The sequence below is a fragment of the Sinohyriopsis cumingii genome, unplaced genomic scaffold, assembly GCF_028554795.1.
Source record: "Sinohyriopsis cumingii isolate HCF-2022 unplaced genomic scaffold, ASM2855479v2 utg002447l, whole genome shotgun sequence".
In the NCBI taxonomy this organism is placed as follows: Eukaryota; Metazoa; Mollusca; class Bivalvia; order Unionida; family Unionidae; genus Sinohyriopsis; species Sinohyriopsis cumingii.
In genome coordinates this window covers 89,570-161,658 of record NW_028316215.1, presented here as the reverse complement: position 1 = coordinate 161,658, position 72,089 = coordinate 89,570, and the positions used below count along the sequence as shown (strand labels likewise).

General features: G+C 35.6%; 1 protein-coding gene across 1 annotated transcript; it reads left to right on the top strand.

Moving 5' to 3' along the window:
- Nucleotides 1-30,294: 30,294 nt before the first annotated feature.
- LOC149770722 (uncharacterized) lies at nt 30,295-43,605 on the top strand. The gene is made up of 8 exons (XM_089949196.1): nt 30,295-30,399; nt 31,906-31,978; nt 33,687-33,944; nt 35,699-35,894; nt 38,148-38,220; nt 39,899-40,123; nt 41,457-41,543; nt 42,181-43,605. The coding sequence occupies exons 1-8, from the start codon at nt 30,295-30,297 to the stop codon at nt 43,603-43,605; spliced, it is 2,442 nt and encodes an 813-aa protein (XP_089805322.1).
- The last annotated feature ends 28,484 nt before the right edge of the window (nt 43,606-72,089 follow it).

The following is a 72,089-nucleotide window of genomic DNA, read 5'->3' as shown; positions in this document are numbered from 1 at the left end:
GAACAAGAGTAAAGCTCAGAATGGAAAATAATTTGAAAGTAATGCTCCATACGCCTGATCAGGTGGTGTTGTAGGAGAAAATGTAAAATCCTGACAACTTATGTTCAATTAGAAACAAATGGCCAGCTGATTATATATAAATCCTAGAACACAATCTGAAGATGTGTTTGGGAATGATTTCAAATAAATAAATAATAGAGTATTATTGGACTGGATAGAAAATAATTGATGTTAAATTAGTTAGAACACGAAACATAAAGTCAGAGAAAATAAATGTTACTGATCAAAGATGGAGACCGAAGTGTCATTCGTCAGTGAACAGCTTATATGAATCCTAAATAGGCCGTTCTATACATCAATATGAATATTGGATTTATCAGAATTATTGATGTATGATTTATATGAAGCTACTGGCAAGCTTTCTCACATACCCACATTGGCCGAATCCGAGACACGAACTCACGCAGACAGATGAGACGGCAGTGAGCCGTAACAGAGATCGCTTTAGACCACTCGGCCACTTAGTGCATCTCCAGTCACATAACCAATTTACACAACTAGATCTTAATAGTGACCACTGAACTCCAGAAGCACTTATGCGGCTCTGACACGAATTCATAAACAGTAACTATGACATCATGGAAACTCGATAACCGTGAAGTTTGCTTATTGTAATTGGCAAATTATTGCGGTCTTAGAAATATTTACCCATGGCCGTCTTGTCATAATAAACGGGTTATCATTGCTCTTAGAAATCCTCAGAACGGAACGATATAAACATATTCGCAAACTCCGAATGTATTACTTTACTCCCGCCATCAAATGACCACTCGTCCTCGAGTGACATAAACGTCACACTTATGTGGTCATGAATCAAAATAGATTACTCCCCTGAAATCGAACACCAACCACATTAATGATTCCCAACATAATTAAGAGGAAAAACGGAATAAATGGGCTTGTTTCTTACGACCCGTCGCTCATCATCTTAAATTAATCCTTTTCGTGGAATCACTGATTGCTTAGAACACTAAATGTGAACAATGAAAGCAAAGTTACAAAGTTGAATTCATCCGACATAAAACTGTTCCGACTAGATATCAGGTGTCATGTTCTCTTATCATAACATTCGGAATACGCCGAGGGAAACACTTCTCAACAAATAGGCCTCAAACAATACAACAAATATAACATGGGACCATTCCTGTTTATCCGAAAAAGTCAGGTCTGGACATTGCGTTTCCACCAGGATGACACGACTCCCAAAAGAACTTATCGCACCTGCGCGAAATAAAAGTTTTTATTTAGTCTTTGTCAGTCAATCCCATCTTACAACTAACTCGATAGTAATTGACCAATGCTACAGCGACCGAACATGGTTCTAAGAGAACCTAATCCCGAGAGCCGAGTCCGAACGTTATCACATAATTGATTAAATTACTCAATGGTATGCAATATCACTAACCTATGCTGCTAATTAATTGTCATGTGCAATGAACTGTCCTTCAGAACTTCACACATGGACACTAATCTTTCCAAGCAGACGATTCAAACTATGCATGATGGAAACCATATTAGACCATTACAAATGTCACGATGGTAGCGAACAGTTTTCAAGAGCCACTGTAGGAAACACTTTCCAACTGAATGGTAGCTGGCAGGTCCAACATATTTAACACAGGAAGATTAGTTTACCACGAGGTTAGAGAAAGCGTTCTTGAGAGAATAGCACGTCTCTTATGAACCCCCAAATGTCAACTATGACTTCAGATCCTTAACCAGCGCAACACACATCGTTGTCAGCACAGCCATGCTTGACTCAAACGCTACCTCACTAATAGTACTTACTGTACAAGGGGAGTAAACATGTCCTCAAAGAAATTCGCATAATAAATTTACAAATCCAATCACTAGATATGTTTTGATGCCATTAATGACATCCTACCCGTCCATTATAATAAAGTATTTCTATAGGAATTTCTCAATCAAAATTATGCACATTTTGCGGCGATATAAAAACTGTGGACCATCTATATTCGAATGTAAACTTGTCTATCCCCTACAAGAGTCAGCTGTAAAATGGTTGAAGAAACTAACTGGAAACTTTGTCAATACATTCTATACTTTCCTTGACTTCGGCCTTTTTTCCAATCAAGGCCTCGTTCTCGAAATCTGAATTGGAGAACCCGTGCATCCTATTATGCGTTATAAACAAGTATGGTTCAAACGTACACGTGCATACTATCATGAAGAAGTGGTAACTACTTATCCTTCTTCTATATATAATCAAATATGGCATCAGGACTGATTTGTAAAGATTAAATCTTGTTCATTGCCCTGATACATAGTGTTTGGCAGAATTATTTTATTCCTAATAGAACTTTGACATGGTTATTGGTATTAGTCAATAGCAAAAATCATACCTTACCATTCATATTTCAATCGACGATTCTCAGAAATTTAGTAACATCTCATCATTTCTTCCATGTCCTATCCTTCGAATATCACCACTTCATTGTATATTTCCAAATGGTGAATAATACCCTTAAATTTAATTGCCTGCAAACGTCATACGAACTATCCTAGGTTGTACGTGACAACATTATTTTTTCCTCAAGTCCAAATTCACATTTTTCGGCAAAACAGGTTAATTCAGCTAAATGTAATGTTACTTTCCGCTATTTTCGGTCATTTAAACCTTGTTGTTTGCTTATAAGTAACATTCTCAAGTCATTTTACACATCTTCGTATTGCCATCACACCTATGTGTCTACACGTCGATCGCATGATTATTCTTGGGCTGCACGTGCAGTAAGTGATATCGTCCCTAGCATTAACGCTAGATTTACTTCTTATTTCCCGTATACATGTTTTGCAGTGTATTTTATACTTTACTAGATTGTTTAAGTCCTGCTGTTTGTCGTTCAAACTTACAAAGTTCTGCAATTGTCACCATTTTTTTTAAGGTAAAAAAGGCAAATTGCATCGAATGAAAATCTCATCTAAGGCAGATAAAGAACGAAAAAAGCAAAGTCTCAGTGATAGGAAACAGACAATAATAATACTAATACTAATAAAGCTACTACTGTTACTACTAATACTGCTACTACTACTAATACTAATAATGAAAGACTATATATATATAATGAGGGTAACTAAATTAGTTATAAAATAGATTGTATCTACCTTGAGGCAATCAAGGATATTACAGGTATATAGAGTGCAATCAATTAAAATTCATCTCACACATATATGTTCACTTACATTATCATTTCAGATCGACATTACAGATCCATACTAATTAATTCTACACACACATAAACACATACATACTATATATATATAGTTTCTGTGAACACATTTGATGACTATGTTGAATGATCAGTGGTCAAAGTTAAATATTTGCGAAATACATATGGACGATTGCAACATATAAACAAAACAAAAACAAAAAAGAACAACAAATTAAAAACAAGGTGCACGAATCCGAGTGAATTGATTCTGAATCTTATTGACGCCAACTCGGGTGTAGATAACGACTTTGTTTAGATGTCAGACTAATATGCGGCTTGGGATTGACAATGGGTGTACCCGCCGGACGTAAGCCTCAAGGCATGTTATGGTAAAGGTGATGAATAGAGGTAATACTGCTGAATAGGTATGCAATACTATAATCCCCAGCCAATGGTAACTGTTTTAGGGCTGTAGTGGACAGATTTAAAAGTCCTAGCGCTAATCTAATGAGCATTCGACCTCTTACTTCTGTGCGTTAGACTTTGAAGTCTCATTCGAATTTGTCAGATATACACATTTATCGCATCTTGGAGAGAAATCAGATATGGCACAGTCACCGTCCAATCACCAATATTTGGAGGATTATGAGGAGAACTGGGAAACCAAGAAACCCTGTATTCAAAGCTATTACGTAAGTGAATTTACTATTTCAAACGTGCTCTTTAACTGACATTTTCTCATTCCCCAGATATGTCAGGTATGTGGAATTAGTATGCATGTATTTCTCGTTCTCTCGGTCTTCTTGCATAGCTTCATCTTGCTTTTTTTTCTTCCAAATCTTAACGGCACGTTGCATTCCCCATGTAAAAGAGCTACTTCCAAAAAACGTAAAGACAGAAAATGTTTCCTAAATTTCTCTTACGTTTATTGATTTTGATATAAAACCAATCTAATTCAAATCATCGTTGTTGATAGTATATCACGAAAACCAACGTTGGCAACTGTCACTGTCTCATTTATCGTCATCTTCAGCACTGCTTTTTAATAATAATAATAACAATAATGCATCATGGTAGGAAGAATTTAAGGATTCAAGCGAGCTCAAAATTAATTGGTTTTTAACATAATACAATTTCTAAATTTTCCTAGCGAAATGTCGGTTACACTTTTTTTGTTTATTGTAATATGACAATAATAGCCATCATATGATTAAAACTAAACGTTTGTTGTAAGAACACACCATCGCAAAAAAGTTTCTTTTGAACACGTCACATATTTCTAAAGGGACATTCCATGAATCGTTCAGATTTCGCTTGATAATGTCAGCTAGTTGAAAGTGCAATGAATGAGAACATACAAGTAAAACAGAATGACAGTTACCGTACATTTCACTGGCCGATGATACAAGCCATATCAAATTGACAGCTTGAGCCTTTTTTAATTTAAAACCAGCAAGCAACGTGCAGCTGTAGGGCTAAATTTGATAAAACTTGTGTTCAGTTCTTTTCAAATACTAATTATATTAACAATATTGAACATAATTACAGTAGTAATGATAAAAATAACAGTACCAACACGAATTATTATTATTATTATTATTATTATTATTATTATTATTATTATTATTATTATTATTATTATTATTATTATTATTATTATTTTTATTATTATTATTATTATAATGCAGACAGATTAGCAGTGATTTTAAATATCACTAGGCATTTATAAATTTAAAAATTTCATTTATAAAAGCCGTATAAAATCGAGACGATGTGCATTATTTAACTTAAACCCATAACTAGGCAACGTCCACCTGCAAGGTTAAATTGAATTATCTTTATTTAATTTAGTCCCATTAGTAAGCAACATCGACCTGCAGGGTTACAGTTGATTATAATTGTACTCTGTTCTGTGCAATTATTAAATAATTATGATAATAAGAATAATATTAATAAAAATAATAAAAAATAATTCTCATTATTAATATTGTTCTTATTCTTCTTCTTATTTTTAGGAACCAATACACCATAAAAAGTGCTCGGCTGCAGATGGAAAAGTCTATGCTGTCAATGCATTTACGGACACGCCCCGAGCAACTGAATCCAAAGATGGACAGCAGAACAATTCGCCCATCGCAGCATTGGTTGATCGCCTATTAAAGTAAGTGGATTTTCTTTGCTTGTTTTCTACTGTAAAACGTCTCTTTTTTCTTCTTCCGATAACTTCAAACAGCAGGGAAGTTCTACAGACCAGATCTCCAGACCAAAATAAAACCTCCTGCGCAAACTTTCTCCGTAGAAGCCTCAGATTTCACTTTTGAGGCCTCCTACGAAAATTAATTTGCGTAAATTCCGCACCGAGTGCAATTTTTGTGTGCAAAATCAATGATTCTGGACAAGGAAAAAATAAAGTTTTTTTGGGGGGGGATATTTTTTTTGTGTTAATTTGATTTTGCATCATAGGGCTGCAATTCTCATGAATAAATTTGATCAAGACCAATTCGATACCTACTACGCGGATCATGAAGATTGATCGTGATAAAACCATGCGGTGTTGCCTGAGCGCGATTGAAGAAATTTTTAAATTTGTTTATGTCCATGTCGCCGTTACACCAGGTCTGGTGAATATTTCTCAGCGTGTGCGTGTCTACGCCGTTGAACACCGACAAGATATTACAATTATCTCTAATCACCTTGGGAATCTGCGTGTATCGCTGCGTCACGTAAATCACATCGGTGTTCTTGTGTCTGCCACGCGAAAATATCCTAGCCGGGTTAGTCTGCTTGTCTAGCATAACATCATCGAAAACAACAAGATTATTAACATCGCCGTCTAAATTTTCCACGGTTGGAGCTTCATTAATGTCTGTGATAAATTCGATTGTGCCCTCGTCGGTATTGTCGCTAAATTCCTTTAGCACTTGATAACATCGCTGATCGTCAACGGACGGTGCAACCAAATACAACTTATCCCATTTTAGCCATCGCATGATCAAATTTAGCAACAACTGCATCTTTTTTTTCCAGAACCAGACGGGCCAATAATTATCATCCTAATCGAATTTGGTAATACTGCGTGATGTTTTATTTGCTCGCGTCGCTTCGTGGCGGAAAAATCAATTACATCCATGTTAATAAAATATATGGATCTATATTGTGTTAAGTGTCGCACTCACACAGCTACGCTAAATCCAATCGAAATCGTCACACGCAACAACAGAAACGCAATCAAGGGCGAATGCGAAGTTTGCAAGACACGCAAGTTCAGATTTGTAAAAAAAAAACTAGAACCGGAGGTGACATTGCCGCCTCCTTGTCAAATCTACCCGGAACTCCCTGGGCAAAATATCCCGGAGAGAAGCATCTGCCAGGGTACAATTACTGTGGACCCGGAACAAGACTCGATATAAGACTCGATGATAATAACCAACCAAATCAAGGGGAAGATCCAGTAAACGCCATCGATAACGCGTGTTACTACCACGATCTCGCGTATCGCAGCGGGGATTTACAACAAAGGCATCTCGCTGATATCAAGCTAATTCACGCACTAAACGCGATTCCTGACAAAAGTTTCAAAGAAAAATTGGCAACTTGGTTGATAAAAGGCGCAATGAAAGGTAAATTAGTACTCGGCGCTGGTAAATAATAATGAAGCAGATATATTATTCTCCGCGAGGATTCTGGCGAGGAAAATCAGCAATAGCCAAACTCGCTAAAGCCGCTAAAGTAAAACAATCCACCGCTGAATCGTGGTTATCGAAACAGGCAATTTGGCAAATATATCTTCCTCCGCCTAAGAAAATACTATATGCAAGTTTCACTGTCAGTGTCCCTAATGAGGTCCATCAGGCTGATCTTATGTTTCTTCCTTACGATACCGTTGACGGCGTCACATACAAATATGTCCTGACAGTCGTTGATATCGCTAGCAGGTATAAAGAAGCCGAGCCGTTATCGAATAAAACAGCAACGGAGATCGCTAAGGCGTTTAGCGAAATTTATTCACGATCCCCGTTGACATGGCCAAATCTTCTTCAGGTTGATCCAGGTCGAGAATTCCTCGGCGCGGTTACTTCATTGATGAAAAAGAATAATGTTAAAATCCGTCGCGGTATTGTAGGTGTTCATCACAATCAAGCTATCGTCGAAAGATTCAACAAAACACTCGCGGAAAGATTATTCGGATACCAGTACGCGCGTGAATTCATTCAAGATAATCGATCTCACGATTGGGTATCAAGATTGCCTAAGGTAATTAACGCGCTAAATAACGAAGTAACTCGAACAATAGCAATGAAACCCGCAATTGCAATTACAAAATCGAATATACACCTAAAGCGAGATTCCACGATTCAGCCTGTGCTAGGTAGTGTCACGGTCAGGTATTTATATAAAGAAGGCGAGGCCGAAGGAGGCAGAAAAAGAGCAACCGACCCAACCTGGAGCGTTACAACACATAAAATATCCGCCGTAACAAGATCGTCAGGAAGACCAGCAATTTATATCCTAGATTCGTTAGCGCCACAACGAGGATTTACCAAAGAAGAATTACAAATAATACCCGAAGATACTCAACTACCGCCAGCGTCACTAATGTGATTTACTCGAATTCGTCCTAGCTGGGATAATTTTCTTACTCTCGACACGGCCAAATATACTAAATTTGACCAGGAAATTCTATCATCGACGATCCAAACCTGGCCATGCACGGTCAATCCCTGCGATGAGTGTATCGTTGTTGCGTATCCTAATTTCCACGGTGATTTTTCTGCATTTATCGCGTCATTGACAAGATTAATAACAACAAAGATAATATCATTCAAGACCAAAATCTTTTCCTCTCCGCATGGCAGAGCAACACTGATATTTTGTTTCCTGGTATTGGCGGGCCTATAGCATAACGGTACCTGCAGCGTTGGAAATTTCTCGCAATGCAGCTTGAATAACATTTCCTGAATAATATCACGAATAATTTTCCTACTAGCAACGATTAGATGATCGGGACGCCATAAATTTAGAAAATCGCTCATCGGAGTCTCGTCGATTATTCTTCTCATCACATCACATTGAATTTTATTCGGTTGTAATCGAATTAATTTTTTGAATTCGGTCAGTAAAATATCATCGGATCTGTAATCGGCGTCGATTTCCTCATAATAATCAACGAAGTTTTTTAGCCATTCATGAGGAGATTCGCCATCAATCGGATCAGGCTGACCATGATCTCCGCACATTACCACGGCGGTATTTTTCCCCTCCAGCCAGGTCAGGATTGATTTTAGCGTGACTAAATTTACTGTGCAAATTTCATCAAATATAATGATCTTGTTGATATATTTGTTTCCCATGCGAGCCGAATCCCATAATCCACCGCTGTACTTGAAATAACTATGATACGTGCAAGAACCAACCCCGCGTTGCTTTATTTCTCGCGCTAATCTGTGAGTCGGAGTCAGCACGATCATATCGGAATTTGCAAATAAATTTATCGCTCGCGTTGTTTTACCGCTATCACCAGGACCATTCATGTAGACGAATTTGCTGCGTGAAATTGGGTCAAATGCAGATGCAGCCGTCGATATTTCCTCAAATTTATCTCGATGAAATTTATCGCAATCTTCGACATCGGCGTCTTCACAATAATCTAGGATATCCTCGTTTTTTATTCTCCAAGTTCCCCAAGAGCTACCATCGGTGATTAAATTTTCTAGCCTGTATTGGTATTTCTTATCGATATAGAACGAATCCGTCGCGACCCTTACCGCAATATCAGAAAATTTATTTATCATCGACAGTAAATTTATACTCACATAAGCGAGCATCGACGACCTCAAATGCGTATACTGCGCTGATTCTCCATCGAGGTAACTAATCACGGTACCTAACTTCGCTCCATCAATGATAATATTCTCTCTGTTGCAGAATATTCCTCGCGATACCGTATCGGCGATTATAAAATCCATCTCGGCATCGTTGATAAACAACCTAGCGTGTCGGTGTTTATGATCAACGGATCCGCCTTGAGTAAATTTGCCAATTATTTTTCTTCCTATATCTTTCGCGTTTTCACAATCCGTCGGTAGCCACACATTAGTTTGTTTTCTGTAGGATATAATCGCCTCGCTCACTGTCAACGACACTAACATTGACGAATCCAGCATATATCTCAACAACACCGTAGGGACCCATTTGCGCTGAGATAAATGCCTACCAAACCAAATATAACAGATTTTATGTAAATTTTCAGCAAACTCGAATGAAGTGACACAAGCGAATCCGGTCATGACAAAATCAGGCAACGGCCCGTTAATTGCTACCCTTGTCATCTCGCTGGTAGGATGGCCAAATTTAGCAAAATAATCTGCACAATCGCTATATCCGAGGAAACTTCCAGGATAACACGCGCTCATGTCAACGGAGATCATATCTTCGAAATTGTATTTGGTATTCCACAATCCGCCATGGCCGTACTCGATACAGCTAAGTTGAATATCAGCGAGATATTCATTCCTCGTAGGTTTCCATGAATTTCTCTCTCTGGCAGCGTGAGCAGCAACAGACGGAACCGTAAAGCAATTCGTTAATAACTGATCGGGATTCGACGAATATTTAACCGCGAGATTTATCATCGATTCGTGTAATATTTCATCACGGTAAATATCACCGCATGGTAGAATAAACTGATCGTATTTTTCTTCGCTCGAGAATAACCAAATTGATATTGGATCAGACGCGGCTAATTTTTTGATAAATCTGAACATGGAATCGGAATTGTCCTTTGCGGAATTTCCCACAGGATAAAATTTAACAGCACGATCCCGCGGAAATATCATTACCGACTGCGACCACGCATGTGAATTATGATCAACAATCCTCGAGATTTATACGGCGACGAATATAATATTTCTCCCGATAGCGTTTTCACCGTGATAGGAAATTTAAGTTTTTTACTCAACACAGCCACATCATCCACTGATGCACCATCAGCAACAGTCTTCGCCCACGCGTTAATTTTATTCAACCTCAACTGGGTCAGACCAGATCCACGTCGTGCGTTTTTCATGTGTTCGATAACACGCTCAGCCACGCAGTTTATCTTCGGCGATTCTTTCATCGCAGGTAGATTTTTCGCGTCAGGATTATTATTCAGCCGATAAATTCCATAAACAACAGCGCTGGATGGATACGCCCTGGCGTAATAGGGACCGTCGATTCCCAATAATAATCCATGCTTAGAGTTTTTATCGAGAATGACGTTTTTCTTACCGCCACGCACGGGATCTCGTTTATCGCGAATAATCCAAGTGTCGTCCGGCATTTGTGCGATAAATTTTATTCCGAAGATAAATCGCTCTTCTTTATGTTCGTTTTTTATGTGCTCGATTATTTTCTTGGCTCGCTCCAGATTCATCGTAGCATCAACAGAGTTAGTTTTCCAAGTCGACCAAGTGTGAACCGCTCCATCATCGAAAAATTCTTTTTTGGCCCGATCAACCTCAGGAATGATATATTCTGCCTCATCAAGATCAAATGCATCCATGATTATATTTTAGACAAATGTTTAAATTATAATATGCATTGCAAATGGATAACAATCGGATCAACAAAATCATGCGACAAATCCTGCAGAGGCGATTATTGCGGCGCTCACATATATGCAATTCGACGTGGCAGTAAAGGACCACAAAGTTACTTAGTTTGCCAAGTTGGCACTCGAGGAAAGACCCGGTTGTGTTTGTCCTGCGGAGGAAAAAATTATCGAGAATTACGAAGATATTACGAAAAGAGATCCTCGTCGGTTATAACATGTGAAGAAGATTATATTAATCGATTCAAAGCAAATTATGATTTAGACATATAATTATTATATAATAAACTTGAAATCAACGATTCCTCCAACAACAATGACATGCGAGTTTAAATCTCATCCTACGATCATGGGATACGAGTCATCATCGGATGGTATTGTCAGAAATATCAAAACGAAGAATCGTGTTGGTAATGTTGATATCAATGGATATCTCAGATTTACCGTCAACAAAAATGATAAAAGAAGAGGCGCAAGGTACTTCAATCACAGATTCGTATACGAGTGCTATCACGGACCAATAAAAATTGGACTTGTCATCGATCACATTGACGGAAATAAACTCAACAACAAGCTATCTAACATTCGAGCAGTAACTCAGAGTGAAAATTGTAGATCCGGCAATACCGGTGGTGCGCGATCGGCTAAGTCGGTCAAATCAGTAAATCGAGAAACAGGCAATGAGCTTGTATCTGAGTCGATGAGGGCCGCTGCAAGATACTTCGGTATTAATACCGTCTCGGTACGATATGCAGCAGAAAAAATACACAGGGCGACGTTTTCATATGACCTCGGTGCGTGGATCGAGTTTTCCTATATTCCGATAATATTCGATCCGGAAAGTGAGGATAAAAATTAATTAAATATTACAAAAATTATATAATGGACGAACAGAATATAAATAACATCATCGAAGCTATCGATGACCTGAGAAAAAAAAATATAAATCTTCCCTCGGAGTTGGACGCGAATAAAATCCGATCCGAATTCGAGACGATTGTTCAGGGAAAACTCGAATATAAATACACGCTGCCGTCAGAGTACAAATTAATAAAAAAGATCCAAATTGCCATGTATCAATCACTTGCGACTGTCAGCGATGATCAAATCGAGGATTTTGTTAAATTATCGAAGCTGGTAGAAAAAGCTAGGTTGATTTTATCAGACGCATACGAATCGAGAAAAATTACAAGCTCGCGTGTCAGGCAGCTGAAAAAGCTGTTCGATGAAAAAGTCAAGGAATCTTGAAGATTTCTGCAACAAAAAAAAACAAAAATTAAAAAAATATATTAATTTTGAAAATTTCCTTGGTTTTTATTTATTTTTTTGGCCTGTTTTTTTCCGGTGGAGAGATTTAAGAATCTTTGATTCTATGATCTTACCAACAAATTGATACTCAGTGTTTCTCCGCGTATATCAAGCAAATGTCCATTTTGATCTGTTAGTTTGAAATTTATCCTCGACAATATTCGATTGTGACATCGCAGATAAAACGGATTTACTGGCTCTTTTATTACCAAAAAACCCGGAGAGGCGCTAGGTGAAAACGAATATAAGATAAATCCCTGCTGTGCCTGCTCTGACACAGACGAATCAACGTTGTAGCTGTTTTCAACGACATCCGCGTGAAGATAAATCGCGATAACCTCCGTTATGTTAACGATACCCGGCGAGATATGCCGCCCTTGCCCGGCAGGATCATTATTATGTTTGAGAATCGATTCTGATTGTATTTTTTTAGTTCACGCGGCATGTAATTTCGGAAATAAATCATCGATGGTATCAGTGACGGATTTTCTCATTTCATCAACATCATAATCGGGAAATTTGAAATTTGGTAGCGTTTCCTCGGTTAATCCAAATACTCTCATGAATTTTTGTTTTTCTCCTGAATTTCTGATCAACTCGAATTTGCTAATAGGAAAAACATAATCGGCAATTGATATATCGTCGATTATCGCCCGAATGAACATACCGTGATAATATTCAATATCATTCGCGAGTTGATTTAAAATCTTCACGCGTTCGATAATTTCGCTACATGAACCTGATTTATTTAAGATGCATTCATGAAAGGATTCCCGCAATAAATTTAATTGTAATTTATGTTCTTGAATAAATTCGTCGAGGGTTCTTCTTACCAAGATACCGTCTATGGGGGCTATTATCCTGTTAATGTTGGTAGCGTCGAAGATTTTCACACCGGGGGGAATTTTAGGAAGAGGCAACCACGAGAGAATTCTTTCGTTAATAAAAGTAAAAGCGAACATTACCAGGTTAAATTTGTGGTTATTCATGAGGTTGATGGCGCTGTGGATCAGAGGCTTGTGTTTGTTATCTCCGTACCATCCTTCGTCGGTGGTAAAATCTGATTTTTTTGGTTCCGGTAGTTCTGGAGGAGCTTCCTCGTGCCAACCTGGAATAATAAAATCAGATTTTTCTGGTTTTGCCAGAGGTGCGATTTCGGGCCAACCTAGAACTGTCCTAATCGATGACTGGTAAATATCAACGATATATGGCGATTTTACTTCGATTATCGACGACAACGTTGGATCGTGCGAGGATATTTTTATTCCTGAAGTAGCATCGCCGGTTATATTTGATATTCTACTGGTAAAATCCTTACCTAGTTGCTCAATTTCGTAACTGCCTGTTGGTATGCCAACGACGATCCAATCGGGAGTTCCATCGGGGCGGTTTTTATTGGCAAAAACAAGCGAATTATTCGATGATAATCTACCAAATGATTTCGACCTAACATTGGGCCAGCTGTTATAGACGCGTAACTGTGACAGCGCAATTTCCTTGACGCTAATTGGTATTGGAAAATCGATACTAAATTCTGGCCTGGTTGAGCTTGCCGATATCAGCGTTGTTATCGGCGGTGTCGTGTTTGTCACGATTTGAGTTAGTTCCGACATTATTGATATTCATTTGTTCAATCTCGGAGTAAATGCTTATCATCGAAGAAAATTCTAGGTCGGATATAACGCCATCGTTGAGACTCTCAGAAAGCAGCGATGATAATTTCGAATACGCATTGTTGACCTGGGATAATTTACTCGTGTATAGAGACAATTTCTCATTCGTGCATGATGATATTTTTTTCGCGATGATATTGAGAACACCGGCAATTGTCGTTGTCGACGAGATTATTATCGTTGCAACGATTGGCGCGATTGTTGTTACCGCGGATAAGATTATTCCCGCACCGGCGACTATTGCACTTACCGCGTACACAGCAACATCGATGGCAATTAATCTGCGTTGATATTTCTTTATTTTTACCTGATACTCGTCGAGGAGCTTTTTTAGCGAATCCTGCCATAAACGCGCCTGATTGTAACGGTAATCCGATGCGGTCATTTATTAGTTATTTATCTAACCAATTGTGTGGTATGTTCCGGATAAATATTCGATAATTACAACATAATTGGTTGGTTCTGTCGTGGTTCTATCTGGTGGTTCTAGCGTAAATGTTTCCGGGTAATCTGTAAGTATCAAAATATTTAAAAATTCGTCGTAGATATTATAAACTCCAGTTATTATCTTGAATTTTATCACGGAGAGAAAAAATATTCGATATACTCCATTAATTGGCGCGGTAAAGCTAAATGTGTTATTCTCGGGTGTCCATGTACCCTTATGTACCTTTACCACAAATGGTACATGGCAGGGGATATTTTTTGTTTCTATCTCCGCTGGTATCGAAATACACGCTAATCTTCCAAGATTCATTGACGATATTTTTGTGTTAATATCGTTAATTTTTGTAGTCACATCGAGAAGATCCGAGCTCAATTTTGGTATATCAGTGGCGTAAACGAATCTATCGATCTTTTGGTTAATAGCTCTGTCGTACACTGATGTATCGACCTTTTGACGCGCTAATTCACGTACCACGTTAATTTCATCGTTGATTTTTTTTATTTTCTCATCTATCGATTCACGTATCGCGTTAACCCCCTTGGCAAATTCGGGAGCAACAACATCGCTGAGTTTATTAATTTCCTCGCTGATTTTTTTGTTGAGATCGTCGATTGATGTTTTCTGACCCATCGAGATATTTACTTCGTTAATTTCGGCAAGAATATTAGTAATTTCCTCGTTGATTTTTTTTATTTTCTCTCTGAGATCGTCGATTGATGTTTTATCGATTTTCTGACCCATCGCGGTATTTATTTTGGTAATTTCCTCGTTGATTTTTCTTATTTTCTCGATGAGATCGCTGTGTGTAGTTGAGGAGGTATCGATGAATTTTTTTATATCATCGTCGATTTTTTTTGTTGAGTTTATTTGATACCTCCTCGAGTTTTTTAAGATCGCGATTTAAATTGTTAAATCTTTTCGATATTCTGTCTTGAATATCGTCATGTGATGTCTTATCGGACTTTAGGAGCAGCGCCGCTGATAGCTCGCTATTTTTTGTTTCATATCCACGATATCGGCCTTTGGGGGAAACTCCGCGATAATATCGGTAATATCAGCGATAGATTTTAATACCATCTCCGATTGGCGAGTAAATTGACTAATGTGATCATTATATTCGTCTCGCTTGATTATATCAGCTATTTTGACGTTGCTGGTGTGTAATCTCCCCTCGGTATTTTGAAAAACAGCAACTTCGCCAGGATCCACTTCTGACAGCTATAGAAGATTATTAATATCACTCTTGGTTGCAAATTTTGATGTATCGATGTCGCTTATTTCTGTTTTTTCCTTCCTAAATAGAGATCTACCGTAAATATCAACCATGATATTTATCTACGGCGTATTCAAATACAATTTTATGATACGGACCGGATGATTTTGAAATTGCGTCAAGAACATTAATTGACTCTGGGCCGCATATCGGTGGATCCGCTAATGTCTGTGTTGGAAGCGTCGAATACCAAATCGGAATATTCAACGAAGACACGTAGTTGATAAATTCTTTCGGTGGTGCTAATCCATACGAGTCAAAATAAACAACTTCGCGAGGATTAATCGCGTAGGCAACCCAGTGTGTGCCAGGGCCGGTATTTGCATCAAGATTTATTATTCCTGTCTCGGTGGAGTTCGGTTTTTCTGGTAGTTGATCCCGCATAAATACGCCTCTGAAAAATTTTATTTTTTTTTTTTTTACTTCGCTAAGTAGATCTAAATTTGAGGATGGTAGACTCGACTTAGGCCGGATCCGTACGGGGGTCGTCTTAGGTAAAGGCCGGATCCCTTTTTTTTACCGTATCTTCCTCCCATCACTTTTTGTGCTAATTTGGAACCTACACCTCCGAGCGCACCTAACCCTACTGCTTTTGCAATTGCCGGAATAGCCCCAGCTAGTAGCCCTGGAAGAGCGGCAAATAGGGGGAAAATGCCGCCTGTTTTGACCATGTCTCTGATGGCGCCTATGGAAAGGCTCACATGAACGCCGGAATTTGCTGATTTGGCCTTGGAGAAACGTTCACGTTGATTCTTGGTTAGCGATAGTTTGTTAGGCCCGCCCTGAATTTGATCGTTTTTCAAGGTTAATTTCATACCGCATCGCTTTGATATCGCTGATTGGAGCTTTTTCATCTGACCCGGGGTCAGAGTTACACTGACGTGTTCGTATGGCATATTAATAATCGCTTAATCTAAATTTAGAAATATTCGATTTTGTCACATTTTCTCGACAGGAGCGTCGATGATTCTCATTCTGCCGCTGATTCCCTCCAAGATCATTGTTCTATCGCTGAGAATTACCGCGATCGCTTTGTGATTAAGTCCACCTGTGTTAATTCTGGCTTTGAAATGGATATCAACAACAGATTGCTTTACCAGATCAAGATGCTCCAGGGAAAAGTAATAGATAGGATAAAAATTATTAAAATCTAGCTGCGATATTTGCAATCCCGTATCGATATTTTGATCGCGACCCATGAAACTTAACAAGCGATGATACGCACGAGCCGTCGAATGATTTTCAAAATCAATTGATATTTCCTCGGATGGTTCTTGTTGGCCATTTACTCTCAACGACACATTTGTCGCTCCAATGTGATCAAATATCATATGACTGTATAATTGATGATACCTATTGGCACGCAAAAACGCGATAAAGATATGCCTAGGTGCAGAGGTACCTTGCTGCGATGCAATACGCCAGGTAAAATCACCATTAATATTGGTAGTTGTGGAATCTGTTGTTGTTGTCAGCCATGACATGACAGATTTACCGCCTTGGTTCATGAATGATAATAATTTTTCTTCCTCGATTATTGATGGAGTTATCGCTGGCATCCACAAGGTAAATTTTAGTAATCTTACTATGCCGTTATTATTCGCGGCATCATTGGGACCTATCACGCCGGTAGCGTAATCGACAGCACCTTCTCGCCAGATAGCATCGTTGCTATTTTCCTTTCTAACAAACGTAACGGTGTGTTTTGCTCCGTAGATAATTTTCCTGAAATGCCTGCAAAATCCGAATATATGAGATAACGGGATAGCACAAGCGAATCTTCTGTTACCTGGTGATAGCATGGACTTTCGCGTGGTAAATCCGAGATTATAGTCAGGATAAGGTTTAATGATCATATCTTCGACATCATTATTGGGAACAGCAGGATTGGCGCGATTGTTGGGTTGTCTGATAAGGAACGGCCTACTTTCGGGACGATCAGTATTATCCTTGGCAAACATCATACTAGGGCCAGCTGATCTAGTAAAATCATCCGAGTATCTAGCTAGGCCTATTATCGTTGTTGCTAAGTCAATATCGTTGGTAATTGACTCAATCTCTCTTCCGTCGATCATGTAAGTGGCGCTCTTGAATAATGCCATAATACCGTTATTGACGAATCCGACTCTAAAATCTGCCCCATAATTGGTACCATCCGTTTTAACAACTTCCCCAATAACTTCGATATACGCCTCAGATGGAAGAAAATATCTTGTTGTATCGTGAACTTGAATTTCCAAGCGATTAGGTGTATTTGGTTCAACTGCAATATACGAAAAATACTGGAAATCTCGTACGGATATATCTCTACCTACAGGCTCGTCCATGTCGAACACTTCGTTTGACACTTGTGCGAACATTTATTATTAAGAATATCATCTAAAACGAAGACCACTGCCTGAAATGAAGCTTGTATTTGCAACTTCATTTGCTAGATTTGCGTTAGCAACTTCCTTTGCGAGATCATTTATTTTTTTATTTGCTGCGTCGTTTATGGCTTTGCTGATCTCGGGTGGCATTTCATTGGTGCTAGGTAATTTGACGGGTTGTTTTTTACGCGTTAAATTTAATATTTTACTTTTGACAGCATTGAAGCCTTTGCTGGCCAAATTACCGATACCAGAAATGACAGTCTCGCCGATCTTTCCTATTGCTTTTGACGCGAATTGCTTGACCGTGGGTCCGATTTTAGGTATTACTCGCGTAACAAGACTTCCAATGATATCGCCGAGTCCATTGCCGTGAATATATTTGTACACGGGCAATCGAGAGTTTACTATGCGGACCTGTTTAGATCTGCGCTGATGCTTGTGAACAATCATGTTATTTCAATTATGTTGTTTTAATCGATGAGTTCGTCAACGAACTCCTTATAAATGTGAGAATTGATGATGCCACCGCGGAATAATCGCTGACAAATATCTGAGGCCTCGTTGATTATTTCACGAGAGTTATTTCCGGCTCGTTTTCCCCCGATTAATACCTCAAGGCGAGACACGTCATTGACAACACTGTCAGGGCAAATGGTATATCCGCTTCCTGTCTTTGATTCTGGTTCTGATGATGGCCCTGGCGAATCCGACGTCGGTGGTGAATATGTTTCTGGTGAAGTTTGGGGGGTAGCCCTAAGAGCCTTACCCTCTTGATGGATACCCCATCTTAATTTAGGTGAAGTGGGGCCCTTCCAGTTTGTCGGTGGATATGGTTCTGAAAAGGGGCGGTGGGGGGGCGGGGACGAGTAGGGGAACATAGATTCGTATGTAGGAATCTCCACCTCAGGTGATGGGCTTTTTGCCGCTGCCGCTTTTGTTAATTTATATTGATTAACCTTCAATAAAAAATTTGCAAAATTTTCATCACTGTAAGATATCGGTTTTCCTAAACTACCAAAATAAATTATCGCCTGCCAATCTATATTTCCGACTTTATCAACAATATCTTTTTTCAAAAATAAATTTTTAGTTTCCGGAGAATCATCCGCAGCGACTACCATTTTTTTAATATCGTCATCGATTAAATCCATATATTCTTTGTTCAAATATTTATCAGCGGGTATACTAGGATCAATTATTAATGAACCATTGTACACAGATGGTTTATATTCGCTTGGTTGAATTATCGGTTCCTGGTCACTCTGATCTTGTTTCTTTTTTGATTTTCTCTCTTTTTTCTGGGGTGGAATTTTTTCTTTTGGTCTAGCTCCTAATACCTGTGGTTGAATATCTTCTTCCTGTGGTATTACTTTTCTCTTCCGTGTTTTAGCTTTTTCTTCCTTCTCCTGTTGTCTTCTTTCTTTCGCTAGCTTCTTTTCTTCCTTTTCTCGCTGCTTTTCTTCTTCCGCTTGTTGCTTATTATAATTATATCTATCTTTTGCTGCTGATATGAATCTTCTAAAAGATGGATCCGTTTCTCTCGCCTGTGGTTTTCCCGTGTAAACTTTATATAACATATTATACCAGTCTTTACGGTTTTTGTATTTTCCCCTTCCTTTATCAGTTAAATATTCTCCTCGACCATCAAAAAAATTTTCCGCAAATTGACCAAATCGATCTATATCATACTGTATCGAGAGCGGTTGTGATATTATTTCCCATCCCTCATCGGTGAAATTTTCTCTTAAATTATCAATATTAAACTTCCCCTTTTTTACTCCCGGTTTTCCTACTACGGGTTTTCCCTTACTACTTATTTTATAAGCAATTGCAGGTTGCCTTTGTTGTTGTGCTGCTATTGCTAATCGATCTGGTAATGTTCGTGATTGTTCCTCGATACCTTTCAACATGGGGAAAATTCCCTTTTTCCTGGTATCTGGATCTTTTTCGTCACCAAATACAACTTGCTCGATTGTTCCAGTCACTGGTTTTAGCCATTTCGACGATACCTCGGCAATTCCATGTTGCACATCTTCGTAACCACGAACATTTCTCTTAAATAATTGTTTTGTCGGGATAAGCTTCTTTAGTGCCGCTAATTGCTCTCGCGCTAATCTAGCAGAATGAGGCTCTCCAACTGTGCTAGTTTTCCGACTCATATTATTTTCAACTATATTATTTTAATGCGAGGTAAAATTAGGATTTGCAGCCCAACCTTGCAAAATCACACACAAAATAAATTTCCCCCCCCCCCCCCCGAAAAGTTCTGTTTTTTCCTTGTCCAGAATGATAGATTTTGCACACAAAAATTGCACTCGGTGGGGAATTTACGCAAATTAATTTTCGTAGGAGGCCTCAAAAGTGAAATCTGAGGCTTCTACGGAGAAAGTTTGCGCAGGAGGTTTTATTTTGGTCTGGAGATCTGGTCTGTAGAACTTCCCTGCTGCTAACTTCACAACAATGTGAAAATTATCTTCAAAATATATCGATCAACGTTTAACATAACTGGATAAAGCACTTAGAATTGCTGAGGAATCAAGTTTGAAAATCACATCTCAAAATAGCATGTATCCAATACAAATAAGTAAATGGCAGTAAATATATTAATTTAAGTATGCTTTTCGTTCTTGTTCAAAACAAATTAATGCTTATTAGAGGCATACTGGTGTGGAAACGGAACATATCGTTTATGATAGCAAAGAAAAGAACATTTCTATAATTACAAATGAACTATGTGTATCCTGTTTTAGATGGTTGTACAAGGATTCTGAACGGAAGATAGGAATTATATATATATATATATATATATATATATATATATATATATATATATATATATATATATATATATTGCTGATCAACTTTGTTCATAATTTACAGGGAAGCAAGGACATCATGCGACATCCTCAAAGAACAGGGTGAATGGAAACAAGAAAATACAACAGGAAGGATTCGAAAAGAAAAATTTAAAAATGGTCGTCCAAAAGCTTCGTGTCTGTTTACAAGCTCCAGATCCAGCAGACTATTTAGAAGGGTTACAAAAGAGAACAATGAGATGGAGGTTACGAAAGAAATCCTCCTCCTTATGTCGGACCTTTCTGTGTGATGTCTATATACTATTTTTGTTGTAAAATGTGTTACTTAGCTATCAAAGTTAGCAGAATAATTTGAAATAAATATATAAATAATACATATATATAAATGTTTTGTTTTTATTGAAATCAAACAAACTTGTATATAATGCTTGAACGAAAGATTAATATGCATTCTGCCCAAGAATTTTATATGATGACTGACACTTCATGGAGCGTTCGTCTGTCCTATCTAAACGCGTGTACAATGTTGAGCACACGTTATATATGGAACCAATTGAAGCACACAACATGGATGTATATAACAATCACTATATCGATGTTTCACTCTAAGAAGCGATCTTGAACAATATACTACGCTCCCCCCCCAAAAAAAAAACAAAAACAAAATCAAATGACGTATCCCTTCATGTATAACTTCGATATAGTTCATATTTGCAATAAATTGATGTTATCCAAATATCACAAATTACATCCAACTGCAGTGTTTGGATGATAATGTATTATGAATTACAACTTAAGAGATTATTTACCAAAGAGACTACAATCAGTAATTACAATGTTGATATTAACTTTGGAAACAAATCAACCGGTTGCCATTCATTTGAAAACAAATTAGTGATGATAAGTTAAGAGCTCCTTGTCATATTATACGATAAGGCGTAACACATGGTGATTGGAAGATAAACTGAAAATATCTCCTTGTCAGTAAAACTACCAATAGTCTTTCGCGCAGCTATAACAGTCTTATTATAATGACACTATCTGGAACACAGAACTGAGATGAAACCTGGGATGTGTACTGGACAACTACAACTTATTGCTAGTATAAACTATATAAATAGTAGATTCCGTAGGTTATCGTCAAATTTGAAAAAGAGGCTTTCAAAATAGCCAGTGAATTATAAGGTAATCTGCCCCTTCTTTAATGTTTACGAAGAGAAAACACGTTTACCCATATGATTCTATGGATAGTTCTGATTGAATTGAATTGATAAATGTGTGTTCCTACAAGAAAGGCCGTTCTTTCAGTTCCAGCAAATATCCATACATCAAATGCAGATCACGGATATACTAAAACTCGTAATGCAACAGTAGGTATGAATTCAACGATTCGTATTTAAAAAGAGACTTAAATATGTAAGCAGATTCATGAAACACAATTAGGCGAATGATGCTAAGACATTATGGTTTTGATGCATGCAGCTCATGATTTCACAAGTCCTGGTTTGAGTTGGGATGCATTATTAGACAGAACTAGTGTTGCAACAGAGTTATTATCTGATATCAATATGCATCCTTTTATTGACAACAGCTTGAGAAGCCGAATAAGTATGACCTCATTCAGCTATCATAATGTTAATAATACATTGTCTTGTGATTATAACCCAAATGACCCAACACCTTGCTTGTTTCATTTTCAGTAAAACTTTATACGCTTCGGCTACATTATAGATATTTCTGACAGTTGTTTTCAAACGTGTAACTTCAAAATCAATTGCCAGCTGATATTAATATATGACGATAACAATTTGTTTAATAAATTTGTTTATAAAGATCTAGTAAAAATCAAGATGAAGAGGCCATGTGGCAATTATGGAACTTAGTCCAGGCAGCTGATTTATGCAGTTAGTGTAGATAAATGATCCAACTATTTTGTTTTGGCTAAACATTGTATAGAACACTGATTAGCATTAGTTTTAGATTTATACATAGAGCTATTACAAGAAACCGGTTTTCGAAAAGAAATGACCGTATGAATAATGAGAGAAGTTGAGCACTTATCCTATGACTATTCACTTAATGGATATTTTAGGAAATTATTTGTGATATGGATCCAAACGTACAACCCATATTATAAATTTACACGAAAAAATGTCTTTATAGGAAATAAAGAAAAATTGGTGATATGTCTAGTATTGCTTGCAAACTATGCTATGCACAACAAATGAAAACTTTCTAGTCTTACTTGCAAAATATATTATATACAAATCACGCTGTGCATACAAATTGCCAAATATCACCTATTACGAAAATTGTGTTTTATCGTACAACATGTTGTAAAGCAAAAAACAGACGAAAGTTTAGGAGAAAGAGGGTTATTTTGTAAAATTTAGATTTCACTTAGTTTTTCTTGCATTTCGCATCAAAGGAACAGTCATGGTTAAACTACTTTGGGTTAGTAAATGAGTGGTTCTTTTGGACATTATTTTAAGAGTGTACGTGTCGTTGTGTGAATTTGTGCGTGTGTGTGTGTGTGTGTGTCGTGTCTACCTGAATGAACAAGAGTAAAGCTCAGAATGGAAAAAATTTGAAAGTAATGCTCCGTACGCCTGATCAGGTGGTCATGTAGGAGAAAATGTAAAATCCTGACAAATTATTTTCAATTAGAAACAAATGGCCAGCTTATTATATATAAATCCTAGAACACAATCTGAAGATGTGTTTGGGAATGATTTCAAATAAATAAATAATAGAGTATTATTATTTTGAGAGTGTACGTGTCGTTGTGTGAATTTGTGCGGGTGTGTCTGTGCGTCTTGTCTACCCGAATGAACAAGAGTAAAGCTCAGAATGGAAAATAATTTGAAAGTAATGCTCCATACGCCTGATCAGGTGGTGTTGTAGGAGAAAATGTAAAATCCTGACAACTTATGTTCAATTAGAAACAAATGGCCAGCTGATTTTATATAAATCCTAGAACACAATCTGAAGATGTGTTTGGGTATGATTTCAAATAAATAAATAATAGAGTATTATTATTTTGAGAGTGTACGTGTCGTTGTGTGAATTTGTGCGGGGGTGTGTGTGTGTCTTGTCTACCCGAATGAACAAGAGTAAATCTCAGAATGGAAAATAATTTGAAAGTAATGCTCCATACGCCTGATCAGGTGGTGTTGTAGGAGAAAATGTAAAATCCTGACAACTTATGTTCAATTAGAAACAAATGGCCAGCTGATTATATATAAATCCTAGAACACAATCTGAAGATGTGTTTGGGAATGATTTCAAATAAATAAATAATAGAGTATTATTGGACTGGATAGAAAATAATTGATGTTAAATTAGTTAGAACACGAAACATAAGGTCAGAGAAAATAAATGTTACTGATCAAAGATGGAGACCGAAGTGTCATTCGTCAGTGAACAGCTTATATGAATCCTAAATAGGCCGTTCTATACATCAATATGAATATTGGATTTATCAGAATTATTGATGTATGATTTATATGAAGCTACTGGCAAGCTTTCTCACATACCCACATTGGCCGAATCCGAGACACGAACTCACGCAGACAGATGAGACGACAGTGAGCCGTAACAGAGATCGCTTTAGACCACTCGGCCACTTAGTGCATCTCCAGTCACATAACCAATTTACACAACTAGATCTTAATAGTGACCACTGAACTCCAGGGGCACTTATGCGGCTCTGACACGAATTCATAAACAGTAACTATGACATCATGGAAACTCAATAACCGTGAAGTTTGCTTATTGTAATTGGCTAATTATTGCGGTCTTAGAAATATTTACCCATGGCCGTCTTGTCATAATAAACGGGTTATCATTCCTCTTAGAAATCCTCAGAACGGAACGATATAAACATATTCGCAAACTCCTAATGTATTACTTTACTCCCGCCATCAAATGACCACTCGTCCTCGAGTGACATAAACGTCACACTTATGTGGTCATGAATCAAAATAGATTACTCCCCTGAAATCGAACACCAACCACATTAATGATTCCCAACATAATTAAGAGGAAAAACGGAATAAATGGGCTTGTTTCTTACGACCCGTCGCTCATCATCTTAAATTAATCCTTTTCGTGGAATCGCTGATTGCTTAGAACACTAAATGTGAACAATGAAAGCAAAGTTACAAAGTTGAATTCATCCGACATAAAACTGTTCCGACTAGATATCAGGTGTCATGTTCTCTTATCATAACATTCGGAATACGCCGAGGGAACCACTTCGCAACAAATAGGCCTCAAACAATACAACAAATATAACATGGGACCATTCCTGTTTATCCGAAAAAGTCAGGTCTGGACATTGCGTTTCCACCAGGATGACACGACTCCCAAAAGAACTTATCGCACCTGCGCGAAATAAAAGTTTTTATTTAGTCTTTGTCAGTCAATCCCATCTTACAACTAACTCGATAGTAATTGACCAATGCTACAGCGACCGAACATGGTTCTAAGAGAACCTAATCCCGAGAGCCGAGTCCGAACGTTATCACATAATTGATTAAATTACTCAATGGTATGCAATATCACTAACCTATGCTGCTAATTAATTGTCATTTGCAATGAACTGTCCTTCAGAACTTCACACATGGACACTAATCTTTCCAAGCAGACGATTCAAACTATGCATGATGGAAACCATATTAGACCATTACAAATGTCACGATGGTAGCGAACAGTTTTCAAGAGCCACTGTAGGAAACACTTTCCAACTGAATGGTAGCTAGCAGGTCCAACATATTTAACACAGGAAGATTAGTTTACCACGAGGTTAGAGAAAGCGTTCTTGAGAGAATAGCACGTCTCTTATGAACCCCCAAATGTCAACTATGACTTCAGATCCTTAACCAGCGCAACACACATCGTTGTCAGCACAGCCATGCTTGACTCAAACGCTACCTCACTAATAGTACTTACTGTACAAGGGAAGTAAACATGTCCTCAAAGAAATTCGCATAATAGATTTACAAATCCAATCACTAGATATGTTTTGATGCCATTAATGACATCCTACCCGTCCATTATAATAAAGTATTTCTATAGGAATTTCTCAATCAAAATTATGCACATTTTGCGGCGATATAAAAACTGTGGACCATCTATATTCGAATGTAAACTTGTCTATCCCCTACAAGAGTCAGCTGTAAAATGGTTGAAGAAACTAACTGGAAACTTTGTCAATACATTCTATACTTTTCTTGACTTCGGCCTTTTTTCCAATCAAGGCCTCGTTCTCGAAATCTGAATTGGAAAACCCGTGCATCCTATTATGCGTTATAAACAAGTATGGTTCAAACGTACATGTGCGTACTATCATGAAGAAGTGGTAACTACCTATCCTTCTTCTATATATAATCAAATATAGCATCAGGACTGATTTGTAAAGATTAAATCTTGTTCATTGCCCTGATACATAGTGTTTGGCAGAATTATTTTATTCCTAATAGAACTTTGACATGGTTATTGGTATTAGTCAATAGCAAAAATCATACCTTACCATTCATATTTCAATCGACGATTCTCAGAAATTTAGTAACATCTCATCATTTCTTCCATGTCCTATCCTTCGAATATCACCACTTCATTGTATATTTCCAAATGGTGAATAATACCCTTAAGTTTAATTGCCTGCAAACGTCATACGAACTATCCTAGGTTGTACGTGACAACATTATTTTTTCCTCAAGTCCAAATTCACATTTTTCGGCAATACAGGTTAATTCAGCTAAATGTAATGTTACTTTCCCCTATTTTCGGTCATTTAAACCTTGTTGTTTGCTTATAAGTAACATTCTCAAGTCATTTTACACATCTTCGTATTGCCATCACACCTATGTGTCTACACGTCGATCGCATGATTATTCTTGGGCTGCACGTGCAGTAAGTGATATCGTCCCTAGCATTAACGCTAGATTTACTTCTTATTTCCCGTATACATGTTTTGCAGTGTATTTTATACTTTACTAGATTGTTTAAGTCCTGCTGTTTGTCGTTCAAACTTACAAAGTTCTGCAATTGTCACCATTTTTTTTTAAGGTAAAAAAGGCAAATTGCATCGAATGAAAATCTCATCTAAGGCAGATAAAGAACGAAAAAAGCAAAGCCGCAGTGATAGGAAACAGACAATAATAATACTAATACTAATAAAGCTACTACTGTTACTACTAATACTGCTACTACTAGTAATACTAATAATGAAAGACTATATATATATATATATATATATATATATATATATATATATATATATAATGAGGGTAACTAAATTAGTTATAAAATAGATCGTATCTACCTTGAGGCAATCAAGGATATTACAGGTATATAGAGTGCAATCAATTAAAATTCATCTCACACATATATGTTCACTTACATTATCATTTCAGATCGACATTACAGATCCATACTAATTAATTCTACACACACATAAACACATACGTACTATATATATATAGTTTCTGTGAACACATTTGATGACTATGTTGAATGATCAGTGGTCAAAGTTAAATATTTGCGAAATACATATGGACGATTGCAACATATAAACAAAACAAAAACAAAAAAGAACAACAAATTAAAAACAAGGTGCATGAATCCGAGTGAATTGATTCTGAATCTTATTCACGCCAACTCGGGTGTAGATAACGACTTTGTTTAGATGTCAGACTAATATGCGGCTTGGGATTGACAATGGGTGTACCCGCCGGACGTAAGCCTCAAGGCATGTTATGGTAAAGGTGATGAATAGAGGTAATACTGCTGAATAGGTATGCAATACTATAATCCCCAGCCAATGGTAACTGTTTTAGGGCTGTAGTGGACAGATTTAAAAGTCCTAGCGCTAATCTAATGAGCATTCGACCTCTTACTTCTGTGCGTTAGACTTTGAAGTCTCATTCGAATTTGTCAGATATACACATTTATCGCATCTTGGAGAGAAATCAGATATGGCACAGTCACTGTCCAATGACCAATATTTGGAGGATTATGAGGAGAACTGGGAAACCAAGAAACCCTGTATTCAAAGCTATTACGTAAGTGAATTTACTATTTCCAACGTGCTCTTTAACTGACATTTTCTCATTCCCCAGATATGTCAGGTATGTGGAATTAGTATGCATGTATTTCTCGTTCTCTCGGTCTTCTTGCATAGCTTCATCTTGCTTTTTTTTCTTCCAAATCTTAACGGCACGTTGCATTCCCCATGTAAAAGTGCTACTTCCAAGAAACGTAAAGACAGAAAATGTTTCCTAAATTTCTCTTACGTTTATTGATTTTTCTATAAAACCAATCTAATTCAAATCATCGTTGTTGATAGTATATCACAAAAACCAACGTTGGCAACTGTCACTGTCTCATTTATCGTCATCTTCAGCACTGCTTTTTAATAATAATAATAACAATAATGCATCATGGTAGGAAGAATTTAAGGATTCAAGCGAGCTCAAAATTAATTGGTTTTTAACATAATACAATTTCTAAATTTTCCTAGCGAAATGTCGGTTACACTTTTTTTGTTTATTGTAATATGACAATAATAGCCATCATATGATTAAAACTAAACGTTTGTTGTAAGAACACACCATCGCAAAAAAGTTTCTTTTGAACACGTCACATATTTCTAAAGGGACATTCCATGAATCGTTCAGATTTCGCTTGATAATGTCAGCTAGTTGAAAGTGCAATGAATGAGAACATACAAGTAAAATAGAATGACAGTTACCGTACATTTCACTGGCCGATGATACAAGCCATATCAGATTGACAGCTTGAGCCTTTTTAATTTAAAACCAGCAAGCAACGTGCAGCTGTAGGGCTAAATTTGATAAAACTTGTGTTCAGTTCTTTTCAAATACTAATTATATTAACAATATTGAACATAATTACAGTAGTAATGATAAAAATAACAGTACCAACACGAACTATTATTATTATTATTATTATTATTATTATTATGTAGACAGATGGGCAGTGACCTTAAATATCACTAGGCATTTATAAATTTAAAAATTTCATTTATAAAAGCCGTATAAAATCGAGACGATGTGCATTATTTAACTTAAACCCATAACTAGGCAACGTCCACCTGCAAGGTTAAATTGAATTATCTTTATTTAATTTAGTCCCATTAGTAAGCAACATCGACCTGCAGGGTTACAGTTGATTATAATTGTACTCTGTTCTGTGCAATTATTAAATAATTATGATAATAAGAATAATATTAATAAAAATAAAAAATAATTCTCATTATTAATATTGTTCTTATTCTTCTTCTTCTTATTTTTAGGAACCAATACACCATAAAAAGTGCTCGGCTGCAGATGGAAAAGTCTATGCTGTCAATGCATTTACGGACACGCCCCGAGCAACTGAATCCAAAGATGGACAGCAGAACAATTCGCCCATCGCAGCATTGGTTGATCGCCTATTAAAGTAAGTGGAATTTCTTTGCTTCTTTTCTACTGTAAAACGTCTCTTTTTTCTTCTTCCGATAACTTCACAACAATGTGAAAATTATCTTCAACACATATCGATCAACGTTTAACATAACTGGATAAAGCACTTAGAATTGCTGAGGAATCAAGTTTGAAAATCACATCTCAAAATAGCATGTATCCAATACAAATAAGTAAATGGCAGTAAAGATATTAATTTAAGTATGCTTTTCGTTCTTGTTCAAAACAAATTAATGCTTATTAGAGGCATACTGGTGTGGAAATGGAAGATATCGTTTATGATAGCAAAGAAAAGAACATTTCTATAATTACAAATGAACTATGTGTATCCTGTTTTAGATGGTTGTACAAGGATTCTGAACGGAAGACAGGAATTATATATATATATATATATATATATATATATATATATATATATATATATATTTATTTATTTATTTTGCTGATCAACTTTGTTCATAATTTACAGGGAAGCAAGGACATCATCCGACATCCTCAAAGAACAGGGTGAATGGAAACAAGAAAATACAACAGGAAGGATTCGAAAAGAAAAATTTAAAAATGGTCGTCCAAAAGCTTCGTGTCTGTTTACAAGCTCCAGATCCAGCAGACTATTTAGAAGGGTTACAAAAGAGAACAATGAGATGGAGGTTACGAAAGAAATCCTCCTCCTTATGTCGGACCTTTCTGTGTGATGTCTATATACTATTTTTGTTGTAAAATGTGTTACTTAGCTATCAAAGTTAGCAGAATAATTTGAAATAAATATATAAATAATACATATATATAAATGTTTTGTTTTTATTGAAATCAAACAAACTTATATATAATGCTTGAACGAAATATTAATAGGCATTCTGCCCAAGAATTTTATATGATGACTGACACTTCATGGAGCGTTCGTCTGTCCTATCTAAACGCGTGTACAATGTTGAGCACACGTTATATATGGAACCAATTGAAGCACACAACATGGATGTATACAGACTATGAACATGCGAAATCGTTTGAACCAATCGCGTAATTTCTTCCAAAAAGTGTGTCACGTGGTCATGACATCACACACAAAACCAAACTCAGCAGCTGTAAATATGTCGTCAAAAGATGAAAATCGACCATCAAAAATGAACACTGGCGTGCCCAGTACTTCTGGAAGTACACATTATCAGAAGTTACGCAGTGAGAGCAGTGAACAGGTTTGTATTTCAATTTCTTGAAAAGATTACACCAATGTGTATTATAACGTACCAAACAGCTGCCAATTATAAATTATCATTTCATCCGTACCCACCCACCCACCCAAAATGGATGGTCTATTAAAGAAAACAGAATGTGATTTTATTCATAGCCGTTTGAAAGAGGAAATATTTTAGAATTCTAGTAAGTTACTCTTTGCCCATGGATTATGTTGTTCTAGTTTAAAACCTATATTAACAATTTGAATCTTCCTTTAAAACACCGAACAGCTGCCGTTTACCATATCAGGAAAGACTATAAGCACTGCCGCCGTGTATATGATTTACGTAAAGCTATTCGTAGGCTGCCGCATACCTCGTAACACGATATACGTAATATACTCATTACCCGTATTTCGATATTTGCAAGTTATTGTTTAAACTTTTACAAATAAGAATGTTTAAATTAATATTGAGTGAATCTCATTGGTGGAAAATTCAGTATTGTCGCCCAATAATTGCACTTTATTAATAATTAACTCAGTTATATGACATATCAAATTAAATTAATGAATTAAACAAGACTCCAGCTTCTTATTTTATTTTATAAGGTTTATTTAGTATAAGCGATATATAATACAGCATATGATATAAAGGTAAATTCTACGTAAATCTAAGAAAAGGAATAATATACTCAGACCAGTATATGAAAATGTTATTATATGGCCCTGTTTTATGATCTTTTCCAGTGATAGTAATCACTTTAGTTCTCAATAAAAGAAGGTAAACTAATTTTTGCACGAAGATCAATGAGTAGCTCTGATAACATTTCCTTTTTTAAATTGGCAATCCGAGATAAATAGTCATACATTATTTCATATGATTTGAATACAGAACTCTGCCAACCACTCAACATACTTAGGTAATAATGAGATATCATTTTAAATGTCATATTTATATCTAAGACAAGATTTAATGTTTGTTCCATCTTCTTCATCTTGTTTTAGTTGAATTTACCATCAGCTTCCAGAGTACAAGTAGGGATATGAAACTGGTTAGTTTTTTCAATTATTTTTGACCAAATTAGGTTGGCTTTTTAAGGCATGTACTGGTGTTATGCTGAATACCCCCCCCCCCACCATACATACATCCAACAATATGCTCAATGATTGTATACAGTGTCAATAGCCTAGTGGTTAGAGCATCTGCCTTGGATGCGTGAAGTTGTAGGTTTGAACCCCAGTCGAGTCATACAAAAGACTTATAAAAATGGTACTAACAGCTGCCTTGCTTTTCGTTCAGCATTAGGAGGTTAGTGTTAAGACTGGTTGGCCTGGATTCAGACATAGCGATATGACTGAAAACTTGTAAAAGCTATTGTTAAAAAAATAATTAACACCCATATACAGTGTCATATACATGTGGCCATACTGTGTTTTTTAAATTTATTAATTGGTTAGGTTAAATCACTGCATGTAAACTTCCATCTCCACCCAGCATTTTATGAAGGATATTATTTTCTTGCAGGTGCTTGTCATGGGTGTTCCATCAGACCGTCCAGAACTTGGTATATACACAACAACAATGCAGCAAAACAAAGGTAGTTCTCTAAGTGTGCATTGATTATCCATTTCCATATGACTAACAGAAAAGTTTTAAATTACTAAGCAACTACATTTGCAAATCATAATGTGTTTTAATACAGACTGTCAGGGTTGTTAACCTGTATGGCTTGCATTAATTAGATAAGATTTAAGCAATATTCCAAACTAAATGTTAGTGTAAGAAAATATATTTTTTTACAATATAAAAAGTTGAAAGGGAAATACGTGATAAATTGATAACGATAACCATGCAACACCACATCCAGAAAGGAACCTACATATATTTTCACACATTAGTTCATGAAATACATATTTCAATATTTTGTATTATTCATGGTCAGTACTATTGTCTTTTTCATGCTTTTATAATTCCCTTGCCCTGTTAAAACAATCGGGTTCAACAAAAAACATTAGAAGCCTTACAGTGCCCTCCCCCCCCCCCTTGAATGTTTCTTTGACCAGTGTCCACCCACTTTTTATGGCCAGAATTCCATGGCACTGAAGAGTTCCTGTTTAACAGTATCCCCAAGAAAGTCCACCCCTCAAATGCAAACAGCAGCAATTATAATTGTGCACAAATGTAAGATTTTCACTTCACAAGTGGGAACATTTTATTTTAATATGTGTCCGAAACCAGTATTTGATTGGTACAGTAAGTAACATGATTATCTCTACTGATGTCTATTTCCCAATGTCAGGTTTGAGTGTACCACTAAGGTTAACAATAATTATCTATAAATGTCAGGATAACAAAATGGTCTTCATGGGCTAAAAATAGAGTTATGGATTAGCACACAGGAAGAAATTAACATTGAACAGCACTGAGTAGCAGACAAAGACCAGAAAATCATGAGACAACTCATGCATCACTTCCTTTATAAACTAGGCATTTTGTCCACAAAAGTTTCATCTTCATAATCAATTGCAGTACTGTACCATTAGAAAAAAAGGAAAAAATCATTAGAAGACTTTAACAATTCATCACGAAAATGGAGACCTATTACTTTAAAAGAAAAGTTAGTCATTCGACTCAACATCCTTGGCTGTGGTGTGTGGGGCCCAAATCGCTTTATGTTGGAAAGGCTCCAATCCAATACATTTTTTGTAACAGATACGGAGGATATTCATCAGCATTGGAAAATGGAGTAAATGGAAAGAGCATTGTATATGTACAAAGATTTAAATGATATTTTTTAATGTTTCTGTAATTTGCATGATAAATATACCTCACCTGCATTTCATTCTTAAGTCGAGAAAAAGAATTATTCAGTTGTTCAATTGAAATACGTCTGTTCTTAAGACAAGAACATTTTAATAATTAATGCTGCTTTTAAATGAAGATGTTAAATGCTTTGAAGTTGTATATAACTTTCTTACTACCGTACTATGTACATTCTATACACTTATGCACAAAACATTTAGTCCTCAATTGAAAAGGCCACATAATAAGAACAGGACCAGTGTGTGTATGTGTGTATATATATATGCATATACATACACGTCTTATACATTTGAAAGATCCTTTTATCTTCAGTCAGTTTTGTTAAGGTGGTGGATAAGATGTAGATATGTAGAACTAATAATGTATTGGTGGTGTGAATATTTCTATAGATAATGATGAAGTAAACAGTTGTGTGCAGTGTCTGTAAACTGCCACAAACTGGTTTTAATTATATATGATCTTTTTATTTTGTGTGTTTACAGAGTGGACTTCCAACCTCAGACGTAACATGGAATTATGTCATGCAGCAGTGACTCGGCAGTCAGCTTTTTGCCATCTTCTCCAAAGGACAACTTTACCAGAAACATCTTACATGTTCCTTTTGGAGAAGAGTATGATGGACATGGCAATAGCAGGATTGTCCGAAGGCTGTGCATATGGTGTTGTATTTCGCCAGGGACGTCTGCACTATTTACGATTTTTTGAAAGCGGCATTTTCAGTGGATTTTTTGAAAGCAAAGGTAATCACATCATCACAACATTATAGCTACATTTGAGACTCATGAAAGCAAATGCTCATGCTTTTGGGACATTCAAACTGGCTCCAAATTACTGGATGGTTAACTGGTGATCAAAGCACAGAGTACATTGTGCTTATGTTTGTAAGCATTTGTCAAATTCTATTCTACGACATCTCTTTGTAATTGCATTTATTCTATATTTGATCTATGACCACCTTAAATAAACCACAGGGGAGGGATAAAAACTATCATACCCTAGTTGCAGCTATAAAAGTATAAAAACGTATGTTGAAATATCAGTTAAGTTAGAACAGTGTAGTTTAAAACCTTGTTTATCCCACTGATAGGAAAGTTTTTAGAAGTTGAATTTGTAGTTTTATTTCATTTAGCATTAAACTGAAATTAAGACTGTCAGAGAACAGTTATTAATCTTCTGATATCTGGTTAATGAAATCACATTAGGCTTACAGTAATGTTATCTTTAACATTGTCATTTTGTCAAAATGTACAGATATAGCTTTTTTATTGTCATTTTGTCAAAATGTACAGATATAGCTTTTTTATCAGGTTATCAGTTTATACAAATATTTAATGTTCTTTTCTCCTTGTTAAAGACAATCTATTGATTATATATATATAATTCTATTGCATCTGATAAACATTGTTAACTTTTCATTCTGAAGCAGTATAGCAGATGAGTCTTTGTCTGCATGATTAGTTATCTCCAGAATCGAGGCACAACATTTTACTTATAAATCTTTCTCTTTCAAGGTTTGGATATTATCAAACAAGCGCTTGAATGCGATAGAAACGAGGATTTTTTTTGGGAAAACATATTTACATTGGATGATATCAAAGCAGCTGAAGGAGAATACTTTAATTTGCTAACCGAGAAACGCAAAAAGCTGCCAGAGCCAGGTTTGTGCATTATTCATGGCTTTCTTCTTACTAATACGTGACCAAATATACCTGTAGCTTGCCAGCTTTCTAGTTAATACTGAAGTGTTTAGAAGCCACAAAATCAACTATCTTAAAACGTAACTTTGAACAAAAATGAAGTGAGAACAAGATAGGCATTGTTGATGTGAAATGTGAACAGAAGATTGTCTTTAATGTTTAATAGTGCATTTAATTTTATACTTTGTAGTGTTGGTGCCATAGTAATATACGCTTACCAACTCCTACTTCAAGTTTGAGAATACAGCTTAAACAGAAGAATGTCTTGTAGTGTCCATAAGACAAGTAGGTCATTTGGATGTCAAGTAATTTTTATTTCAAGAGGTACATGAGGAAACAAAGTAGAACACATGATCTTATGAGTGATAAAAATGGAAAATGTCATTTTATAAGAGAAAAGTAGCCAGAAACCAAATGGCAACAACATCAAAGCAATTTAACCAGACCTTCAAATTGTTAAATATTAAGCAGCTACAGTAAGGAAACAAGTAAGATAAAGTGAATGACATCCACAAAGAGCACTAAACCCGCAAACAAAATTGCACCATTCATCCCAGTAAAACCTTTATACTTTATGTACATTTTACAGAAATTTAACATCTATACCTTGTATATTTTGCCATGTATATAACTTGCATCGAAATAGTCACATTTAGTTCTTTTGACAGAGGGTATGGATCTTTTTTTGTGCATGCTGGCAAGTAGATGCATGCCATAACCTACATTTGATTGTCTGTGGTGGGCAAGTTAAACACAGTAACATTATGCTTATAGTGTTTTTTTTTGTTTCATTACAGATTCAAAGAAATTACCATCCACAGGAAGAAGGTATTTCGAAATACTGTTCCAAAATAAAAACAGTATTAGGAAGTCGTTAGATCATTTTCTTCATCACGTACAAACAAATATTTTCAAAGAAAATAATTTTGAGTGTATATGGGTGATGGTGCAAATAGAGAAGAAAAAGAGCTACAAAGACAAGCAGAATGCGAAGTAAGTATTAAGAAGAAATGCAGGAAATCATTATTACCTTTTCCTTCAGTCTTTCTATATCCATCTTTCATTTTCCATTTGTTATAACCATGCCCATATACTAATCCATATATGTCTATCCTTCCTTCCATTCAGCACACTGTTAAGACAATTAGTCTCTCATATATTTATATGAGTTGCCATAAAACATGTTATATGTACTGGTCATTACCTAAATAGGCACCAACTGTCCAGTCACTTTGCCCCAGCTGTTGCTGTAGGGTTTAACGCCATTTTTCAGCACAAGATAGGCTATACATGGCGGCCAGTATTAATGTTGGAGGAAGAACCCGGAAAACCCTCAGAAAGAACCACCGACCCACGATAAGCTACCGGCAAGCTTTCTCACATAACCACATTATCCGAATCCGAGACTCCTTTGCCCCTGCAATTTTTATTATATGTATTGCTCTTTCTGTCACTGAATGTCACAATCTTGTTAGTACAGTTAGCAAGGGTTGATGTGACACAGACTTTTTCCATTGGCTGGTGTGACCATCTTGTGTGAAAATCAATTGGCCCTGCAGAAAATCAACTGGCTCTCCCAATCAGAGGAAAATAATGATGGAGGAAAATTTAATTGGGCCGATGGCCATCAATTTTAAATGACCTTCCTCAGAACCCACAGGTATTGGTCGGGCAAGCCAGCAACAAAATTGCCGCCTGAACTAGTCCTTTTGTTTTTTATTAGACTGGAAACTTGGTAAATGCTATGGTCATTATCAGAAGATACATATATATCAATGAATCAGTGTACTTCTGCAATTTTTGTTCAGTTTTCTTTTGTATATCAATGCAGTGCATGATACAAACTTGTGAGTGCAAATTGTACAACTTCTTTATGGATTGTAATGAAATTCAGTAAAATATTATGTTCATTAACAAATAATGCATATATCAAATCACTATTCCACTAATTAAGTTTAGAATTATTGCCCTTTATTGATTTCAGTCTAAAAACAGTGCATAATATAATCTAATGAATCATCTAATCTTTCAGATTTCACTGGATTGCCATGACATTTGGAAAAATGTTTTCATCATTATCGGAAGTTGCATACATTGACAAATCTCTGCTGCTATTTCAGTTAGAGCTAGTTACTTTCTTAGATTAATGTTTGATAGGATTTTGTGAAGTCAGCTTGTCTCACATTTTTCATTGGATTGCCATGTAACTGCATGTTACAGTCATCATTTGAAAATGTTCATATAAACAATTCACTTTGCTTTTGCAATTTTAGTCTGATGTATTGTCGTGCAGCAGAATGCATTGTTAAAATCTTGTCAGTGCTACCGATTGTGGTGCCTTTTTGAAAGGATCATGAAAATTGGCACATGTGACAATATTCATCTAAAACTGCATGTACAAATCTTTGTGCTCCCATGATATTTGTAAGGGTTGTGGACATTTTTGGATTACAGTTGGATACAGTGTATGACCAAATTTTGTTAATGCAGTTACTCAAAGTATTTAGTTGATTGCCCTGAAACTTGGTACTTGTTCTGCTCATCATGAGAGGATAAGTTTCTTTACAGGCATTTCACTTGCACTTTTTTTAAAACAGTTGTGCACTGTTAAGCTCTACACGTCTTCATCATGGGCTAGGGGTGTGATGTAGAGGAGGCATTGGTATATTTATATGATCAAATCGCTCACATTTCCTCTAGCTGTGAGCATCATTGTTAGTAGCCTTTTCAAAAGAACAAATACAATTCATTAAGTTAACTGCATTGTATGTGAACTTGATTCTTTTAATGATTGTGTCTTTGCAGCTCAATTGCTGACTTAGTTATTGGTCTTTTTTAATAAGAACTGAATCTGTACAATACCCGTTTGATAGCCCAATTACTGGAAGAAAGATTCATTATTGTGTTTGTGAGTGATCATTGTTACATGCTGCCATTCAAGTATGTGCATGATATTGTTGAAATGTGACATGAGTAATTGACGTGAGTAATTGACTTATGATCATTTTTGCAGGGTACAAAATTGATGGAGATCTCATGATGGGTTTGGCTTTACTATTTGCAATCTGTAACAAATACACTAAAGAGAAAAAATTGGTACTCGAGATTTTCAATTGCTTTAGTAGTGTAGTCATTTTGCAGGGTCTTAGGTTTTGCATAAAATCTCCATCGAGAAATATTAATCACAGATTTGTTTCAGCTAGCATGCAATAAAATAATAATATGTTTTCTTTTCCTACATTTCAGGTTTTTTTTTCTGCCAGTAAATGTTTTGATGGGACTGCCTTTCAGGCTGCTTTTGAAACTCACAGAACTGAAGGTTGTATGTGCCAACAAGTTACATTCTCAGATGTCTTTGTTCCACTTGAATATCCAGTTTCATGGGATCAACAGCTTTTCCAAATTGGCATAAATGGCAGCACAAGACAGTTTCTTATTCCCAGTGGCTATCAATTCCAGATATGAAAGAAAAGTATAAACCTGCTTCACTAAGGAATCAGGTGCTGTATAATTTTAGAGAGGGTAACATGGATAAGGTCTATTCCATTTGCTCCAAATATAAAAACATTGCCTTAGATCCAGCTCAATCTAATTCCACATTTGAAAGTTTACCAGAGTCATCTGATTATGGTGACATAGTTCCCCCTGCATCCAAACGCAAACGTCATGACCCTACTAGACATTTGACAATTGAAGAATTGATGACAAACATACACACTGTAGACCCTCAGTTTTCTTCAGAAAATATAGCTGAAGAAAGATCTTGTTATGATAAATTCAAATATGCAATGATTGAAAATGGTCATGTAATTTGGCGACGTAGTGCAGCTAATGTGAATATTTTTTCAATGAATGAAGTTAGTATGAAAACTGGACTGTTTCAGGAAGACTGTTATGTTCATTTGACCAAAACAGATATAGATAACACAACTGAATTGTCTTGTAGCTGTGGAATGTATGGCATATTACTGCAGTTAGCCACAATAAGTATACCTCAGGAAAACCTTGATGAGGTAGATCTGAGTGACGTGAAATGCTGCCATATGAGACTTTTTAATGAATTGATCAGTGACCATATACCTTCTCTATTAAATAATTCTTCCAGGTCAGAAAATAAGATAATTGAAAAACTTGAAGCTGCCAAAGATCAAATTAATGAGCCTATTTGCCAGATGCCAACCTCATCTGATAAAACTTTGAAGTTCTCGGTGTATTCTGATGATGACAAAACATGTACTTTTGTTCATATCACTGACAATAGTCTATCTTGTCAGTCTGGATTTTGTAATGCACTTTATTCATCTTCAAAACGTAAAGTTCTCCATCTTGACAACTCTGAGACCCTTTGTCCTCACCTCAATCAATTGAAAGTCCATGCTGACAAATGGATGGATCTGCTGATACAAACTGCTGATTCCAGTGATTCTGTATATTTTAGTGGTGATGAGGATGAAGAGGATGTGATTCCACCAGCATTAGCAGCTACAGTTGCTGAGGATATAAAGGTACTATCAATAGCTGATATCCCTTCTTATATATTCCAACTCTTTATGAAGTGGAATTTTCTATTACCATGAGTTTTGAAATTCCATTAAACCAGACATTTATAGTTATACTCTGAGCATACTCTTTCAAATGAAATCTGAATTGATGAATAGCTCAGAAGAATTATATAGAAAATTGTCCCCAGAAATTAGATATTAGAATATTCGATTCAGAGGAAGTCTGAATTACATTAATATTTTCTATAAATGCTTAAATTATTTAACGTTGGATATACTTATAGATAACTGATAGTCCCATGGTTTACTGTTAACCTGTACATTCAGAATCATAATGTTTGGTTCATCCACTGAGAAACTTCTGACTGGTTGGATATTACCTTTGATGACGAGGATACAAATAGGTGCCAAACTTAATACCAATTTCTCTTGTTTCGCTTTATCAGGACACAGACCTTTCAGAGAATGAGTATATTTAATGTGTCCTTTTAACAGGGGCATCAGTTTAATGAAGATACTGGCCTGTGGGAGTATCCAAGCCTCAGCAGACACATACCATCGCAAGATGGTTCATTGTTACTTCAGCAGGCCATACAGTTGAGACATACCTTTTGTGATGCCAGTTTTGGCCGCGACATTGATGGATACCTTCACACTGCCCCTGATGGTGGATACCATGAGTTGCCTCCACCGACTGTTCCAGACATGTGCAAATGTGGTGTAAGTAAATGCTGTGTTCAGCTTAACAACCCATTTTTATAACCAACCACTTCCAAATACATAGTTTATCCATTTGTCTCTTTTTTTTCTCCTAAGCTATTATATAAAACTCTGTAGGCTTGTAGTGTATGTTTTTAACAATTGCTGATAATCAGGGTATTGCTGGTTATTGCATTATCTCACTGACTGAAAGTGAGGCCTAACCTGTGTATCTCATGTATGTGACTAAAATCAGTGTGGCTCTAGCTTACTTAGCTCTGCTTTCACTTTTACATGGTCCAAGGTTTGGAGCTGCAGTTGCTAAATGCCAGGGTCATGACCATGATGGTGGAGGTTCAAATATTAGTATTAGATCAGCCCAGATACAATTACAGTGGTGTGTTCTTGGCAAGGTACTTTGCCCCAATAAACTACATTGTGTTGATGTACTGTAAAATGCCAAACCGAACTTAATTTGTGAGAAAGTATTTAAAAGAGAATGAAAATAACCAATATTAAATAAGGGTCTATGGTAAAATGCATTCAGGTAGCTCAATATTATGCTCGTGATCACATCAGTAACTGACATAAATCATTACAGCAATTATACAAACTGTATGCATGTAACAGAAGTAAATTACCTGTATTTACCATTTATTATTGGTTACAGTTTTAATTAGATAGTCACCATACATTATTTTTCTAGTGTATCTTTCATCAGCTCTTTTACTTATTATGAGTAGGAGCATGAACATACTGTTTGAGAAAAATCTATGATGTTTACATGAAAAAACTGAGGTCATCTATCACTTTTGCATGTAAGAGTTAGTGCATTATCAACTAGTGTGTAATAAAGGAAGGATGAATTGCTTGGAGAAAAAAAAGTTATTGCCTAAAGAAAACATCTGGAATACAGAATAATCATCATCTTTGTGACATCAGTATTTGTATGAACCGAGGATGGATGTACTTTCATTGATTGAATATCATACAAAGTTGTCATATGCATATTACTTATTATGGAAAATTATACAATGTATGTACTAATTGCTTATCCACAATTTAAATGAAATTTCATTCTAAAAAAATTGTTATCAGTGTCAGATTTTTCTGCATATGTTAACTGGATTCAGTACAGGTTCAGATGGACCAGGACTAGACAGTTAATATCACATCCTGTACACAATAAATAAAAGTACATTTACTTTGGTTCTGCTGCATCTTCAGGAAATATTTGTCACATTGCAACAAGAAATTTGGTTAAATTTTGGTCCTTGAACATTCACTGTCTGTTCATACTTTTCCTCAGTCATATTTAAATTACTTAAAGTTTTGTTTAATTGATTGATTTCAGGTAGGATATGTCTTTCCTAATGGAGAGACAATTGCAGTATCCCATATTTTCACTGTATATACACGTCATGGACCTGTAAAACACAAGGTATAAATTTTTGCTTTATTTTCTTCTTTAAATGAGCTTTAATTCATTGATGACGAACTTACTCATCTTTTAAGTAAACACTTTATTAGAAAGCATTGCATTTTTATTTGTTCCTATCTATTCATATCTCTGTCTTTCTATCAAATATTGTTAGCATAAATATGCACACAAAAAAAAAAAAAACATTTTATACCAACAAATGAAAAATATGTTGTTGCTTATATTGGCATGCATAAGTCCTTTTTATCAAGCTAAGATGTATCAGCTAAGTTATGGGGATGTGGGAGAATAATTTTTCTGTTGCTTTACAAACCCAAATCTAGTTCTTTGAAAACTCACAAATTTCACAACATGCATTAGCATCTAATTTTATGGTATTAAAAGATTGACTTCAATGGTCAAGACAGTGTACTTGCCTTAGTGTTTCCAGCATTATAAAAGATAATAGTCTTAACTTTTTATCAGTGAGGAATCTGTTTTTACATTTGTGTTGTTTGTATAATGTTTCATTTATTTGGTAAATGATACATTTTGTGTGTGTGTGTGTGTGTGTGTGTGTGTGATTTTATATTTAGATTTGTTATCACAGTTGTTTAAGTGTTAATCAGGATACTGATATTTCTTATTTTATATTTAGATTTGGTATCGCCGTTGCTTAAGTGGCACTCGGGATTGTGACATAGGTCCAGGAGAGAGAGAAGCCATCCACTTTCTTACCAGGGATACTGGAGCTGGCGATGAAATTGGCTGGGACTTTGTGGACCATGTTCTGAACTCATATATTTCTCTTGGCTCCTATTGTACAATCATGAATAGTTTCTACAAACGTGTCAGTCATAATTCAGTTTCTTTTATGTCTAATAATACTTTTATTGCATGTTTTTTTTCCTGGATAAGTAAGTTCAATTTAGATTATAGACAGCCATGTTCCATTTGCAAATTTAGTCCAAAAGTGTTAGCTGCTGATGGAACTAAGATAGGCATCAACATTCGACATTCAACAGTTGTACCAATAGAGACTCCAACGAATGACTTTTCAATAGATCCTTGTCATCGAAGGAATAAGAGGGCTTTCATTAGATTTGCCCAGGGTGATCATGATTCAAAGGAGAAAGCACAGAGTAGAAATCACTTACTCTACCTTTCTAAGAAAGTGCTTGGTACCTTGGGCAGTGCTAATGAGCTACCTTTAGAAGAGGAAAAAAACCGAAATGATATTCTGTTACAACATGTTGATAGAAACTTTCGCTCACTGTTGACTAATTTTCTGCAAAATGGTTGTAGCAACCGAGTATTGAGAAAGTTAGCAGTTCTTTTTATGATATTGTCTTCAAATCATTCCATTTCAAGCATTATTCCCTATCGATTTGTTGACGACTTCCAATCTATTTTGAATTTACTTAGGAAAAATTCAAATTTAGACACAAATGTTATAAACAGAGTTGCCAAGTTTTCTCCTGAAATTAGAGATGTATTATTTGCAGTCATGAATACTTGTATATGTTCAGCAACTTTAGAATTTTTGGACCATCTGGTGTCAAGAGTGAAACAGCTTTTTTCAAACTGTAAAGAACCAGACCAAATTAATCCTAAACCAGGTAGTTATAATCCTGCTAAATTTGGGAGAGCATATTACTTCACCCCCCATGGTAAGCAGTTAAGAGAAACTCCAAAATACACAATGGATAAAATATCTCATAATAGTACTTATGATGATGAACCTGCAAGAGCTGAAGAAAAATGCCATAAAAAATACCCTGAAGTGGGAAGGAAGGGTACAACATACTTATTTCTCTGGTTTGACCCACAGCATTATGGGCATTGCTATGGATATCATATGATACCAGGACATGAAGGGAGAAAAGATCCTGCTTTTTCTGCTTATGCATACATTGAAAATGCCCCAGAAGAAATATTTTATGATTTTAGTTGCCAGCTTGAGGAGTACTGTTTGAATCGAGAACCTGGTTTTTGGAAAAACACTCGTTTTTTCATGATACATTTCATGGCTTTTCCCATAAGTGTCCACCAGTATACAAGTCATCACGTCTCATGTTGTTAAAAAAATTAACACTGAAATATGTGAGCAAACAAATGCTTTTCTTCAGCACATCAAATATTCAGCAAGAGCTATGGGAATGGGTAAATTAAATCACTACTTGCAGTTTTTTATGCACCAATGGAGCCAGAAGAAAAAGAAGAACTTCTGCAAAAAATGTACGTTAGCTTTGAGTTATGTTGGATGATACACTAACCACACTGTACTTATATCAATCAGTCCAGTACAACAAATTTAATATGCATGATTTACTGTGCAAATGGATGTACCATATTTGAGCAAATTATTGTCCCTGACTATAATATGCATCTTAAGACTGTTTTAACGCAGCTCTCTTACAAAATGGATATATTTATATTGCAGGTTGTTTGAGAATAAAATATGATGACAGTAGAATAAAATATGTAGATCCTTCAAGTTTGCCGGTTTTGGATAATCTATAAATATTTTGATATGTTTGGTACGAATTTCAGATAGTGTTGTGGTTAGCACATGATATACCAAATCTGTTCTTAAGTTAATTAAACAGACCAGTGGTAAAACTGCAGTGATTAGTATTTCATCTATTTTCCAAGACTCTTAAATTGAGTATACATTAAACATGTTGTCCCCATGTATTTGTAACCTGTACAAAAGTGTCTGTACTTATCTATAATGTGACACATTGTCCCCACATATTTGTTACATGTAAAAGTCTGTCCTCCTTTATCATGTGACAGAATTTCGGACAGCATTTTTTTTTACAGTTATGTGGAAAAGTGTAAAGTTGTATACATTATCTTTTCTTAAATTTAAAAGAATTTAATTCATATGAAACCTCTTTGTATCATTTTCATTCCCAATTGTTTTATTGTGGTCATTTTCTAAGATTATTTGATGCTTAAGGATTTTATAGACTTATTTACTTCATGAAAATACCCAAAATGTTTTTTCCGTAACTACCAATGTAATGCTGATTATGTCACTTATCAGGTACCAATGAGTCTTCTGTCATGGATTTAAAGTGGACTTTTTTTTACACATTTTTTGTAAAATATGAATGTTAAGTTCAGAGATTTTTAAACAGGAAGTAATAGGCATTTGTGTTTTGGTAGAAAAATATTTCCTGTACATGTATCAGTTGCTGTGAGAAGAATGGAATTTTATGAGAGCGTGTGTTCTGCTTAAGGAAAATTTAGACTTTACATGATTGGAAATTATGTCTTATAGTACTTTGCCTAATGTGTGGTATTTCCAGTGTGTGTGTGTGTGTGTGTGTGTGTGTGTGTGTGCTTAAGATTTATTTACCCCAGTTACAATTCTGGGTAAGAAAGGTTCATAGCCATTATACAGTTAAAACGGAATAGAATATACTTGATAACATGTTAGACTGATAACTTGTAAATAGACATTTTTATTTTTGTGAACTGTACTTTAATCATTTTGTTGCATTTACAAGGCTGGTCATCTCCGGAAAATAATGCATTTATATGTTTGCCATAACAGTACTTGGATCCATGCATTGTTTAGGATTTGACATGCATTTATATTTGAGATCTGTATTATTTTGTTCAGTGAATGGTTATTGTTTGTATTTAAGAATTGTAATGCATTTGAAAAAGAGCAAAAATAAATGATTTGCTTGTTGTGAATGTGTTGATATTTTACCATGCAAAATATGAATAAATTGATTTCTCATTCACTGGAGTAAATTTTATTTACATATATGATTTATGCTCTGGTCATAAGGCTGACATATTATGATGTCAGTTGATCTTTGACTGTATTCATTTTGGCAAAGTGGTACTAACTGTCCTTCATCTTAAGTTAAAGAACTCTGCAGATTCTTACACTTTGGGTAAGATAAGCCCTATTGCATTTGGGATCAAGATGTGAAAATAGTGTCTTCTGTACATTATGTTTAGTTCAGGGTAGTATACCTTGACCAATGATCAAAGTTATTTATAACCATTATAATGTACCATGCATGGTATTCCTGTTATGTTACTGTTGCCATACTCCATGAGTCCATGTGGCCATCTTCCCTGTCTATGATTAACACAGATTTCAGGAGTGCAATGAAAACTTGCACTGTAGGTACATCTTTGGATGGTGGTGTGTTGTACATTGAGATCAATGCGGTATAAAAATGGTAAAAAGACTCTAGCTTGGCGCTCAGCATTTAGAGGTTAGTGTTAGAACTGGTACGCCTGGCTTCAGGATAAAGATACCGGGGTAGGGACATGATGCTACATGTTTGCGACATAATCCACACACACACACACGCATGCAGGCACGGTTACTGAAAGACTTAAAACATGGTTTCCGCGCAAAAACAAAAGTTGAAAACGACATACCTCACCCAAACTCTACGATTGCTTGCAAAAGAGGCGAGGAAGAAGGTTGTGGAATTTTATATGAAAGGTTGAGATCACTTGCTAAAAGAAGAAAATTGGTTTCCGCACAATAACAATAGTTGTACAAATGTGGCGCAAACTTTGAGTATTACTTGCACTTCGGTTAAGGAAGAAACCAAGCGATTGTGGGGTGAAACGGACAAAGGTCGATGACAATCTGCATAAATCTTGTTACGCTTGATAAAAGAGAGGATGAAGTCCTCAAATACGAGATAATCCCCAAGATGTGCATATTTATAAAACAATAACCTTTTAAGGACAATTCTAGCTTTTGTGACTGTATTTTAATTATATGGTACCTGACGAATGCTCCATGGAAGAATCATTGTTACCAAGCAGATATTCAATAACCTCGATTGGAGGATAACAATTTTAGCAGAAATTTTAATTCCAAACAAATTATGTTTAATAGATTTGTAAAATATTTGCAACGGTCAACAATATATTTATTTAGTGCTTGTAGTGCACTTAGTTAATATAAACGTTTTCTTGGAAAAATAACAAATAATACTACAAAGCAGGCATGCTCGTGTAGCCTATATACACCTAGCAATGGATGTAGCTGCAGCACTTGTCCATGTTTTGTAGAATAAAACTCTCATAGATTAATGTAGATTCTAGCTCAAGTGACATCATGTATGCAATTATTAAATATCACTTACCGTACTACATCTTGAAAATGCGGAAAACTATGTATGACATGCAAACCCAACACATAATGGCAAATTTGCAAGGCTCATATTTGATATCAAGCACAATATAAATGAACCGGCCCGTAACCATTTTAATGTCACAGAGTCATTTGTCAAACAAGTGATTGGTTCTTCCAACATAATTACTAATAGACCAAGACAATCTAATAGATTTATAGGGCAATGAGATTATAAAATTAAAACCTTTAAAATCTTTGGGCTTTAATTTTCACGAATAAATGGACATCACTACATATGACACGACATTAACACAACTATTTGATTTAGAGAAAATCTATAAAACAAATTTAAGTCAAATTTGACCGAAAATGTTCCATATAAATTAGTCGGGGCCTACTGCAAAAATACAAATTTATGTTTCTTTTCTTATTAAAAACATTTTCAAGAACACGATTAATTATCCCTAGGTCAGTGCAAATTAGAGTTACCGTACACTTACACCTAACCGTAACTCCAAATCAAACACTAACTACAATGCGAAAAACTTGGCAAAGATTACTGAAACTTTGCATAAAGGTAATAGTATGCAAGCAGAACAAAGAATGCAAAAGTCATTAACTGGATTGTTCTTCCTGCCTATCAGATCATATCAAATACTAATTTCTCGACATATTCAATATGATCCTCGTGTATAAGGAAAGATGTATGTATGTGAAATGTAATGAACTGTGCAACGTTTATGCTTATTCAAGGATGGTCTTGTATAATATCTAATTTATCTCTGTTGACCTCTTACACAATGCTGCAAAGTTAAACATAATATATTAGATCTATTAAATTGCTTTGATATGAAAAATATTATCTTAAATAAAATGTTTTTAAAAAATATTCTTCAAAATTTTAATACGTTATGGCATTCGGAAGGTTTTCGGTATACCAGCAACGATTGCAGATTTGTGAACACTTCAAGCATGCAAATGTTTAAATTTAAAAGCCATTAGAAGGAAAAAAGATTTTCCTCTATGCCAGATTATGTTAGAAAAAAAGAGTGACTAAACCGAGAGCAGCTTTCAGTTAAACTTTTGATGAAATAATTCAATACATTAAAAGGACAACTTAACAATTTTAGTTCCAATCACACTTAAATTTCGGTATTCATTGTGAATTATATTCATTATGAATTATAAAACTTTGGGATGGTGTATAATTCGGTATAAATAAAGACAGTCGATGACATTGACATTGGCCGGATGTTGTGGGGAATCAGACCAGTTTTTCCGAACCCGGTATTCAAACAATGAAAACTTTGTGAAAACTATAATATTCGTCAGTACGTCATTTCCAGAGAAGCCTAACCCTCATCGCTAAACCTAACCATAAAAGACAAAAATCCACTTTTCTCCCAGACGGCTTGACAGATTCTCATGAGCGAAGTACCTGTTTGTCGGATTAGATGAGGCAAATATTGCAGAGAGAATCCTGTCAAGACTGTCATTTCGGTTCGTACGTTATCTCCAGACAACTGTAACCCTAACCCTAACCCTAAAAGTCACCAAAATTTATTTTTCTCGCAAACCGCTAAACCGATTTGCATCATCCAGGTACCATTTTATCGGTGTTGATGATACACGTATTGCAATAAAATCCTGTTAAATCTGGCCTGTCCGTTCATACGTTTTCTCCAGAAAAGCTTAACCCTAACCCTAATAGCTAACCCTAAAAGCCACATAAATTCACATTTCTTTCAAACGGCTGAACCGACTTTCATTTCAAGGTATGACTGGATTCGTCTTAATAATGCACGTCTTCTGTTCTATCACGTATGATAATCAAAGGTTATGAACACAGCAACACGTACATATGCAAATGAAATTTGAGTATAGTTTTTATTTACTTGCATTCAGTGAACAAACTGATAATACACATTTATTGGTTTTACGGTCAATGGGTTTGTCTCAGGCTTACAGCTGTGTACTCTGGTTTATGAGCATGATACCACAAACAATAATTTTTTGTTTTAATGAATCCCAGTTTGTGCATATGCCTGCTGAATACGTTTGAAAATGATTTTGCTTTGAAAACAAGAATCACTCAAATAAACAGATTATGCTGGCTAAAAAGAATTTAAAGAATTTCTAGATAAGACATTTATTCCTTTTAACTGCTAAGTGTTGAAAGTATCTGATATTCTTAAGCAATAAGATTTTCAAATTAACTGTTGTGTAAGTCATATTGATATCAGATTGGCACCAATTTCATTTTGGATAACGTAGACATCAGCGGAGGTCTTTTGGTGAAAACCTCATGTCAGCATCCATTCAGTGTGAGTGGTGGCAACAAGATTGTCAAGACATTCATCATAGCAGCCACATTGGATGTACCATATACAAAGTCCCCAGATAAAAACCTCATATCAATATGACTTGTCCACAAGAAGTAGCAATAACAAGATTTTCAAGATGGTTGATGTGGTGGCCATATTTGATTTAGGACCAACTAGTCATCACATTCAGTCTTAAAGTAAAAAGTCAAAGTTGATATGACAATCCATTCAAAGGAAGAAGTAAAGATTTTCAAGATGGTCACTGGTGGCCATAGTTGATATCCAAACAGCCACATTTTCAAGTTGGAGGAACTAGACCATGTGACGAGTGTAAAGCTTCATGGCAATATTCTATGTAGTTTAGGATGGCAGTAACGAACTCTTGCCAATGGATAGACAAAGAAATTAACACACCATACTATAAACTCTCTTGGTCTATGACCAGTAGAGACCAAAAATCTAAATTATGGATTAACCGAATATAGCATGTTGGTAAATCTTGACACTGAGACAAGTTTTATGACGTTCTATCCATTGTATCAGGTTCAAGGTCCATCACGAAGAATTTTGTACTGCACTTACAGGAATCGTGCAAACATGTCAACTTGGACAGGTAGGAAAAATACTATTTTTATAAAAATTTGGTTTGGTGGAGTTTTATAATGTATCAATGATGGTTTAACCATAACGATTAAAAAATAACCTGACAGTCAAGTATTTGCCCCTTTGAGGGACCTTTCCTTTTGTTAAATCTGACTATAAGGTCTGATTTAATTATGCACTTCACCGATAGGGAAGATCCTTGTGGGACAGCATATGATTACCGATAGGGAAGATCCTTGTGTGACAGCATATGATTACCGATAGGGAAGATCCTTGTGGGACAGCATATGATTACCAGTAGGGAAGATCCTTGTGGGACAGCATATGATTACTGACAGGGAAGATCCTTGTGTGACAGCATATGATTACCAATAGAGAAGATCGTTGTGGGACAGCATATGATTACCAGTAGTGAAGATCCTTGTGGGACAGCATATGATTACCACTAGGGAAGATCCTTGTGGGACAGTAGTGGGACAGCATATGATTACCAATAGGGAAGATCCTTGTGTGACAGCATATGATTACCGATAGGCAAGATCCTTCTGGGGCAGCATATGATTACCAATAGGGAAGATCGTTCTGGGACAGCATATGATTACTGACAGGGAAGACCCTTGTGTGACAGCATATGATTACCAATAGAGAAGATGCTTGTGGGACAGCATATGATTACCGATAGGGAAGATCCTTCTGGGGCAGCATATGATTACCAGTAGGGAAGATCCTACTGGGGCAGCATATGATTACCAATAGGGAAGATCGTTCTGGGACAGCATATGATTACTGACAGAGAAGATCCTTGTGGGACAGCATATGATTACCAATACAGAAGATGCTTGTGGGACAGCATATGATTACCGATAGGGAAGATCCTTCTGGGGCAGCATATGATTACCAATAGGGATGATCATTCTGGGACAGCATATGATTACCAATAGAGAAGATCGTTGTGGGACAGCATATGATTACCAATAGGGAAGATCCTTGTGGGACAGCATATGATTACCACTAGGGAAGATCCTTGTGGGACAGTAGTGGGACAGCATATGATTACCAATAGGGAAGATCCTTGTGTGACAGCATATGATTACCAATAGAGAAGATCCTTGTGTGACAGCATATGATTACCGATAGGCAAGATCCTTCTGGGGCAGCATATGATTACCAATAGGGAAGATCGTTCTGGGACAGCATATGATTACTGACAGGGAAGACCCTTGTGTGACAGCATATGATTACCAATAGAGAAGATGCTTGTGGGACAGCATATGATTACCGATAGGGAAGATCCTTCTGGGGCAGCATATGATTACCAGTAGGGAAGATCCTTCTGGGGCAGCATATGATTACCAATAGGGAAGATCGTTCTGGGACAGCATATGATTACTGACAGAGAAGATCCTTGTGGGACAGCATATGATTACCAATACAGAAGATGCTTGTGGGACAGCATATGATTACCGATAGGGAAGATCCTTCTGGGGCAGCATATGATTACCAATAGGGATGATCATTCTGGGACAGCATATGATTACCAATAGAGAAGATCGTTGTGGGACAGCATATGATTACCAATAGGGAAGATCCTTGTGGGACAGCATATGATTACCACTAGGGAAGATCCTTGTGGGACAGTAGTGGGACAGCATATGATTACCAATAGGGAAGATCCTTGTGTGACAGCATATGATTACCAATAGGGAAGATCCTTCTGGGGCAGCATATGATTACCAATAGGGAAGATCGTTCTGGGACAGCATATGATTACTGACAGGGAAGATCCTTGTGGGACAGCATATGATTACCAATAGGGAAGATCCTTGTGGGACAGCATATGATTACCACTAGGGAAGATCCTTGTGGGACAGTAGTGGGACAGCATATGATTACGAATAGGGAAGATCCATTGTGGGACAGCATATGATTACCGATAGGGAAGATCCTTCTGGGGCAGCATATGATTACCGATAGGGAAGATCGTTCTGGGACAGCATATGATTACTGACAGGGAAGATCCTTGTGTGACAGCATATGATTACCATTAGAGAAGATCCTTGTGGGACAGCACATGATTACCAGTAGGGAAGATCCTTTTGTGACAGCATATGATTACCAATAGGGAAGATCCTTGTGGGACAGTACTGGGACAGCATATGATTACCAATAGGGAAGATCCCTTGTGGGACAGAATATGATTACCAATAGGGAAGATCATTGTGGGACAGTTGTGTGACAGCATATGATTGCCAATAGGGAAGATCCTTGTGTGACATGATTACCAATAGGGAAGATCCTTGTGTGACAGCATGATTAGCAATAGGTAAGATCCTTGTGGGACAGAATATGATTACCAATAGAGAAGATCCTTGTGGGACAGCATATGATTACCAATAGGGAAGATCCCTTGTGGGACAGAATATGATTACCAATAGGGAAGATCATTGTGGGACAGTTGCGTGACAGCATATGATTACCAATAGGGAAGATCCTTGTGTGACAGCATATGATTACCGATAGGGAAGATCCATTGTGGGACAGCATATGATTAATTAATCTGAATCCTCATATTCATTTCATGAAGATTCTTCTGATCTGTGATGCAATTTTTTCATATCAAATTACTGTTTGCATCCTATTGCCAGTAATCGTAAGACTTACCAGTATGTTATAGATATAGTATTAAATGGCAGATAATAACATGTAGCAGAAAACACTACTCACTGAAATACTTTTTACGGTCTAAGTGACATAGAAGCAATATCATTTATATTTTTTGAGTTGTTGATATAAATAAAATGAGAAATAGTGGTCAGCTATTTGAAAATGTATAGGCAGCTCCATTGTTACCAGTCCAGCGATTGATGTACACTTATATCTCAATGTATGCTCCAAAGTATGTTTAGGTATTGATCATGGAATCAAAATTTGGTCTATTAATGATTATCCAGCTGACAAGAATTAAGTTCAAGAAATGTGAGGATTTCAGGAAGACAATCTGGTTGAAAGGCTTGTAAATTAAAACGTGTTTCTTAGCACATGACATGACATCATTAATGAAGCATAAGTAGAAATTCTTTAAAAATGGATCACATGTAGGATAGTTCCTTCATGAACAGTTTACTCTTTGGTGTCAATGTGTCATGTATAATTCATTTGGACTTAAAAGTTATGCCAGCTGAACATGTTACATGGAAGGGATTGAATTTATTTTCTCCCCAACTATGCATTTACAAATTTTTTATATATGGATGTACACATTATACTAGCAATCAAAGACAAATAAAAATATTGATCCAATATTTAAAAAATTACTTCATTGTTAAAATTGTAAATGTTTTGGCTAAAACTATCATTAGTTCAATTATTATTTGCCTACTTATTTTTCTCTCATTTCTTACAAAATAGGCACACAATAACACATACCTGGCATAACTGAAGAACATTTAACCTCATGATTCAAGCTATGAAGTGTTCGGGTGAACATGTAAGGCAAGGTCAAATCAGATAGCGCTAAGTTAGCAAAAACATCAAATGTTGTCACAAATATCAGGCAACAGTCACTGTACAGAGCTACATGGAGGACTTTGGAAATTCAGTACAGCCACATGGACTTGTAGCTTCCTAAGAGTTTCCATTTTCCATTTCTGGCTGCGTCTTCAGATGGTTTTGTAAAGAAAACTCATTGTGTAAGTCATATGTACATAGATGTCTGGGGATTAAATTTTGTTCACCGCTCTCAGTGCCATAGAAGTACCTGACATTTATAGAAATTTTAACCTCAAAATTCAATCTAGGAAGTGATTTGTTTATCTATTGAAGGTAAAGTACAGACGTAATCTAATTAATTGACCAATAGCAGTGGTGGCACCTAGGTAGTAATGATAACTCACTACTTGCTCCCATGAAACCATCAAGACCTTTTACACATTTATAAGTGGGTTGTTGCACTTGAACCATATTTACAGCATTTGTTGAGTGTATAATCTTTTATGACTTTTGAATGACTACATCTTTACACTTGCTTCTTTCAATCAATGAATCAATCAATATTTATAACTAAAATGTCAATGAGGTACCCATGCTGTCATGGCTACCTTCTTAATGTAAGGAAGCAGAGTACTGTTTGATATTCCTATGATCCTAACATGAACCCTGATTAGTGTGGGACACTAAAGACAATAAAATGGTAAGATAACCCTAACATGAACCCAGACTAGTGAGCCACACTAAAATAGTAAGATAACCCTAACATGAAACCCAATTAGTGAGCGACACTAAAATGGTAGAATAACCCAACCATTAACCATGACTAGTGAGCGACACTAAAATGGTTTGATAACCCTACCATGAACCATGACTAGTGAGCAACACTAAAATGGTAAGCCAACCCTAACATGAACCCAGACTAGATAGCGAAACTAAAATGGTTTGATAACCCTACCATGACTAGTGAGCGACACTAAAATGGTAAGCCAACCCTAACATGAACCCAGACTAGATAGTGACACTAAAATGGTAGGATAACCCTACCATGAAACCAGACTAGTGAGCGACACTAAAATGGCAGGATAACCCTAGTATGAACCTTATGACCGTTGCTCTAGTAGTCAGTGACATTTAGGTCACTAAAATTGACTATTATTACAATAAATGGTTATAATGTTACAAGTTACTACCACAAAAAATACATTATTCTAAAACCTCTGAGAAACACTTTTGGGGGAATTATGTATTGAATTAAAAGTTTATATTGCTGACAAAAACATAATAAAAATCACCATGACCTTTAATAGCAGACACTAGGAGAGAGGTAAATTCTGTATGATTCTCACAGAAACATTTCTTTCTGAATCAGAGAAGCATACAAGCTTAACTTTACTGAATGTCTGGCTTAAGGTGGAACAAAAAAATTAAAAAAATGGTAACAGAAAGCAGGATGTTGTTCCATTACAGAATATTTTTCTCATCTTTCAGCTAATGCAAAAAAAACAATTAATCATGTTATTTTCAATAGTGTGAGCAAGTGAGACAAAAACACAATAGAGACTTAACTTTCTCAAAATGAAACATTTATTGAAGAATGATAGTTGATGTCTCAAAACATTTAAAATGGTGTACAATCTGCTGTAATCATGTCCAATATTATCTCATCAGAAGCTTATGAGCTTAAGCTTGTCATTAAATACACAATGGGTAGTTATCACTCCAAAGGATCATTTGGCTTCTATCGTCAATTATGCTGCAAATAACCAACAGAATAACCACTGATGCTCCAACGAGACTGTCATGCTGGCAACATTTAAGATGTAACAATGTGATGCTGCTTTGTTTTGATCTCATTATATATTAATGCTCAAATGAATTAAATTGTAGTATTTTTTACACATGTCAATCAGCGAGGACTGCAAAACTTATTTCAGGTGAACATCTGTATGAAATCATGTATGATGCTCTTTTCTGTCCATATTGTTCACAATTATTTCCTTCTTGGAAACTGGTTACTGCAGCACTGTTCACTTGTCAAAGTATCTAGGATCTTCTCAAAAGAGGTTCTGAAAAAGTGAGAAATAATTCATGTGATAATTCTGTAATTTGTTCCATCTCATGTGGATTTTACTACAGAATAAAACAGACACTAACAGGGAAATGTCATCAACCACTATTATAAATGGATGACATCATTCCTACAAACAAACTTTTATTATGCTGAAATCTATTATGGGAAGTCCCTCAAAGCTAGATCTTATGCAAAGATCCCCGCCATTTTAAGTAATTTTAAAGATCTGGTGTCGAGATTGTCAAACCACTCTATGACAAGATGAATTTAGAGTCAGTGCTGACCAAGTGTTGCATACTGGTTGGGCTTTCGGAGGGGGGGGGGTATTTTATGTATCTCTGGTCCCTAAAATTATCAATATATGGGGGACATTGCCTGTTTGAGATGGGAGGGTGTCACAGGCCTCCCTCAAAGTGCAACACTGCTGATAATTGCTTCTAATGTCAAGAACACTGCCCACTTTATTCATTAAAAGTTCATACATTCTACACTAAGTTTGTTTTCCATTTGTTTTTATCAAACTCGTACAAGTTTTCACTCTTCGGTACTTCGTTTACAAGACGGTGAGTAGACTGGTCTAAATTTAATTACATTAACTGTTGTCAGAAGGGTAATATAGTATATTCCATTAACAATCCTTCATATGACTGATTTCAGGTTATTAACGTTAATTTTTATATTTGTATCATAACTGGTAGAGTAAAACTTTATTCTAGTCAAATAAAAAATTTAGTATTTGCCTCACTGGGTGAATGTTGTATTTCGTTATTAATTGGAGATTTGTCAAACCAGGCTTTAAGTTCACCAATAAAATTATAAATTTCACACTACTACAAAAAACATAATGTGTAGGATATTATTGGCAAACAATAACTCTCAATAGAATGAAAAAAAAATGTATGCATCATGCCGAAAGGGCTTGAAATGATGTCTTTGATTATCCTACATAAAAATAAGTGAACCATATTTTGTTGTTGTCAAGTTGATGTGCTTGATGGGTGAAAATGGCTTTTAAATATTTGAATTTATGCAAGATATGATTGTTTCAAGCCTAGTTTAAGTCACAACGAAGATGAATAAAGGTCAGATTAGTCAAAATATAGTTACATATTCTGGCATTTTTTTTTGTTTCTTCAGAAATACAAAGATTCACTAGTAGCTAGGGAAATAAGTTCAAGTGATTGTAGCAAGTTATTATTTCAATAGGTGGAGACACAGAAATAGCAAGTCCCAATTTTTGTTCCTTCTGCAGGTATTATGGTTTGCCAGAACAAATATTACATCTTGTATTAGCCCACAGCATGAATGATTCATAACACAAATATCAATGAAAGCAAGTAATGTCTGATATTAACTTGAGATGAAGCAAAAGATTCATTTTTCAAAACTGCCATTGTAAAGCCTCTGCTGAAGAAACCAACACTAGACCATAACGATTTAAAGTACTACCACCAGTTTGTAATCTCAAATTGATATAAAAATCTTAGAAGAGCTTGTTCTACCCCAGCTTGCATCCCATCTGAATTCAAATAGTCTTTTTAGTAATGGACTGCTTATCGTCCTTGCCACAGTACTGAAATTACTCTTCTAAAAGTAGTTAATGACATTCTATCTGCTTGGGATATACAGTCCTCACCCTCCTTGATTTGTCTGCAGCAATTGACACAACAGACCATGATATATTACTTCACTGTCTTCAGCATGTATTTGACATTCATGATACATCCTTACTGTGGTTCAAGTCCTACTTGGTCAACAGGACACAAATTGTATCTGCAAATGGAATACACTCCAGCCCAGTTGATCTATGTTGTGGTGTTCCACAGGGGTCTGTTCTTGGACCTGTTCTCTTCATTCTATACACTCAGCCGCTCTCAAGTGTCATAGATCATCATCCAGTGTCTCACCAATTTTATGTTGATGACACCCAAATATACAAATTTAGCCACCCAACTGAAGTTGATGCTATCATCCAAGGTGTAGAGAGGTGCATTTAAGTTGTGAAATCATGGATGACATGCAACAAGCTGCAGATGAATGATGATAAAACTGAGGCCATTCTAATCACAACAAAAAGACTTTCTCATTCACATCCTTTACCTCAAACAATAAGTATCAGCAACACCAACATTAATTTCACACAATCAGTACGAAACCTAGGTGTTACTCTGGACAGTACTCTCACACTGCACCAACATGTCATGAACATATGCAAGGATGTATCTCTTGAGCTGATATGCATCAGCTCCATTCTCAAATATCTTTCAGCTGATGCCACTTGTGTGTTCATTAGTACTTTCAAGACTGGACTATTGTAACTCAATTCTGTCTGGTTCATCTCAGTATCTACTCCAGAAATTTCAAAACACAGCTGCTCGGATCATACTTAGAGTACCACGATCAGAGCACACCTCCCTGCTGCTCTGTACCCTACACTGGCTATCCATTCCATCCAGAATCAAACACAAAATTTGTTCTCTGTGCAACGTTTCACTGTCGGACTATAGTCCAACATACCAATCCGACCTCACCCATATGTGCACACCAGCAAGATACTTACGCTCCTCTTCTGACAATCATATACTCATTATTGCCACTATGAAAACAAAGTCATATGGACATCGTTCTTTTGCATACCAGGACCCAGCAACATGTTATGAATTGCCCACTGAACTCAGACACAAAGACACAGTGATCCCATTCAAGAGTGCTCTAAAAACTCACTTATTTCGACTGCAAGAACAAACTTAAAGACCTAATGTTTCCTACCTTAAATATTCTCAGCATGTTTGTTATGTTTTCTAATTTCATAGCATTTGTTTTGTAATCATATCATTATATATGTTTTCTTATCTTATAGGTGTTGTCTGATGTTGTAAAGTGCTTAGAGCTTCTAAAGATTAGGTGCTATACAAAGTCCTCATTATTTCATTATTATTATTATTATATGCTACATGAGACTATAAGGCATTAAAATTTGGTTCTTCTTTTAAAACAGTATATCTTAATATACCTTCTTAATTCCAACCTAGTATATGACAAATATACTGTTATTAACTTCATTTTATCATAGAAAATGTTTATTAAAAATAAGGGAGTCCCAGATTCCTCCTTATCCTCTCTTGCAAAATGGTCCATATAATATGGAATGTGTTAAATGGCTGTTAAAACCCAATCAATATACAATTCAGTAAAAGCATACGACTTAAAATACAAATCATACACCCATTATGAAGAAAAAGAGTCTTAACAATAAAGATAATAATACTCTGATATTCTTAACTTAATTATTTTCAAAATCTCATTAAAGGTTATGCCTCCTGTAACAATACAAAATTCCATAATCAATAAGTAAAAAAACCTCACGCAATGTTGACAGCTTTTTAAAATTAAAAGTCACGATGAAATCGCATATTCTTAATTCAAATTTGGGAAAATATTGTTTACTTCATCATAATGTAACTTCTATCTGAACAGGAAGCACAACAAGTTAGTGGGATCTCAAATAAAAATTAAAAGTCCTCATATCAAATCTGATAATGCCAAAAAAATAAAATTATATTCTATATTCTCTACAATAAAACTAATCATTCATTATAGTCTATAGGTAAAAAAAAAATTGAGAATGCCAGTCTTTAGACATAACGTATATTCAAGCAATGATGACATTTGCATTTGAAAATGTAGTAAAAAAGATACCTTCACTATATCAATTTTATCACTGTTTGAAACAAAGTAACTGAAAAATGAAAAAGAAATAAGCTGTTTAACTGAAAATGACATGTTGCATACAAATTGTGGCATGTTTAAAGACTAAGTTACTCCACGTAGTAAATATCTAATTATTCACAACAAATCTTTTAATGGTACATTGATTTTATAATTTTAGGGAAATTCATCTGTTAAAATTATAAATATTTAAAGGAACAAAGATAATTTTTCAAAATAACACATATTCCATTTCTTATGTAGCTCTCAGAATATGTGATTTTCCATTTCTGACAATGATTATGCTTAATATTTAATTACCAATTGATTAACTCCTTATTTTGGCCAGATAACTTGTGTTTTGAAACTCCTCTCTGAGAACCTTCCTTTCGTAGTATGATGTCTATAGAAGCATACAGACAGCCAATTGTTCTTTATGGTAGTTAAGTACAATTTCCTAGTGCTCAAAGGTATTATCTTTTATCTTTTTGATACTTCTGCTCCAAAACTGAATTTTTAACAAACTTAAGCTGTGCCAAAGTTTCACTTTCTCAAATTAGTACTTTACTGAATGCTATGATTAGATTGCTCTGGCTGGCCTAAGTGGTTACAGCATCACCATGGATGTGGGAGGTCGCAGGTTAGAACTTCGGCTGAGTCATACCAAATTCTTGCAAAAATGGTACTAACAGCTGCCTCACTTGGCGCTCAACATTAAGATGTTATTTTTAGGACTGGCTGGCCTGGTGTCAGGTTAATGTGACTGGCTAGGACATTATGTTACATGTCTGCAGCATGATGCCCAATTGCTAGCCATCACTATAAACAGCCACACTGCAGGCATCATAGCAATATGACATTTTTTTTTAAAGCTACATTAAAAATCCAAATCACACACACACACTACTGACAGATTTCTTATCTGTTCTTCAATGCTGTATTAGGGTTTTAGGTCCATAAATGCCATAGCTTGCTTGCTCCGACAGAGGTGTTTTGACCAAATAAATAACTGTACTTATTATCATGTGTTAGTTTTATTTATTCAACAGATCTTAACCCTTAAAGGCTGTATAGTCTTGAAGCACATGATCCAGCAGGGCTAAATTGTTTGAGAAAAGAAATGAAAAGTGCACTCTAATTTTAAATTGTATGTAATTTAATTAGGTTTTGTATCATGTCTGCTTTACATTAAATTTTGATTTACTGCTCGCGGGGCTGGGGTGGGGGTGGGTGGGGGGTGGACTGGAAAAACTATTTTGTCCATTCAGAGTACATCGGACATGTATTTAACACCAATCAGTCACTGGTATCTCCATTAAAACTTTCCCAGCTCCAATAATCAGATATATTTCATAATAACAGAAATCACTGTCTTCATCAGTGTCAGCGGTCAGTATTTGCGGAACAAAAGAAAATGAACCAAGCAGGAAATTAGCCTTTTTGTTTTTTCTAGGTAGGCTGTATTTTTAACATGCACTTGTAAAACTTCCTTTTTACATGGCTTATACTATGACATAATGCTTACTACAGGGCACAATGTGCCAATAAAATCTAGTTTAAGAACCATATATGTCAAGTTGAAGAATCCAGATGTAAACAGTTGCCTACCTGAAAAAAGACTTATGTTGCAAAAAACACGACGATACCTCTACTGGTGTGACTTACCCAAAGCACTTTAAATAAAAATTGTTTACAGTGCAGAGTACATTTTCCTATGAGTGACTTTAAATTGTTGGAGTTCCTGTGCATCAATATTTGGGAAATTCATACAAATTTTGCGTGATTGATGCCCTGGAAGCATCTCTGTATCTGCTTTGTAATGAATCTAAAGATAAAAAACAACCACTGGATAATAAATTGTTTCCAAACTTAACAATTATCAATGGATGGGTAATGTGGGGTTTAAAAGATCTTAAAGTAACTTTTATGTTCTCAGAAATTTTCAAATATATTTTCAAATAATGAAAACAAAACATTGGTGGCTAAGCTAACAAAACCCTAAATCACAAAATTTCTATCATCACATCGGTTAAAAGTAGCATTGTGAATAATTGTAACCAAAATTAAAAAGAAATAATGGCCAAAATTAATAGGTTGGAAACAACTGGGTATTCAGTTTACTACTAGGTCAATGATTATGCAATCAACTTTTTACCCATGATAGCAACTAACTGATACATGTAAAATAAAATTCTAATGAGTCATTATGCATACAATAAAAAGAGTGGTCATGCTATACCTCCTACTACGGTTTGTGGTCATTGTGGTTTCAGCTCTGTATTCCTGTCTGGGTGTGGTATTTACCTATCTGCTGTGACACCAGGTGGTTTCTCTGACAGGTCGTCTCAAGCAAAATAGAGGTATACAGTGCTGAAAATACAAAAATAATTTAATTTTGCCACCAGAACAACTTCATACAAATTTGAGTCATACACTCTACTCTTACAGCATGGCTGGTTAATCTAAAGAGTACAACTTGTATCAATTTATTCCATGCTACTGCAGATTTATAGATAAGCAGTGAATTTTTATATTTTGCACAATCAAACTGACTAATGTTTTGGAGACAAATTGTTCAATGCGTTGATAACACAGTATTTAGGCATATACTACTCTTGCTGTACGTACAGTATGTACTTCATTTTGGGAATGCTGAAATCAGATAAAGTTGAAGTATACTTAGCTAATTAAATGCATAAAAAATATATTAATACTTAAGAAAGTGCTTAGATAGCTTCATTTGATTCAAGATACTTCTCATCCTTTTAACCAATTTTGGCATTTCTGACTTCCATTGCATTACTGCCAACTGAAATGTAGGCCAATGAACTTGAAAACATTTCTTATGTGAGAATTTGTATTAATTAGAAAAAAAGACATCAGAGTTAGTAAAGTCTGATAAACTTTATTACTTTAATTTGTAGAAAAATGTGGAGACAGGCTGCCAAGAGTGTGAGATATTCCTGACAATTTGACTTCTTGTTCTGATGTTAGTCAACATTGGAACTCAATACACATACCGTTATTTAATCAGTAAAACCTAAATCCCCAAAACATAAATATCAGGGTTGATGTCTTACACTGTTATGATTACCTTAAGGCCATTTTTCATGCTACACAACAGTAAATATATCTGTGGAGGAAGAACCTGAGAAAACCACTGGGAAAAACCACGGACCCATTGGAAGCTAGTGGCATGCTCTTTCAAAACGGAGCAGAACCTGAGACTAAATTTTCCTGTAAATATTAAATGTACTATATAATAATAAATAAATAATTTAAAGAGTAAATTGTAAGCAACAATAACCCTGACCTGCGCATTACATTATACAAATGACTGCCTGTAATGCTGCTGATTGGTTATGAACTACTAAAGTATTCTCACACCATACCCTTTGATTGTACCACCATACTGATCTGAAAAACAGAAAGAATAAAATATATCAAACACGCACAAAACTTAGCCATTGCATTCACTGATTTATGAATTCTAAACTGATTGCCTCCAGGTGGGTCTCCAACACTGCTGACTTTTTCTAATCAAAAGGGAGCTTCTTTAGCAACATGGTCGCCATTTTTGCTTGGGCCAGCTTGTTTTCAAGCACTGTTGTGATTGAAATTACTGTCTTTGAAACTCTGTAATTCCATAAATTTCGGATTTACATCTCTTTGAACACGTGTATACAAGAATTCCTTCTATTTATTTGTTCAAATTGTTCATGAAATATTAGAACAAAACATTGCACATATTGGACGTAGATGGCACGGCTTCTACTTAGTCCTACAATGTAAGACATAGCACATGTTATTTTTGTTTTAGTGATATGATGCCCACAACATAAATATCAGTGTCGAGGTCTTACATGTAGGACGAGGCTACGACTGAAATAGACTATTATAAAAATCAGAAATGGAAGAGTGCTTACAAACAAACGGGAGGATAAGCGAATACTATAATTATAATATAAATCTACCTACCTCGATGCATTTAAAGTCTCTTGTATAACAGTTTCGGCTTTAAAACAAAGCAGTCTAGGTGAATTACTAGGTCTACGAAAAATACTAAACATCTTGCCCGCCATGACTTTTGTACATTTTGTACTCTTCAGTACTAGAGATTCAGCATCCCGCAGCATTTCGCGAAACAGCCAATGAGAGTGAATCTTACAATTATTTTACTGAATACTAGTATACTATTGGTTCCAACGATTTCGCATGTGAGCGATCTCTATATAACAATCACTATATCGATGTTTCACTCTAAGAAGCGATCTTGAACAATATACTACGCTCCCCCCCCCCAAGAAAAACAAAAACAAAAACAAAATCAAATGACGTATCCCTTCATGTATAACTTCGATATAGTTCATATTTGCAATAAATTGATGTTATCCAAATATCACAAATTACATCCAACTGCAGTGTTTGGATGATATGTATTATGAATTACAACTTAAGAGATTATTTACCAAAGAGACTACAATCAGTAATTACAATGTTGATATTAACTTTGGAAACAAATCAACCGGTTGCCATTCATTTGAAAACAAATTAGTGATGATAAGTTAAGAGCTCCTTGTCATATTATACGATAAGGCGTAACACATGGTGATTGGAAGATAAACTGAAAATATCTCCTTGTCAGTAAAACTACCAATAGTCTTTCGCGCAGCTATAACAGTCTTATTATAATGACACTATCTGGAACACAGAACTGAGATGAAACCTGGGATGTGTACTGGACAACTACAACTTATTGCTAGTATAAACTATATAAATAGTAGATTCCGTAGGTTATCGTCAAATTTGAAAAAGAGGCTTTCAAAATAGCCAGTGAATTATAAGGTAATCTGCCCCTTCTTTAATGTTTACGAAGAGAAAACACGTTTTCCCATATGATTCTATGGATAGTTCTGATTGAATTGAATTGATAAATGTGTGTTCCTACAAGAAAGGCCGTTCTTTCAGTTCCAGCAAATATCCATACATCAAATGCAGATCACGGATATACTAAAACTCGTAATGCAACAGTAGGTATGAATTCAACGATTCGTATTTAAAAAGAGACTTAAATATGTCAGCAGATTCATGAAACAAAATTAGGCGAATGATGCTAAGACATTATGGTTTTGATGCATGCAGCTCATGATTTCACAAGTCCTGGTTTGAGTTGGGATGCATTATTAGACAGAACTAGTGTTGCAACAGAGTTATTATCTGATATCAATATGCATCCTTTTATTGACAACAGCTTGAGAAGCCTAATAAGTATGACCTCATTCAGCTATCATAATGTTAATAATACATTGTGTTGTGATTATAACCCAAATGACCCAAATGATTGTTTCATTTTCAGTAAAACTTTATACGCTTCGGCTACATTATAGATATTTCTGACAGTTGTTTTCAAACGTGTAACTTCAAAATCAATTGCCAGCTGATATTAATATATGACGATAACAATTTGTTTAATAAATTTGTTTATAAAGATCTAGTAAAAATCAAGATGAAGAGGCCATGTGGCAATTATGGAACTTAGTCCAGGCAGCTAATTTATGCAGTTAGTGTAGATGAATGATCCAACTATTTTGTTTTGGCTAAACATTGTACAGAACACTGATTAGCATTAGTTTTAGATTTATACATAGAGCTATTACAAGAAACCGGTTTTCGAAAAGAAATGACCGTATCAATAATGAGAGAAGTTGAGCACTTATCCTATGACTATTCACTTAATGGATATTTTAGGAAATTATTTGTGATATGGATCCAAACGTACAACCCATATTATAAATTTACACGAAAAAATGTCTTTATAGGAAATAAAGAAAAATTGGTGATATGTCTAGTATTGCTTGCAAACTATGCTATGCACAACAAATGAAAACTTTCTAGTCTTGCTTGCAAAATATATACAAATCACGCTGTGCATACAAATTGCCAAATATCACCTATTACGAAAATTGTGTTTTATCGTACAACATGTTGTAAAGCAAAAACCAGACGAAAGTTTAGGAGAAAGAGGGTTATTTTGTAAAATTTAGATTTCACTTAGTTTTTCTTGCATTTCGCATCAAAGGAACAGTCATGGTTAAACTACTTTGGGTTAGTAAATGAGTGGTTCTTTTGGACATTATTTTAAGAGTGTACGTGTCGTTGTGTGAATTTGTGCGTGTGTGTGTGTGTGTGGTGTCTACCTGAATGAACAAGAGTAAAGCTCAGAATGGAAAAAAATTGAAAGTAATGCTCCATACGCCTGATCAGGTGGTCATGTAGGAGAAAATGTAAAATCCTGACAACTTATTTTCAATTAGAAACAAATGGCCAGCTTATTATATATAAATCCTAGAACACAATCTGAAGATGTGTTTGGGAATGATTTCAAATAAATAAATAATAGAGTATTATTATTTTGAGAGTGTACGTGTCGTTGTGTGAATTTGTGCGGGGGTGTGTGTGTCTTGTCTACCCGAATGAACAAGAGTAAAGCTCAGAATGGAAAATAATTTGAAAGTAATGCTCCATACGCCTGATCAGGTGGTGTTGTAGGAGAAAATGTAAAATCCTGACAACTTATGTTCAATTAGACACAAATGGCCAGCTGATTATATATAAATCCTAGAACACAATCTGAAGATGTGTTTGGGAATGATTTCAAATAAATAAATAATAGAGTATTATTGGACTGGATAGAAAATAATTGATGTTAAATTAGTTAGAACACGAAACATAAAAGTCAGAGAAAATAAATGTTACTGATCATAGATGGAGACCGACGTGTCATTCGTCAGTGAACAGCTTATATGAATCCTAAATAGGCCGTTCTATACATCAATATGAATATTGGATTTATCAGAATTATTGATGCATGATTTAGACTAAGCTACTGGCAAGCTTTCTCACATACCCACATTGGCCGAATCCGAGACACGAACTCACGCAGACAGATGAGACGGCAGTGAGCCGTAACAGAGATCGCTTTAGACCACTCGGCCACTTAGTGCATCTCCAGTCACATAACCAATTTACACAACTAGATCTTAATAGTGACCACTGAACTCCAGAAGCACTTATGCGGCTCTGACACGAATTCATAAACAGTAACTATGACATCATGGAAACTCAATAACCGTGAAGTTTGCTTATTGTAATTGGCTAATTATTGCGGTCTTAGAAATATTTACCCATGGCCGTCTTGTCATAATAAACGGGTTATCATTCCTCTTAGAAATCCTCAGAACGGAACGATATAAACATATTCGCAAACTCCTAATGTATTACTTTACTCCCGCCATCAAATGACCACTCGTTCTCGAGTGACATAAACGTCACACTTATGTGGTTATGAATCAAAATAGATTACTCCCCTGAAATCGAACACCAACCACATTAATGATTCCCAACATAATTAAGAGGAAAAACGGAATCAATGGGCTTGTTTCTCACGACCCGTCGCTCATCATCTTAAATTAATCTTTTCGTGGAATCACTGATTGCTTAGAACACTAAATGTGAACAATGAAAGCAAAGTTACAAAGTTGAATTCATCCGACATAAAACTGTTCCGACTAGATATCAGGTGTCATGTTCTCTTATCATAACATTCGGAATACGCCGAGGGAACCACTTCGCAACAAATAGGCCTCAAACAATACAACAAATATAACATGGGACCATTCCTGTTTATCCGAAAAAGTCAGGTCTGGACATTGCGTTTCCACCAGGATGACACGACTCCCAAAAGAACTTATCGCACCTGCGCGAAATAAAAGTTTTTATTTAGTCTTTGTCAGTCAATCCCATCTTACAACTAACTCGATAGTAATTGACCAATGCTACAGCGACCGAACATGGTTCTAAGAGAACCTAATCCCGAGAGCCGAGTCCGAACGTTATCACATAATTGATTAAATTACTCAATGGTATGCAATATCGCTAACCTATGCTGCTAATTAATTGTCATGTGCAATGAACTGTCCTTCAGAACTTCACACATGGACACTAATCTTTCCAAGCAGACGATTCAAACTATGCATGATGGAAACCATATTAGACCATTACAAATGTCACGATGGTAGCGAACAGTTTTCAAGAGCCACTGTACGAAACACTTTCTAACTGAATGGTAGCTAGCAGGTCCAACATATTTAACACAGGAAGATTAGTTTACCACGAGGTTAGAGAAAGCGTTCTTGAGAGAATAACACGTCTTTTATGAACCCCCAAATGTCAACTATGACTTCAGATCCTTAACCAGCGCAACACACATCGTTGTCAGCACAGACATGCTTGACTCAAACGCTACCTCACTAATAGTACTTACTGTACAAGGGAAGTAAACATGTCCTCAAAGAAATTCGCATAATAAATTTACAAATCCAATCACTAGATATGTTTTGATGCCATTAATGACATCCTACCCGTCCATTATAATAAAGTATTTCTATAGGAATTTCTCAATCAAAATTATGCACATTTTGCGGCGATATAAAAACTGTGGACCATCTATATTCGAATGTAAACTTGTCTATCCCCTACAAGAGTCAGCTGTAAAATGGTTGAAGAAACTAACTGGAAACTTTGTCAATACATTCTATACTTTCCTTGACTTCGGCCTTTTTTCCAATCAAGGCCTCGTTCTCGAAATCTGAATTCGAGAACCCGTGCATCCTGTTATGCGTTATAAACAAGTATGGTTCAAACGTACACGTGCATACTATCATGAAGAAGTGGTAACTACTTATCCTTCTTCTATATATAATCAAATATAGCATCAGGACTGATTTGTAAAGATCAAATCTTGTTCATTGCCCTGATACATAGTGTTTGGCAGAATTATTTTATTCCTAATAGAACTTTGACATGGTTATTGGTATTAGTCAATAGCAAAAATCGTACCTTACCATTCATATTTCAATCGACGATTCTCAGAAATTTAGTAACATCTCATCATTTCTTCCATGTCCTATCCTTCGAATATCACCACTTCATTGTATATTTCCAAATGGTGAATAATACCCTTAAGTTTAATTGCCTGCAAACGTCATACGAACTATCCTAGGTTGCACGTGACAACATTATTTTTTCCTCAAGTCCAAATTCACATTTTTCGGCAATACAGGTTAATTCAGCTAAATGTAATGTTACTTTCCCCTATTTTCGGTCATTTAAACCTTGTTGTTTGCTTATAAGTAACATTCTCAAGTCATTTTACACATCTTCGTATTGCCATCACACCTATGTGTCTACACGTCGATCTCATGATTATTCTTGGGCTGCACGTGCAGTAAGTGATATCGTCCCTAGCATTAACGCTAGATTTACTTCTTATTTCCCATATACATGTTTTGCAGTGTATTTTATACTTTACTAGATTGTTTAAGTCCTGCTGTTTGTCGTTCAAACTTACAAAGTTCTGCAATTGTCACCATTTTTTTTTAAGGTAAAAAAGGCAAATTGCATCGAATGAAAATCTCATCTAAGGCAGATAAAGAACGAAAAAAGCAAAGCCGCAGTGATAGGAAACAGACAATAATAATACTAATACTAATAAAGCTACTACTGTTACTACTAATACTAATAAAGCTACTACTGTTACTACTAATACTGCTACTACTACTAATACTAATAATGAAAGACTATATATATATAATGAGGGTAACTAAATTAGTTATAAAATAGATCGTATCTACCTTGAGGCAATCAAGGATATTACAGGTATATAGAGTGCAATCAATTAAAATTCATCTCACACATATATGTTCACTTACATTATCATTTCAGATCGACATTACAGATCCATACTAATTAATTCTACACACACATAAACACATACATACTATATATATATAGTTTCTGTGAACACATTTGATGACTATGTTGAATGATCAGTGGTCAAAGTTAAATATTTGCGAAATACATATGGACGATTGCAACATATAAACAAAACAAAAACAAAAAAGAACAACAAATTAAAAACAAGGTGCATGAATCCGAGTGAATTGATTCTGAATCTTATTCACGCCAACTCGGGTGTAGATAACGACTTTGTTTAGATGTCAGACTAATATGCGGCTTGGGATTGACAATGGGTGTACCCGCCGGACGTAAGCCTCAAGGCATGTTATGGTAAAGGTGATGAATAGAGGTAATACTGCTGAATAGGTATGCAATACTATAATCCTCAGCCAATGGTAACTGTTTTAGGGCTGTAATGGACAGATTTAAAAGTCCTAGCGCTAATCTAATGAGCATTCGACCTCTTACTTCTGTGCGTTAGACTTTGAAGTCTCATTCGAATTTGTCAGATATACACATTTATCGCATCTTGGAGAGAAATCAGATATGGCACAGTCACTGTCCAATGACCAATATTTGGAGGATTATGAGGAGAACTGGGAAACCAAGAAACCCTGTATTCAAAGCTATTACGTAAGTGAATTTACTATTTAAAACGTGCTCTTTAACTGACATTTTCTCATTCTCCAGATATGTCAGGTATGTGGAATTAGTATGCATGTATTTCTCGTTCTCTCGGTCTTCTTGCATAGCTTCATCTTGCTTTTTTCTCTTCCAAATCTTAACGGCACGTTGCATTCCCCATGTAATAGAGCTACTTCCAAAAAACGTAAAGACAGAAAATGTTTCCTAAATTTCTCTTACGTTTATTGATTTTTCTATAAAACCAATCTAATTCAAATCATCGTTGTTGATAGCATATCACAAAAACCAACGTTGGCAACTGTCACTGTCTCATTTATCGTCATCTTCAGCACTGCTTTTTAATAATAATAATAACAATAATGCATCATGGTAGGAAGAATTTAAGGATTCAAGCGAGATCAAAATTAATTGGTTTTTAACATAATACAATTTCTAAATTTTCCTAGCGAAATGTCGGTTACACTTTTTTTGTTTATTGCAATATGACAATAATAGCCATCATATGATTAAAACTAAACGTTTGTTGTAAGAACACACCATCGCAAAAAAGTTTCTTTTGAACACGTCACATATTTCTAAAGGGACATTCCATGAATGGTTCAGATTTCGCTTGATAATGTCAGCTAGTTGAAAGTGCAATGAATGAGAACATACAAGTAAAATAGAATGACAGTTACCGTACATTTCACTGGCCGATGATACAAGCCATATCAAATTGACAGCTTGAGCTTTTTTTAAATTTAAAACCAGCAAGCAACGTGCAGCTGTAGGGCTAAATTAGATAAAACTTGTGTTCCGTTCTTTTCAAATACTAATTATATTAACAATATTGAACATAATTACAGTAATAATCATAAAAATAACAGTACCAACACGAATTATTATTATTATTATTATCATTATTATTATTATTATTATTATAATGTAGACAGATGGGCAGTGACCTTAAATATCACTAGGCATTTATAAATTTAAAAATTTCATTTATAAAAGCCGTATAAAATCGAGACGATGTGCATTATTTAACTTAAACCCATAACTAGGCAACGTCCACCTGCAAGGTTAAATTGAATTATCTTTATTTAATTTAGTCCCATTAGTAAGAAACATCGACCTGCAGGGTTACAGTTGATTATAATTGTACTCTGTTCTGTCCAATTATTAAATAATTATGATAATAAGAATAATAGTAATAAAAATAATAAAAAATAATTCTCATTATTAATATTGTTCTTATTCTTCTTCTTCTTATTTTTAGGAACCAATACACTATAAAAAGTGCTCGGCTGCAGATGGAAAAGTCTATGCTGTCAATGCATTTACGGACACGCCCCGAGCAACTGAATCCAAAGATGGACAGCAGAACAATTCGCCCATCGCAGCATTGGTTGATCGCCTATTAAAGTAAGTGGATTTTCTTTGCTTGTTTTCTACTGTAAAACGTCTCTTTTTTCTTCTTCCGATAACTTCACAACAATGTGAAAATTATCTTCAACACATATCGATCAACGTTTAACATAACTGGATAAAGCACTTAGAATTGCTGAGGAATCAAGTTTGAAAATCACATCTCAAAATAGCATGTATCCAATACAAATAAGTAAATGGCAGTAAAGATATTAATTTAAGTATGCTTTTAGTTCTTGTTCAAAACAAATTAATGCTTATTAGAGGCATACTGGTGTGGAAATGGAAGATATCGTTTATGATAACAAAGAAAAGAACATTTCTATAATTACAAATGAACTATGTGTATCCTGTTTTACATGGTTGTACAAGGATTCTGAACGGAAGACAGGAATTATATATATATATATAGATATATATTTCGATGATCAATTTTGTTCATAATTTACAGGGAAGCAAGGATATCATGCGACATCCTTAAAGAACAGGGTGAATGGAAACAAGAAAATACAACAGGAAGAATTCGAAAGGAAAAATTTAAAAATGGTCGTCCAAAAGCTTCGTGTATGTTTACAAGCTCCAGATCCAGCAGACTATTTAGAAGGGTCACCAAAGAGAACAATGAGATGGAGGTTACGAAAGAAATCCTCCTCCTTATGTCGGACCTCACTGTGTGATGTGTATATACTATTTTTGTTGTAAAATGTGTTACTTAGCTATCAAAGTTAGCAGAATAATTTGAAATAAATATATAAATAATACATAAATATAAATGTTTTGTTTTTATTGAAATCAAACAAACTTATATATAATGCTTGAAAGAAATATTAATATGCATTCTGCCCAAGAATTTTATATGATGACTGACACTTCATGGAGCGTTCGTCTGTCCTATCTAAACGCGTGTACAATGTTGAGCACACGTTATATATGGAACCGATTGAAGCACACAACATGGATGTATATAACAATCACTATATCGATGTTTCACTCTAAGAAGCGATCTTGAACAATATACTACGCTCCCCCCCCCACACACACACAAACAAAACAAAATCAAATGACGTATCCCTTCATGTATAACTTCGATATAGTTCATATTTGCAATAAATTGATGTTATCTAAATATCACAAATTACATCCAACTGCAGTGTTTGGATGATAATGTATTATGAATTACAACTTAAGAGATTATTTACCAAAGAGACTACAATCAGTAATTACAATGTTGATATTAACTTTGGAAACAAATCAACCGGTTGCCATTCATTTGAAAACAAATTAGTGATGATAAGTTAAGAGCTCCTTGTCATATTATACGATAAGGCGTAACACATGGTGATTGGAAGATAAACTGAAAATATCTCCTTGTCAGTAAAACTACCAATAGTCTT

Excerpts from the sequence above, each read along its gene's own strand:
- LOC149770722 (XM_089949196.1), top strand. The coding sequence starts at position 30,295 with ATGTCGTCAAAAGATGAAAATCGACCATCAAAAATGAACACTGGCGTG. Across the intron at positions 30,400-31,905 it reads GCAGTGAGAGCAGTGAACAG|GTGCTTGTCATGGGTGTTCC; the intron begins GTTTGTATTTCA and ends ATTTTCTTGCAG. Across the intron at positions 31,979-33,686 it reads AACAATGCAGCAAAACAAAG|AGTGGACTTCCAACCTCAGA; the intron begins GTAGTTCTCTAA and ends GTGTGTTTACAG.